The sequence below is a fragment of the Hibiscus syriacus genome, unplaced genomic scaffold (assembly GCF_006381635.1).
Source record: "Hibiscus syriacus cultivar Baekdansim isolate YM2019G1 unplaced genomic scaffold, ASM638163v2 tig00112000_pilon, whole genome shotgun sequence".
NCBI lineage: Eukaryota > Viridiplantae > Streptophyta > Magnoliopsida > Malvales > Malvaceae > Hibiscus > Hibiscus syriacus.
Window position 1 is genome coordinate 1,508,200 of NW_024063235.1, and position 72,089 is coordinate 1,580,288.

The window sequence follows — 72,089 nt, forward strand, 5'->3', positions numbered from 1 at the left end:
GATCTTGATAAATGACATGTGGCTCTCAAACACAAAACTCATGCTTAGAATCAATGCTGAAGCAAAAAATCAGGAACAATGAGGACATCTTTGAAGATTCAACATCAAATGTTGGGGCATTTTTTTAGATTTAACATAAAATGTTAGGGCATTTTTTGAGATTCAACATCGAATATTGGGGCATCTTTGGGAATTCAACATCTTGATGCAAATTATCAGACCTTTTGACACCTCAATCACACTATTGTCTGGCTGCAATCGAGGTTTTTTAAGCAGAGAAGGTATGGGTTAGCCGTGCCTTAGTAGCAAGAAGCCTTTTTTCCGTCAGCATAACTTAAGTCGAGAAAAGCTATCTATCAGCGAAGACTTTTCGAGTTCAGTTTTCATTCAGCTCGAGGGCATATCAACCACATTGTGGAGTCGAGAGATTATTTTCCAATCGAATTTTTAGCAAAGGTCTTTAAATCGAGAAGAATACCAAAGTGGACTACAACGAGAAGCCACATTCTGATTCAAATCATTTCAAGATGGACTCGACTTCGCGACGGAGGAGCCATCCACAATTCAATTCGACATTGAGTTATTCTTCAACTCCACTGAACGAAAATTTGTGTCTTTTTATCTGTCCTATTTTTCGTTCCACCAAAAAAGGACAAAGACGATAGTTGTAGACACCTATTTTCTTAAAAGATAGAACTAGCAAGAGTTTCTCTCCTATGAGGACTCTTCCACCACCATATCTTTTAAAGCAACAAAAACACCAACAAACGTGCAATAACCGAGCAATGAGTCTAGTTGCATTAGGATTCTATTGTTAATAGGATTTTAAAAATAGTTAGTTTTTTTCACTATAAATACATGTAATCCTCCCCATTTGTAACACACGATTTACATACAAAATACAGAGAAAAGCACGGAAAATACAAAGGCAAAGCTATTGTAAACGATTTGAAAAGGAAATAAAATGTAGCATCTTTTTTACTTTTGATTCGGTCTCTTACATTTACGTTTTAATTATTATTATTTTATTTATTTAATTTTATTTATACACACATTTCTCTTGTTACTCATTTTATTTAATTATTTTGTTATTTTTCCTTTCTTTTTTTCATGTAATATTTTTTTACATTTTATGCATTTTCTTTTTACTTTAGTATATATTTTTATTTTTTTAGATTATATATATTATTTTTTTATTATCAGTTTTATTAATTTATATATATATATTTACTATTTTTTATTTTTTATTTATTATATATATATATATATATTATTTTTACTTTTTATTATTATTTTATTAATTTGTTTTATTTATATATTTATATATTTATATATTTTTTCCTTTTTTCTTTATTTTTTTATTTTTATTTTACTTACTATTTTATCTTTACTTTCTTTATCTTATCTTTTATTTAATTTGTTTTTTCTTCATTTTAATTTAATTTATTTATGTATTTCTTATTTTTTTATCTAACATGGTTTTTTGACCGTCTTAAGACCACGCCTTTAAAACTATCTAAGGTAAGTAACTGTGATCGTATTTTTACCATTTAATTTTAAATTACAATTTTCTTAATTTAAGACAACCAGCAAATTAATTGGTACCGAAATTGTGGTTCAAGGGTGCTAATCCTTCCTTGATTGTAACCGACTCCCGAACTCGACACATTTCTGGTAAAAACACAGATCAGGTAAGATGGTGTCCAACCCACCTAAATTCATTTTAAAGTGGTCGGTGGGGACTTCAAACCCCATTATTTCAAATCAAAACTCAATTTGGGGCCCAACTGAAAGACGGTTACGACAATATGATTATAACTGACAGTGATATAAAAGAAATAGAAAAACTAAAGATGAATCTTGTAAAGGAGTTTGAAACCAAGGAGTTAGGGAGTATGAGGTATTTCCTAGGTATGGAAGTTGCAAGGTCCGAAGAAGGGCTGGTCATAAACCTGCGTAAGTATGTTTTGGATCTTCTTGCAGAAACAAGGATGCTTGATTGCAAACCAGTTGAAACTCCAATAGAGCCAGGCTTGAAATTTTACAAGAACCGGACTGGAAATCCAGTAAACAAAGAAACCTACCAAAGGTTAGTTGGGAAGTTGATCTACTTTGCAGTGACCAGGCCTGATATTGCATACTCAATGAGCATTGTCAGCCAACATATGAGTGATCCTCGAGAAGAACATTTGGAAGTTGTTAACAGAATTCTAAGGTTGTCAAAATAATAAAGAAACGACACTGGTTGAGCGATAAATCCTAAAGCATAAGAAAAGTACGGACCATGTTGTCAAAATAATCCTCACACATAACATTCTTTCCACCGCGAGAGAACATCAAACTCAAATACCTATTCTTGGGATACACAATGGTCCCAAATAGCTTCATTTGGCCCTAAAAAACCCAAACAAGTTGCAATTATTATTAGATTCGATTCCATTACATTAAACAACTCAAAGAAGATTTGGGATTGAATTGAATTAAGGTTTTGAAACCTGGGGGAAATCAAGGTAGAGGATAGGGTTTTCTGATCCCAAGTCCTTGAGGTCGCCGATCTTGCCACCAGAGATGGGAGCAAGGAGACCAGGGAAAGAGAAGAGGAAACGGTTTTTCCTTTGAGATTTTCTGAGGATATCTTTTCCGTGGTGCTTGATGACTTGCTTGGATGGGCTGAGGGGAGAAAATGATTTGGGGGCGACCGGTGTCTCGGAGAGTAAGTGGTTCTTCAGAGCTAATTTCTTCAGTCTTTTCCGTTCAGTGGCTTCTGGGGTTTCAGCAACCAGTGGCTTTTTCGAAGAGGAGGAGGCTCTCACCATTTTTATTTTTATTTTCAGATCTGAAAATGTGTGCGATTTCAAGTGGTAATCGCGTGGGAGGCGGGAAAATCCGATTGTTTTTCCTTTTTTCTGTTTTCTTTTTCAGCCTGCTCCTTGCTTCTTTATTTTGCTTTAATTTCTTACATTCCCAGTTTCCCACACTATCCGGATACTCGTACACTGCTTAAAATGACCTTTTTATCCTCTAACTTTGTCTAATTTTTCATTTCGGTTTTTTTTTTCACTTGAACTTTTAACTTTTTATGAATCAATTTTGTATTATTTTTTAAAATCAATTTTAATTTAAAAAAAACAATTTTAAACTATTTTTAAAAAATATAGTTTAAAATTTAATTGTTTTTAGTAAATATATTAGAATAATTGGTCAAATTATTCATCTTTATTCTCTCATATTCTCTGGGTCTAGTCTTCTAGATCAACTAGATTTACCCTATTTCTCTCAGTCTCCCTTTTATCTCCTCTCTAGATTTAGAATTTATCAAAATAATAAATAAAATTTAATTGTCTGATATTAATGTTTAAAAAATAATTTTTGAAAAGATAAAATATTTATTTTAAATATTATATGATAATAATTGAGGATAAAATTATAATTTTACCTCAACAGTGATTTTCTACAACAAAAGTTAGAAATTTGAGCTTTTAAGATTATGTTAAAAATTACCATAATTTTTAATCAATTTTAAGCGTTTGACATTACTTATTGAGTAGGAAATCATTTTTCTATTGCGAGAAGCATTGTCAAACTGAATCTAAGAAATATAATAATGAAGTTATTGGATCAACATCAATTAAATTATTTTTTAAAAAAAATTACTTTTTAATAATGTGATAAAATTAATGAAAAAATTTATTTGAAATTTTAATGTTTTAATATTTTAATATTTATGGATGATCATTCATAAAAATAGTAATTCATCTCATAAGAATAATTATGTTTGAAGTCAGTAAAGATGCCAATTCTAATGATGAAACTGTATTCAACGACACCTAGAGAACCATATCCTCGAATTTCCAGTGTTACTATAGAAACAAAAAAAAAAAATCTAATAATAGTTTGATTTGGATTTTATATATTCTGGGCTTAATACAAAAATAACTGTCAAAATGATTTGAAAAATATTTTGGTATCTAAAGATTTTTTTCGTTAAATATATGTGTCTAAAATTTTCTTTATTACACTTTTAGGTATGTACTGTTAAAAAAACCGTTAAGTGACTTGTGTTGTCTATTTTTTAAAAAAATATTTTTAAGCATCAAAAATTAATTTTAAGTATAGTTTAGGCACTTACTTTTATATTAAGCCTATATTCTTTAACTTGTTTTTATCAATAATATTTTTGTGTTCCGTTAAACAGTGATGAGTTACTTTCTGTTTTGATGGTTAAAATTCCTAATATTTTTTTTATCAATAATAGCCGTAATTCAATGATTAAAAAGTATTCTGAACAAATATTACTTTTATAAGAATGTGCCCATTAAAACTTTATTAGATTATGGGACATAATATTAAAAAAGTTGACAAAAAAATAATAATTGTACGAATGTTAAAATTTATTATCATATAAAATAACTCTTATGAGATCACGACAAGAAAATACACTAAGGCAGGTTTAACATGCATCTATCTAATCACATATCATGTTTGCTTGCATAGTGATGGGAAACTAATTAGGCATGTGAATGACACACCGCAAGCATTTTCCTTCTCTCATCAGACTGAAAGCTCTGTTGATGTCTTCAAATGGAAGATTATGCGTGATGAACTCGTCAACCTGGATTTCCTGTGAGAACAATAATCAAATATTACATAATTAAATTAACATTTAATAGAACCCATCAGGTGACATCAGAGGTAGAGAGGAGTTGTTCTTCTTGAAAGTCCTAAGTTCAAACATTTGCGTCCGTAGAATGTATGTATATTGTCAATAGGTTAAGAAAGTTAGCTTGTTCAATGTTCTACAGGTTCACAACCAGGGAAGTCAAGGTTTATGGTAAAACACCCCGAGACTTGCCTTTTCTTTAGTCCAAATCACGAGTTCCGTTATAAATTTCAATTCATTTTTTGATAAATTCTAAAGCTAATATCAATTCTACTTGGAGGGAGGAGAAGGGGACTCTAGGAGAAACGGACTGCTTCTAGTAGGTCTAGAACCCATAACTCAAGGAAATATGAGAAAATAAAAATAAACAGCATGAACAACCAGACAAATATACTTGCTCAATTTCATTTCAATTAGTCAGTTGATTTGGACTTTAATATAATTGTCTTGATTGTAAAACCTACATCTTATTTATATAGACTTCTTGTAAGCAAAGTAACTAAACTTGCAAGTAAAACTTTATCTACAGCCCTAGATTCAAACTCTAAAAGTAACTAATAACCCTAAGCATACACAATATATCTAATGTTTAATAGGCCTGTAAACGAACCGAACGAACACAAACAAGGGTATGTTCATGTTCGTTCGTTTAACTTTAACCGAACAAATGAACGGACGCCGAACATGAATGGACACGAACATAAATGAACAAAAAATTTCTTGTTCGTGTTTGTTCGTTAAGGAATGTAGCTTGTTCATGTTCGTTCATTTAAATGTAAACGGACACAAATGAACGAACATAAACGAACACAATAAATTAACGTAAATGAACACAAATGAAATAACGTAAACGAACACAATAAATAAAAGTAAACGAACATAAACCACAACAACAAAAATCACATAAAATTCATTAGGATAAGTTGCAACTTCATAGTTAATTTGTTTAATTGTTTTGGGTTTTTTATTTGTATTTTAAAATTAATTGAATTTTAAAGTATTAATGGGTATCAAATTCAAATTTATTGGGCCTTGAATTTTAAATGGGTCTGGAGAGACAGGGCTAAACATAAATGAACAAACATAAACGAATGAAAGTAAACGAACATATTATTGAATATTCACAAACGTAAATGAACGAACGAGCCCTCTGTTCATGTTCGTTCATTTAATTAAACGAACAAAAAATCTTGTTCATGCTCGTTCGTTTAATAAATAAACGAACTTCCCGCCGAACGGTTCACGAACAGTTCGCTGAACGTTTGGTTCATTTACAAGCCTAATGTTTAATAAGTAGATATGAAATAATAAGATATTATACGATATAGCTGTATGATGATTTAGAACCCAAAGGATTACACTGTCCAAAATATCAACTAAAAAAACAACATAATGGTATTTGTAATGACTGAATAAATCTAGAAGCCGTTAAGGAAATTTTACCTGGTTCATGTACATGTCCACTAATGAAGGAAGATCAGATTTAGGTTTCCATCCCCCAAGTAGGGACCCTTTCAATGTTTTTCCAGAAAGAAATGCTGAATAGTGAGATGCTATTTCGGGTTTCACTTTTGGCACACCGAGTGTGACCGTTAAACCCCATCCCTATTGGAATGGAAAACAAAGAACAAGTGAGTTTTCATTTTGATGAACAAAATCTTTTTTTAAAAGAGAGAAGTATTGGCAAATCATAATAAGTTCAGAAATTACTTCGCAGCATGATTGCAGTGCGGTCGTTACCATTCCGGTATTGCCTATGCATTCAAAGGAGTAATCTGTTCCTCCACCAGATATTCGCTTGATAACCTGAAATTTTCGGAAAAACGAGTAGGATATTGAAAAGAAACATACCAACTGATTTTTGTAATCAATTGAATGGATACCTGTTGAATAGGTTCTTCATAGTCGTTTGGATTCAAGAAGTCGGTGACTCCAAAAGCCTTTTCTGCAACCGTAATAGTATATTGTTTTAGAGAATTTACAACAGGTTCAAGAAGCCTGAAAATCAGAGATGCAATATTGATCTTTACCTTTTTCATGCTTTTCAGGATTTATATCAACACCAATTATCTGAGATGCTCCCCTAAGCTTGGCACCTTGAGCAACCTAATCACACAAGCATATTAATAATACCATTACAGCACTGGGCTTTTCCTGAAACACTCAACTTATACTTACAGCGAGGCCTACGGTTCAGAGTCCAAAGATCACCAGAGTTGATCCTTTAGATATATCAGCAACATTCCAAGCTGCACCAAGACCTAAAACCATAGGACTGTCAGGTGTCGTAAACTACGGTTCTGATTCTTGTGAATACATCTGAATGAGACTAACATATAACGCTCGAGAATGTATGAGCTAGCTAAAGTAACTCATAAACTGAATATTTTAGTACTTTCAATCAACCATTAGGTGTTCATAAAGGCTTCACCATACACTCTTACTACTTCATCATCAAAAAGTCGAGATTAAAAGAGTTGAACAGTATGTTCTGCAATACCAGCAGCTACACCACAACTAAGTAGGATATTTTTTCCAGAGGTGTCTGCAGACTGATTTTGACGGCACATCCAGAGTGTACGACCGTATATTCACTGAAACTCGAAACTGCACAGAAATGATAAACAGGTTTCCCTTTAATTGAGAACCGTGTACGTTGATCACTGTGCATCACGCCTCTTCTTTCCAGGCCTAAGACTTGGCACATGTTACTCTTTCCAGATTCACAATGCTTGCAAGCCTTGCATTCTCCTGTGAATACCGTAAGCACATTGTCTCCCTTCACAAATTCGGTCACTCCCTCGCCCACACTCTCAACAATCCTACAAAAAAACAGCAACAATAAACTTCAACCCCCATTTCTCTTTTCAACTGTGTAATGACCATTTATGACAATTAACATAAAACATAAAGAAAAGTAATGCCAAAAACAACAACGATATCAATAATCCGTAGTATATACAAAATCTTAATCGCGGGTTTAACTAGTTCTCTTCAACATTTTCTCGAACAGATAGAGGTTCAAATAACTAAAGGGACTTAAAGAACACTTGAAACCAGAAAGGGTGCTTAACCGACCCTGATGCTTCATGGCCGAATATCCGAGTAAATATAGCCTGCAATCAGGTAGAACTTTTAGTACACAGATTTGATTATATTTGGAGCTCTTAATGGTATACCATTCTCACTCATTGTGCAGGAATCTACTAAATTGGTTAATCAAAAGCACCTGAGATTCCCAAGCAGTGATATCGGTGCGGCAAAGAGAGGTGCAAACAACTTTGACCCTGATTTCATGAGGCTGAGGTGGGCTCACTTCTACTTCCTCCATCACCAGATCTTTTCCAGCTTCCCATGCAACCATTGCTTTCATTAAAGGGAAAAAAATCAATAAAAATGCAAAACGTAAATGCCCACATTGAAGAAATGAAAGATGGGTGTGAAAGAGGTACCTTTGCAGGTGATGTTTTTGGGATGATCAATGGAGGAGGACATTTTCTGCTTGGTTTCAAGTTTTCAACTGTTTGTGTCTTCTTTGGTTTAAACAAGGGAGAAAAGAAAATGAAGAAATTAAAGTAGGTGGTGGAAAAGAGCTGTTAAATTAGACTTGGTTGTTCAATCCCCATTGTTTCTACTGTCTTATGCTTTTGATTTTCTTTTCCTTTTAGCATTATTAACTAAATACAACATTTTTAATAATTAGGGTAAATTACACAGGTGACCACCGAACTATGGTCATAAACCATTGGACCACCAACTTTTGGAAATGATCAAATAGACCACTCAACTATTTAAATAGTTCATTCAAGCCACTGAACGTTAATTTTTAACGGATGTGATGACGTGGCAGTTAATAAAATTGTCAAGATTATATATTTGGTCCTTGATATTCACACATTTTATCAACTAATCAACATTTTAATTCAATTAAATAAATTTAATCCTCCAATCTACCTATTTGTTTCAAAATTGCACAACATTTTATATATTGTGCTCAAGGTTATTACACATACGCGCACACACACACATATATTAATATATTAAATTATTAAAACAAATCTAATAAATAATTTATATTTTACATATATTAAATTATAGTTAATTTAAGACTAAAAATGAAAATAAGTTTAATATTTTTATTTAAATTATTTTTATTTTATTATTTATATTATTTAAATAATTTTAATACAATTTATATATTATTATTTAAAAAATAATTTTAGAAAATAATTAATTAAAAATATTAAACTCATTTTTATTTTTTATGTTTTACATTAACTATAATTTAAATTTATGTAAAATATAATTTATTTATTATATTTGTTTTAATAATTTAATATATATATATGTGTGAAATAACCTTGAACACTATATATAAAATGTTGTACAATTTTGAACCAAATACGTAGTTTGTCTTAGTGGCAAAGGCTTGCTTAGGGATTCTTTAACAAGCTGCTTTGTAAGTTTAGTTTGTTTTCCCTTTCCGTAGAAAAATTATTTAATTAAAATATTAAAATTAATTAAATTCATCTTTCAATTGTATAGTGACACGTGGTACTTTTGGATTGGACGATTAAATTTATTTAATTGAATTAAAATAGTGATTAAATTGATAGAATGTAATATCAAGGATCAAATAAATAATTACGCTAATTTTATTAATTGTCACATCATCATATCCGTTAAAAATTAACAGATAGTGGCTTGAATGAACTATATAAATAGTTCAGTGGTTTGTTTGATCATTTCCAAACATTGGCGGTCAAAATGGTTTACGACTATAGTTTGGTGGTCACCCGTGTAATTTACCCTAATAATTATTTATAAAAATAATATTTTAAAAGTTAAACAATTATCATCACTTAACTATTATTTTTTTACTTTGACTATTAATCTTTTAACTTTATTAATCAAACCACTAAATTATTTAAATGATGTCAATCAAGTCACATACCCTTAACATTTAATAAAAGTATTAATTTTACAGTTAACAAAATTAATATAATTATATATTTAATTCTCAATACTTATACATCATATCAATTTAGTTTTAATTTTAATTTAATTCAATAGATTAACCCTTCAATCAAAAGATGGCACATGTTGTTAGTAACTTAAAAAGTTAATTTATTGATTTAAATTAAAATTAGAACCAAATTAATAGTATATATAAGTATTGAGGACCAAATATATAATTGTAATAATTTTTTTAATTTTACGAGTGGTTTAATAGATATTATTTAAATAGTTAAGTGATCTTATTGTTAAAATTAAAAAAATTGATAGTCAAACTAAAAAAATAGTTAAATGATCATACATATAATTAATCCTTTTTAATATTATTTAAGAAAATAACATTTTCTACCATATGGAATAGAATAATTAGAAAATATGACCAACATATAAATCAAATTACTTCAATAATTAAAGGATGGTTGTTATCTTTAAAACATAGTATAATTTTTGTAATTTACTAAATTAAAAAAATATGATGAGGGCCAAAGCTCAAGTAACGAATTTTAATTAAAAATATTTTTATTCAAATCTTTTACCTTAATGTGATAACTTTAATACAAAATTATATTTTATTAGAATTCAGTGACGAGTTTTAATAAAAATATTTTTTATTATAATTCATCACTTCGACGTGATGAGTTCCATAAACACTGTAAAAAATACTTTATATCGTAAAATAAACTTCTATTTATCCTACTTCACGGGTCTAAAGAAATTTTTTAAATGGGGCCGGCCCACATACAAGCTTAACGAGAATACTTGGTTTATTTTCTTGAGCGAAAAGAAAGGAACAGAACGAGAACCGGTTTTTTTCTTGATTTTAAAAACCAAAACCCGGTTTAAACTTGGCTCCTCGGTACGGCTTTATGCAATTCTTATTTATTTCTTCTTTCACCAAAAGAAACATCACAGTTGGTCTTCTCCTTTAGGCTCTGCTAGGTTTTGTCATCTGAATGCTAAAGCTATGGTAAAACTTCATTTCTTTTATCAACTGTAATACCTTTTCTTTTCTCATTTCAGATCTGAAATATCTCCACCCTTATGATTCTTCAAGCCTTCACTGATTCTTTTTGTTTTTGGGGATTTGCAGGAGGGTAAAAATGTGAATCTGGAGGCAGCTATCGAACAGCTTCTGAATGTTGAAAAGCAGATGAGGTTGGCTGGCGATGTGGCCGCCACCAAGAAAGCGGTCACCGAGATTTTGCAGCTTTGCTTTGAAGCTAAGGATTGGAAATCTCTCAATGAGCAGATCGTTAACTTGTCCAAGAAACGGGGTCAACTTAAGCAGGTAACAAGTGTTTTGATGTTTCCTCTTCACTGGATTCAATTATTGTTTTGACCGCTTCGTGTTTTGGGTATTTAGGTTTAGGGTTAACGTTTCATTGTGGGCTGAATCTAATTCGCTCATTGCAAGTGGACGTGCTTATAGTCTGAGCATTTTTTAGAGATTTATACGTATTTGGTAGTTATAATATTTGGCATTTCGTAGTTAAATTTGGTTTAAGTTCACTCTTGCCCTGTGTTAAAATTTATGATTCTATTCTATTCAGGTTAGTCAGAATTAGAGTTTCTATTTTTGTTGTTGTTTCTTTTGTAGTTTGACCCATCAAATAAAATCTAATCACAGATGAAAGCCTTAACCGAACCAAATTGTTTAGTGAAGTTTTGATCTTATCCTTGTGATTGAGTTCCTTAATTTAGTTTTTTTTAGCACTCCTTTTAGTTATGTAGACTAGTTTTGTCTGAAAGGCATCAGCCATTTGGTTGAGAATGTTTCATATCATTGTTAAAGTTTTTTTACCGATTATCGAAACATTTTGTGGGAGGTTATGATTAATCAAGATTATCACTTAAAATACTGTTTATTTTTCTGCTCTGCAGGCTGTGACTGCGATGGTTCAGCAAGCAATGCAATACATTGATCAGACACCGGATCTTGAAACTCGGATAGAGCTTATCAAGACCCTGAACAGTGTGTCTGCTGGAAAGGTAAGTGTCTGACTCTGACAATGAGCCTTCTTTTTATCTGGTGTTCAACATTTTGTCTAAACAAATATCTTTACTCTGTAGATTTTTGTTGAAATTGAGAGAGCAAGATTGATCAGGAGACTTGCAAAGATTAAAGAGGAACAGGGCCTTATTGCGGAAGCTGCAGATTTAATGCAGGAAGTTGCAGTAAGCTTCCTTTGTAATAAGTTGATACCTTCTTTTCTATTAATCCCCCTTTTCTAATATTTGATTTGTTTGATCTGGAGGTGGAAACATTTGGTGCCATGGCAAAAACTGAGAAAATTGCCTTCATTCTTGAACAAGTATGAGCATCTTATTTCGATCATGACCCTTAATTGTTTTTAATATGAATGTATCTTTTAAATTAAGATTGCAATATTACTTGTCACCCTGTCAATAATTAAACTTTGCAGGTTCGCCTTTGCTTAGATCGTCAGGATTATGTTCGTGCTCAAATTCTGTCGAGGAAGATTAGTCCTAGAGTATTTGATGTTGATTCCTCTAAGGAGAAGAAGAAACCCAAGGAAGGTGACAATGTAGTAGAGGAGCCTCCTGCTGATATACCTTCACTATTGGAGTTGAAGCATATCTACTATGAACTGATGATACAGTATTTGGCTTCTTCTCTCTAGCATCCATATTTTTATTCCCAACTTTTTGTGTGATCTTTTTAATTGTGTTTTGATAATATTGTTTTTCTAGTTGTCTTATTAAATTCCTGATACAATTTCCAAGCAATCTGAATGTGTTTTAGTTGCGTTGGCAATTTGATTATTGTATAAATTGATTGTTAGGGAATTCTCAATTAAGTTGCTTTCATTAATGGAAAAGCCCTCAAGTTAGATTTGCTTAACCTTTTATTTCTTTCAAGGATGGCATCTGCAAAAGCAGGTGGTGCATATTTTCTTTCAGTAGGTTGTTACTTCAGATATATTATATGTTGGAAGGTATGTTCCATATGTTTCAAGGTGATGAGAAAGTTTTTTCCCCTACAGTTTCGTGGCTAGAGATCTAAATCTTTCTGGAAATTTAATTCGGGAGATAAATTAATGCAAGAAAGATTAGAAGCTACAGTTACTTGAAATTTGGAAACAAGATCCTTGAAATTCTCAATTTTTATTGGTTGTGAGAATGAGAATCGTAGTTCCTTGGCTTTTGTAGCTGAACTGACTTACCATTATAGTTAAGCAACTTAGGAAGAAATAGCAACCATCTTTACTTAACGCTAAAGATCCAATGAACTCTAAAGTGATTGGATGTGAAATGAATTTCATGAATTATCTTCTCTGCTGCTACATTGATGGATTAATAAGGTTTCCTTATATCTGTAGGTATTATTTTCATAACAATGACTACCTTGAAATTTGCCGTTGCTATAAGGCAATATATGAGATTCCATCCATCAGGGAGGATCCATCTCAGTGGATACCGGTAGAGCACATCTCAATATGTCTCCTTCCAAGTTCTGTTGAGCTATTCTCATGCATATAGTTTAACTTGCAGGTCTTGAGAAAAATCTGTTGGTACTTAATACTTGCCCCACATGATCCAATGCAGTCAAGCCTTCTTAATGCCACATTGGAGGATAAGAATCTGTCGGAGATTCCAAAATTTAAGTATGTCCTTGATGAATTTAGTACTTGTGGATGTTCTGAGCGCTAGATAGGTTATTTTTAAATGTATTATATCTGATGACCTCTTTTGTTTAATCTTCTGTTATAGGTTGCTGTTGAAACAGTTTATTACAATGGAGGTTATCCAGTGGACGTCCTTCTGGAATTTATATAAAGATGAATTCGAGAGTGAGAAGAACATGTTTGGAGGCTCTTTGGGTGACAAAGCTGCAGAAGATCTGAAAATGAGAATTATTGAACATGTAAATTTGTCACTCGTCATAAATATCTATTCACTGATTAATTTCTTTACCATTTCTCGCTTGAAACCAATTTGATGCTTTTCAGAATATCCTTGTTGTTTCAAAGTACTACTCAAGGATTACATTGAAGAGACTAGCGGAGTTGTTGTGCCTCACTGTCCAGGTTCGCTCCCTTTTTTTTCCTCGAGAAATCTTGTTGGTAGATACCTATGACTTTGTTTGGAAATATAAAAAACAAAAGATAGATCCATATTCCGGAAAGCTATATCCAAGGTAATTAGTGAAGTGATATTTCAAATACAGGAAGCTGAGAAGCATCTTTCGGAAATGGTTGTAGCCAAGGCAATGGTGGCGAAGATCGACCGACCGATGGGAATAGTGTGCTTCCAGGTAGCAAAAGATAGCAATGAAATTCTCAACTCGTGGGCTGTGAACTTGGAGAAACTCCTCGATCTTGTGGAGAAGAGCTGCCACCAAATACACAGAGAAACCATGGTTCACAAAGCTGCGCTGAAAATATGAAAATGAACCGTAGGCGGTTGCCTTTCTGTAACTGAAATTTGGTAAAAGCTGGAAATCTAGATGGTGGTTGCTTTTGTAGCAGTGGGATTATTCATATTATCATGGACAAATTCGCTTCTTTCGTATTGCTTGGTAGTGTATTTCATCACACTTGTAGTGGCAAGTAAAGCAGATGATTTTCATGCGTGGGAGTAACTCAATGCTGCAGTGTGTCAAAAACTTGAAGGGAGACATGGTAATTTTCTGAAGGATAAATATAAAAAAGGGGTAAACTACACAAAATGGTCACTAATGTTTTTAGTAAGTTTTTGTTTATTCTATTAAAGTTTCAAAAGTAACAAATTGGTCACTAACGTGATAGGTTTATAACAAATTAGTCTCTTGTCGTTAATAGTCATTACTGCAGTAATGAATGCTTATGTGGTGCGGTAGTTGACTTGTTTGACATCATTTGATCATGTTCATTGCTCAACTCACCGTTTCTCCTCTCTTTACTCTCTCTTATTTCTCTCTAAAATCACTATATGAATGGTTGTAGTCACTTCTTCCATCTCTAAAGTCTAAACTCGTTGGAGATATGTTTTCCCCCCTCTCGTTGTTGACGTTCAGTAAGGGTGAAACAGTAGCCATGTCAAGTCCCCCAGCTATAGCTTTGGTGGACGAGAGATTAGTCCCCCGGTTATAGCTTTGGAGGATGAGAGATTATTGATCGAAGGAATTGGACTTGCATAATCTGAGCAAGTGAGCAACAACCTTCTCGAATGGATATTGTTTGGAGTTTTCGACTTGATTTGGGCACTTCATTTTGTTTACACTTCTTCCCCTCGAGGACGAAGATTTTGGGTTGACTTTCTAAGCCAAAATGACTCATTTCATTTAGTTGTATGTTGCTCATTGCCATTATCATGTTCAAAGGAATCATTTAGTTTTACGTGTTTATATTTGGCATGTTTCATCCATTGGTGCCGTTTCTTTTTAGCAAATCAATCAATTCATTTAGGCTTTGGAGGAATTGGAGCTACTACCTGCAATTCTTTGGGTTTAACTATGCTTTCAGACTTTCAGTCCCTGCAATATTTGTATATTTGAAATTTTGTCCATTTACTTAAATTTGAGCATATTTGAAGTGCAATGATAACACTTTTAACTATGCTTCTCTTCTCTCCTTAATTAAGTGAAAAACAGAATTTAAATTTGGTTGAGAATGGAGAAATAGAGTTACATGAATGACATTGTAGTCTGGGTTCGAGTTACCTTGAGTATGAACTCCATGCAGTTGGAGGAAACATCAACCATTGCTTCTTTGATTCGTACAATAATAAGTCGAAATCGATGTTGTGGGTCTTTAATTTCTTGGTTTCTTCACCCTTGGTTCGCTCCAGAGAGTCTATTTCCTTTTTTATTCGTTTAAGTAATAATCAGTATTAATGCCAATTTATGAGAACTGTATTACAGTCTCATGTGTCAATTCAAAAGCAAAATGATACCTTATCGAAGTAAGGTTCAATCTTCTCAAAAAGCTGGGTTAAAGAAAGTTCAATCTTCATGTTTTGTAGTTCAGTTACCATTCATTCTAAATCAAGTAAAGAGCCGACGCTGTCATTGTTGCTTCCAGTTTTAGGGAAGCCTTCAAACCTTGCTAGAACCTGCAAATTGCGAACGTTTGGAGGTCGGCCAACGATTCATGTGGCAATAGATTCATCTATATGTGGGACGATAAAACTAGAAACAAGATAAATTAACCTGACTTTTATCTATTAAAGCCAGTGAGTTTGGAGCTTTAAATAAAACCAACACTTTTCGTGGTTCTATTTCGATTGGAAGAAGGGAGAAGCATGGAGTGTGCAACCTTACTCGAACATCAGTAACGTGGAAGGAGAAACATGTCTCCAATGAGTTTAGACTTTAAAGACGGAAGAAGTTAGTGCAACCATTCATACAATGATTTCAGAGAGAGAAGAAAGAGAGGCACGAAAAGAGTAAAGAGGCAAGAGAAAAGGTGATTTTGAGTAATGAACACGGTCAAATGATGTCAAACAAATCAACTAATTCTCCACATCATCATTCTGTTACTGCAATAATGAAAATATTAATGATCAATTTGTTATTTTTAAAATTTTAGTGGGAAACATAAAAAATTACTCGAACATTAGTGATCATTTGTGTAATTTAGCCATCTAAATACAAGGAAGCAACCAATGGGGTACTTAGTTTTTGGTGCCTTCCGAGGTATGAGAGATGGAATTTAATGGCAAAGGACGGCGTGTCCTTTCCCCCCCCCCAAAAAAAAATACATGGTTTTAATTATAAGAAAATGGCATTCAATTAAAAGATATTGAAAGGAATCGATTTTTTTTTATCGAAACTATGGATGCTAACTAAATGCATTAAGCCTCCTTACCAAAACACCGCACTTGACCACCAATCACTTCACAAGTTGTACCTAAATCCCAACCACAAAGCGTTGAAACCAATATATGATACAAAGAAAGGGTAGAATGTTTCCAAAAACACTTTGGGAGACAACTTAATACAAAGTACATGGTTTAGGGGACAACGATACATTTAAATCTATATTTTATAATTTTAAATTACATTTAATTTATCAAATAATATTGTAAATCTTAGTTACACCTGTAAAAAGAATATAAACATAAATTAAAATCAATCTATATACCATTAGAGTCATTTAAATTAAAATTTAATTTTTACCATAATATTATAAATAATTACAATTAAATTTTAGCATACACTAAAAGCTTAACTCAATTTTTTTTAATAAAACTTGAATGACAAAATAGAACTCGTCAATTCGACTAAATCAATTCTTTTTGAACTCACCATACATTACATCTTATTTTAGTAAATATTGATTATTAGGGGACAGCAATAGATTCTTTCGACCAAACCGAATAAATCAAATTTTATATCTCAAAAGCCTGTATGAGAAGAACAATTAATGTTGCAAAATTTAAACAAAATATATAGAACCTTAAATATAATTATGGATTTAAAGAAAAACACACACAGAGCACTGCCAAATCTATTCCCAATACAACAATTGCTAAAGCCATATTGTATGTTGAGACAATACTGAGAATGTACCTGTGTTAGAATGGAATGATTGAGCAATGAGACCCCTTTTCATGGGCACAACCGCTTCTGTAGTTCCTCAACAAGTTCACTTCTGGGAATCACTTCCTCATTCGTGGTTTCGATGTTCTTCAGTTTTAAAATGCCTTCATTCAGCTCTCGCTCCCCCACGATGATCATCCAGGGGATCTTTGAGTCTATTGCATACTCAATGTGCTTCATCACCTTTTTGTGAACCTTGTACTCTGCTTTGATGTCTACGTCCCAAAGCTCGCTCACCAGCTCTGCTGCCACACTGAGTTTATCCCCCAGAACAGCCACCAATACTTGGGTTTCTGTGGCTCGGACTGCCTGCAAGTCCCATCCCCAAAGTACATCACACAAAAAGTAAACGAAAACGTGGAGCAGGGGTAGAAATTAAAGTAGTTATTATAATCAACTATGTTACTTGGGCTCGGAGAAAGTGTCGAATTCAGGTATTAGTCTAACTTAAGCATGCTCCATTTTTTTCCAAGTCTTTCATGTGTGTGGAGGATTGTACCTCAATACTCGTTTTCAAATATGTAATCATACAAGGATGTCAGATGAGTAACACAAACAATATTACTACGAAATATAATCGAGACAACTATTTACTCCATAATCACGGCCAAGAGGAACAAATCCCAGGTAGACAACTATTACAGTGAAATGATATCAAGACAACTATTTACCCATAATCAATATTTACTAAAATAAGATGTAATGTATGACAGTTGTTCTGTTTTGGATACCATTTAACACGGTTACAGCTGAATTACAACTTCAGGTTACCATATTATGAATTTAGAAGGAATTATCATAAATATTCATTTAACAATAAGCAAAATGAAAATGCAAAAAATGCAGACAGTAGGGAAAGACAGCCTTGACATGGACCACTGACAAATTTGTCTATCATATAATAAAGGCCAAGAGGAACACAAATCCGGAGTAGACTGCAAACTAAAAACAATTTTTTAGCACCACTCTCAATCAGCAAGAAGTCAACTTGATTAAGAGTTGTTCAAATGGTTCAGAAAAATGACAACATAACAGGATAGATTCAACGGATATATCGTAAACATGTTAGGAATAAAAATCACCTGGTTCTGTGCTTTCTCTTCCATTATAGTCAATACTCGCTCAATTCCAAGGCTCATGCCAACAGCAGGAACCTGCTTTGTGCCAAAATTTCCAATCAGATTGTCATAACGTCCACCGGCACCAATTGAACCAACCTGAAAAATAGGTCAACCATATCATCAAGGAACTAAATATAACCAACAAAATAAAGAAGAGTATGCCATTGCATCAATGAATGCATGTATCATATTTTCAGGATGAATGGCGAAGCAGAGTGATGATATGATATCATCCCATTGCTTGTCTTTCCATAGCATTTCAATTAGTTACATGCTCAAAAGGTCTAATGATGGAGACATTCTTGCAAGTACTGGAAAAATGTTTACTCCAGAGAAAATCTAGGTAATGGAAGTACTCGGTGACTTCTGTTTCTTTTATTTTTGAGGACCTATTTGTAGGTTTTATTTTCCATGGCCTTAATCCTAAGTTGATGAAGTGAGTGCACACATAAATTATGACAGTATCTATGCGGTTCCGTACCATTGCTGTGGAATAGAAAGTAGAGTCACCATCACCCTAGACTGGGTGTCGAAAATGGATTGATTCACTTATATTTTTCATAGAGAAGGTACACGGTTATATACACAAACAGTAACTTATCTTAGGAAACTCCTATGCTAGGAAAGTAGCCTATTCTAGATAAGAATTAAATCCCTTAAAGTTAGGGATTGTGAGACTATTTACAAGATCCTAGTTAATAACATAATCTTCCTAAATTAGGAATTTATTTGCTGACACTCCCCCTCAAGCTGAATGAATATCTTCCATTTTCAGCTTGCTTGCCAGTTTATGAAAATACTTTCCAGGTAACCCCTTGGCAAGTATATTTGCAATTTGATCTCCAGTAGACACATAAGGCATACAAATTAACCCACTGTCGAGTTTTTCCTTTATGAAATGCCTGTCCACTTCAATGTGCTTCGTCCTATCATGTTGAATTGGGTTATGTGCTATGTTGATGGTTGACTTATTATCACAATATAATTTCATCGAGCCTTCCCACTTGATCTTCAAGTCTTCCAGGATAATTTTCAACCATAATAACTCACAAATCCCAAGTGCCATTTCCCTGAACTTAGCTTCTGCACTTGATCTAGCCACCATGTTCTGTTTTTTGCTTCTCCAAGTCACAAGGTTTCCCCCCAAAAAGGAGCAATACCCTGAGGTTGACCTTCTATCCACTATGAACCCTGCATAGTCAGCATTAGTATAAGCTTCTAGAGTTAAATTTCCCCCCTTTATAAAAAATATTCCTTTTCCTGGTGTGCCCTTTAAGTATTGTAGGATTTGATTAACATCCCTCAAGTGTGAGTCTTTAGGATTGTGCATAAATTGACTCACAACCCCAACTGCATAGGCAATGTCTGGTCTGGTGTGTGACAAATATATGACTTTTCCTACTAGCCTTTGATAGGAGCCTCTGTCAACTGCTATACCTTTTGTTGCATCACCAAGTTTATGGTTAGCTTCTATTGGTGTCTTTGTCGGTTTGCATCCCAATTTGCACGTTTCCTCCAACAAGTCTAGGGTATATTTTTGTTGAGATATGAAGATTCCTTGTTGAGAATGTGCTACTTCAATTCCAAGGAAATATTTTAAATTGCCTAGCTCCTTGACTTTGAACTCCATCACCATATACTTGTTTAAGTCATCCATTCCTTTCAAGTCATCCCCTGTAACTATAATATCTACATAGATTAATAGGATAGTCACTCCCCCAGAATATAAGTGTTTCACAAATAAGGTGTGATCACCTTAACTTTGCTTATAACCCAACTTTAACAACACCTTGGCAAACCTACCAAACTGGGCTCTTGGGGACTGTTTCAGTCCATACAGTGCCTTTTTAACTTGCATACTACTTGCTTATTGCTTGAACTGAAACCTGATGGAACATCCATGTATACTTCCTCTTAAAGGTCTCCATGCAAGAAGGCATTTTTAATATCAAATTGTTGGAGCTTCCACCCTTGATTGGCAACTAAAGACAACAGAATTCTCACAGTGTTCATCTTGGCAACTGGAGCAAACGTCTCATACGTTTGAGAGTACCCCTTGGCCACCAACCTTGTTTTGTACCTTTAGGGAACCATTTAATTTGTACTTCACTGTAAATACCCATTTACATCCCACTGTCTTCTTCCTTTCTGACAATGTTACCAAGTCCCATGTCATGTTCTTCTCAAGAGCTTCCATCTCAACCTGCATTGCATTCTTCCAATTCTCATCTTCTAAAGCCTCGGATACATCTTTAGGAATGGTAATGGTGTTTAGGCTAGCATGGAAAGTCTTGTTGTTATGGGATAAATTCTCGTAAGACATGAACAAGTACCTAGGGTTTTTTGTGCAAGCATTTTTCCTTTTCCTAATTGCAACAAGAAATTTGAAATCCCTCTGATCAATAGGTTCATCAAAATTTTTCAGTAACAATATTTTGATCAAATACAAGTTCAGAATTACCTCATTTTGTATAAGAGAAGAGGATGATTGAACCTGCATTGGTGCCTTTCTCCTCAAGTAGGCCAGTGTAGTATCCTGAGCCCTTTGCTGAGATGTATTAGGAAAAGGTTAAGTAGAATTTTTGGGAATGTTTGTGGGAGTTTTTGTGGGAGTATCTGGCTGGTAAACTGGCGACTGGCTGCTCGGAGTGGCTGGGGTGGCTGAAAAAAGGTCAAGAACTGACTGGATAAGGAATAGATCTTTTTCCTTATCTTCTTTAGAAGAAATCTCCCCAAGAAGATAAGGACAAGTGAAGTAGTTTTCCTGTTCTACAAAGGTAACATCTGTAGAAATGAAATATTTTCTTGTAGGCGGGTAATAGCATTTGTATCCCTTTTGGGTAGAGGAATAGCCCACAAAGACATTTTAGCGCTCTTGCATCAAGTTTTCCCCTGTTTTGAGAGTGTATATGGAAAAAAGCAACACAACCAAATATCTTGGGCTTAAGATTAGTGAAGGCATTGAAGTTTGGAAAGAACTTGAATAGGGTTTGAATGGGACTTTGGAAATCAAGGACTTTTGTAGGTAACCTGTTTATCATATAGGTAGTTGTTAAAACAACTTCTCCCAATAGTGTTTAGGAACGTTTCTTTGGAACAAGAGTGCTCTAGTGACAGTAAGGATACGACCAAATTTCCTCTCAGCTACTCTGTTCTGTTGGGGTGTATTAACACAAGAGGACTCGTGTATAATACCTTTTTCTTGAAAATAAGGGGAGAAAATCTGGTTGAGGTAATCTCTGGCATTATCGAATCGAAATCTTTTTATTTCAGCCCCAAATTGGGTTTTGATCATGGTATAGAAGGTCTTAAAGACAGAGCTTACATCTGATTTTTATTTTAGGAGAAATACCCAAGATACTCTTCTACAATCGTCAATAAAGGATACAAACCAACAAGCCCTGATATATTTAAGATAGTGGATGGCCCCCAAATGTCACTATGGATTAGATTAAAAGGGTTGGGAGTTCTTTTATTGCTTACTGGAAAGGAAGTGCACTTGTGTTTTGCTAGTTCACAGACGTCACAATGAAAATTTTCAACATTTAAATTTTTATACAGAGAAGGAAACATGAGCTTTATTACTTTAAAGGAGGGATGACCAAGGCGAAGATGATGAAACCATATTTGATCTTTATTTATTTGGGATTCTGACATAACAGATAATAGTGAGGAACTCAGGGAACTAACTTGTCCGTCGGGGTCTTCAAGATAAAATAGACCGTTGACTTCTTTAACAAGTCCAATCATCCTCCTCGACTTTAGTTCCTGAAAGATTCATTGGTTGGGATGGAAGAGAACACAACAGTTAGTGTCTTTGGTAATTTTTTGGATCGAAATAAGGTTAGTGAACAATTTAGGAACATGAAGAACGTCTTTTAGGGTGAGGGTTTCACTTATGATAATATCCCCTTGTCCAGCCACCGTTATGGTCTATAACCCCTAAGTCAATTGCCCAAGAGCTTTGGATAGGTATATCCGAGGATTTAGAGTTTTGAGAAGAGGATATACCTGAGAAAACCAGACTACAAGTACCAGTTGGGGAGGGTTTTTCCAGAGATCCTAGTAGGTTCTTAAGTTTTTCAATCTCTTCTCTGTTGAATTCATCAGGCTGTTCTTGAGGATCTTCAGCAAGTTGTTTCGTTGCATATGCACATCCTTGCCCCTTTGATGGTCCTCCTTTCTCTGAGAAATTCCTATTTGTTGTTTATGGCGGGGCTTCTTACAGTAGGTGCACCATAGGGAGTCCTTATTTGTTGATGTTGTCTGCATATTATCTTCATTCATAATATGTTCTAGACCTGATTTCTTCTTGGTTACAGTCCTTGTGACCAGGGCTGAACTCTCCACTTAACCGTTTTCGATCATCACTCCTCTTCTTCCTTCCTCAGCACGTATGATTGCAATTACTTCATTTAGTGAGGGTAGATCCTCCTTTCCAAGAATTTGGACTCTTACTGCATCAAACTCAATATTTAGCCCAACAAGAAAATCAAAGATTCGATCTTTTTCTACAAACCTTTTCAAAATGGCTGCATCTTCGTTGCATTTCATTTGGATACACTGATAGTGATCTATTTCTTGCCACAAGTTATGTAACAAGTTGGAATACTATGTGATCGATCTGTTTCCTTGCTTAGTAGACGATATCTTAGTCTTAATCTCATAGATCTGAGCTGCATCTCAAACCTTTGAGTAGATTTGTTTTACTGCCTCCCATATTTCTTGGGTTGTGTTAAGGATCATGCACGTATCTTTGATTTCTGGAATCATGGAATTCCATAACCAGGACATTACCAGGGAATCTTGTTCATCCCAAGCGTCGAACCTAGGGTCTCCCACTTCAGGTCCAGACCCATGTAGATGGCTTAACTTTCGTCTCCCCTTTAGGAAGGTTTGAACTAGTTGAGACCACTTAAGGTAAAAATTTTCCATTCAACCTATAGGCTGATTGTATGTTCTGCAAATCTCCCGTTGAACTAGAGTAATTTCCTTCATTCATTGTGATTTCTTGAGTAGTTTCAGCACTGCTAGTGTCGACTACTTCAACCATGTCAACACTTCACACTTAAAAAAGGGTTTTAAGACAAGGGGATGCTAGAAAGGAAAAATGGTGACTGAAAAAGAGCTTATATAGGCTCTGATACCATGTCAAAAATGGACTGATTCACTTATATTTTTCATAGAGAAGGTACACGGTTATATACACAAACAATAACTTATCTTAGGAAACTCCTATGCTAGGAAAGTAGCCTATTCTAGGTAAGGATTAAATCCCTTAAAGTTAGGTATTGTAAGACTATTTACAAGATCTTAGTTAATAACATAATCTTCCTTAATTACGAATCTACTTTTTGACACTAGGAAGCAGAGAAGGGGGAAGATCTTATATGTAATTCCAAAGAAAAAAGGATGAACTTCTGGTTAGGAAATCATTCCTTTGACTTTTGACCTTCACTATTGATATCTGAATGTTCACATAAAGGTTCAAACTTGATTATTATGGTTAGATCCACATAAAACTCTTAAACATGTAATTTTTTTCTTTTCTTTTTAAAGTTTAGATGCAGAAGCGTAAAAAATAGATATTAATAGAATTCATAACCCTCAGGCAAAAAAAAATAATTACCTGCACAACTCCTTTGAAAACAGCTTCAAATATGACTCCAGTATAATAATCAAGACCTCTGGCAAGACTCAAATCAAATACCACTTTGTCTATGCACCTTGATTTATCCAAAGCATCAAATAGAAGTGACAAGTCATCTAATGCCTCTTTGGAAGCATTGTGTTTAAGAAGCTCACTACCCTCGGCTCCTCCCATAATCTTTGACAATAATTCCAGAGGAGGTCCTCTTATCTTCACAAAAGTGCCAATTTTATCTGCTGTCTCAACAGATAGCCCCTTTTCTTCCACCTAGCAAGTATTAATTGAATATAATCATTCAAATTGAAACCACTGAAACATGTAAGACAATACTAACTAAAAAATAAAGAGATGCAACACAAATAATTTTTCCACAAAATAAGAAGAATCAAAGGAACAGTTGCATGATATAAGTTCACACGTCATGATAAATAATTGAACAGTGGTATATTTACACTGTTTTTCCAATAGCTTTAGCTACTAGATAGAGGCTTCAGTCCTTACCATTTCCTTTTTAACTTGTTCAAAGGATTGTTTGTCTAACTTGTCAATGCTGGAACAAATAGTTCTAAATTTTGCAGGTGGCACACCACAGATTTCCAGCACTCCATCGAGTAACTTTCGGTGATTCAATTTTATCTGTCAAAATCAAATAGAAACGAAATGAACCAATTTGGAAAGCAAATCAAGCAGTCTTTGGAATAAAAGCAAAAAATATAATGCCAAAAAATGCCTTTGACATCATGACCTTGCACAAACTAGTGGGAATGAATGCTTATGCTACATCAACTGTACAGAAATTGTAAAAATGAAACACCAAATATAGCCAACTTGCTATTATGCTTTTTAGTAGAAAAATCCAAAATGTTAAATTTAGGTATAACAATCCATACAGGTACATCTGCCTAAATAGTTAGTTTAGTCTCAAAATCAATAGACACAAGACACTAATTAACAATTTATCATCAAGAAACTGAACATGCCATGTTGACAGGGAATAGAAAATGACATTTACCTCAAAATCTCCAATGTTTAGTGCATTGAGTACTTCAGACAAAATTCTTACAACCTCGAAGTCTGGTCCCATCTTTTCATATTGACCAGCAATATCAAAATCACATTGATAAAATTCTCGATATCTCCCTTTAGATGGGTTATCCCTCCTCCAAACTTTATCTATGTGGTATCTCTTAAATGAAGTGAGACCATTCATGGCCACGTACCGAGAAAATGGAACTGTTAAGTCATATCGTAAAGAACAAAGCTCTCCACCCTGTAAGCAAATATAACAAAAAGTCGGAGCTAAAACTTAATAAACCATACATTCACTTCTCTTGATAAATAATCCATAATAAACAAATTTCCAGGTTGCTGATCAAAAAGGGGGGAAATCTAAATAAAAGGAAAATGCACAAAAGAAAATACGACTTCATTCTAATGGATCAGTGCTTACTAACCTGGTCTGCAAGATCATAAATCAACTTTGAATCCTCTCCATATTTTCCGGTAAGAGTCTCCTTCAATTCAAAAGCAGGAGTATCTAGGGCAGTGGCACAATGCCTCTCAAAAACCTTTGTTATAATAGAAAATGCTTTCTTTCTTATCGCCATTTGTTCTTTTGCAAAATCCCGAGTACCCTACAATAACCAGAGGAACTTAATCACGCTACTGAAGAATAAGGCATAAGATTATAGCATTATAATGATGTAGACTCTTTTTTTCTCTTTGCTTAATTTTATAATATCAATGAAGATAAACCAACCAAGACGCAACTTCCCTATTTCCTACTTTTAGTTTTTAAACAATATTTTCAACAAATTATGACTGAAGCTAATAGGAAACATTACAAGAGTCATTTTTCCGCCTTTTACCTTAGGGGTCTTGGGGATTCTCCTACTTTCATTGCTCTCCAAAATCTCCTTCACCTTCTTCAACAGACCATCAAAATCTGGACTTTTTGGATCTAAAATGGATAAGAATTCCACGACTATTTTCTCTAAACCGTCCCCCTTACTCATCAACCTATCCTTAATCATCTCCACAATTAAATTTGTTCCCCTCCCCAGCAAAACCTTCTTCTTCTTCTTCCTCTTTTCAGCTTTCACATTCCCTCCGTCAGCCTCTCCTCCTTTTCCACCATTCTTCTCATTCAAAGCCTCATCGCCTTCAAGCACAAAAAACGCAGTAACAGCCTCCCATGCAACAATTTTCCACACAATCCCCAAAACCAAATCCACATCCTTCACCAACTTAACATAATCTTTCTCCAGCTCGGCGTCCACCGCCAATTTGAGTCCATTTCTCAAACTTTCCTCACTTAAACAGTCCTTTTCAAAAATACCCTTTAAACCCTCGATGCTAATTGAACCCAAATTCAATCTCACTCTTTCCAAACTACTCTCCCCTAAATTCCTCAACTCAAAGCACAGATGCAAAACTTTCCCCCCTAACTTCAGGCTCGAATTCGCAACCACCCGAATAACAGAATGCAAACTCTTAACCGCTTCCCTCACATTTCCATAAACAACAAGTATCTTAGAAAATGAATCAGTGTTAACTTTATCATCACCTTTATTAGAACTAATTGCCAATTTGGAACCGTTAAGTAAGACTTTGATGTCGCTAGAAACTCCGATGTCGTCTTTGGCGACAGATCCATCGCCGGGATCGGTCAAGTCGAAAGCTGATAAGTTAGCCCTTGCGGCCTCACAGGAGAGGGCGGCAACTGCCACGGCGACGGTGGATAGAGCTGAGGAGCATTGGTCTATGAGCTTGCATGATTCGAAAAACGATGACATAGCGGATCCGCCTCGGTGTCCGCCCACGACAGTCGGATTTTTGAGAAAGCGAAATGTTAAATAACGGCGGATATGGATGTTGTGATGCCTGCAAAATAGCTGTTGGCGTTTTATTTATCTCTAGGGTTCTAGCCTTTGCTGGGTTTTTTCTTCTTTATTTGTAGAAATACGAATATGCATTTATTAAAGTTTTAAACTTAATACTAAATTTTTGTCTGACAGGAAAAAAATCATGTTAAATAATATATTTGTATTTTTTAAAAATAAATATTTATAAAATTAAATTAATATTATATGTAAATTAAATATACATGAGATGTTTTGAGGTGGTGCGTTTTTATTATGGAATTTGCTTATAACGAATCATATAGATATTATCTAAGCTAATAATGTCTAATGAAAAGCATGCAATTCCACGATAGGAAAGGAAGTACCTTTAGAAGAATTTTTCTTTTTCTTTGGAGTGACGAGGTCTCTATAAATTTGTTGTTGTAATCTAATTCGACTTGCGTTTGTATAGTGTCGTGACAGTCTTTCAGTTGGACTCGGAATTAAGCTTCGACTTGGATTAAATGAATTGGAGTCGCCACCGACCATTTTAAAATGAATTTAGGTGGGTCGGACACTATCTTACATTATTCGCGTTTTACTAGAAACGTGTCGGGCTCGAGAGTCGGTTACGTTCAAGGAAGGATTATCACCCTTGAACCGCCCTTTCAGTACCAATTAATTCGTCGGTTGTCTTTAATTGTAAAATTTGAAAACTTAAATTAAAATTTAAAAACCCAGTTCGAATTACTTACATTTGATCAATTGAACTTTGTCTAAAAAAAGAGTAAAAAAAATGTTAGACACAAAAAAATAAATAAATAAATATGAAAAGGAATAAAAATGAAAAATAATAAAATAATAATTCAAAGGAAAAATAAAAATAAGGAAAAATAAAAAAAAATAATAAATAAAATGCTAAATAGTAAATCAAAGAAAAAAAAAGAATAAAGAATAAAAAAGTCAAAAAAGAATGAATTGAAATTGAAGAGAAAACAAAATGAGGAAAACAAAAACAAAAGATAAAAAGAATAATCCAAAAGAAAGATAAATAAAAATAATTAAATAAAAAATAGAAAAAAATAATATAATAATAATAAAATATGCGTAAGTGACGAAATTAGAAAAAAAATAAAAATGGAAGGTTGACTTGAAAGAGAAAAAAAATGATTTCGGGGCCAAATAAATATATGAAAAATACAAGGGACCAAATGCATAATTTCCCCCTTTAAATTGTGAAAACATGCGGATCCTCCAGCGGGGTCGGGTTGAAGCGTGGATCTGAACCGAGTCCGTGGGCTACCTATATAAACAAAAAATTTGGCTTAAGTCTCTCATTTCCTCACATTTACCCCCTCTCTAAGGAAGAGAGAACAACTCTCTCTCTGCCTTCTCTCTAGACCGACGAAAACCCGGCCACCACCCGGTGACCACTCAGCCGCACCACCGCCGCTCCGACCGCCAACGATGGTGGCCGGAAAAATAAAATCTTCACCGAATACTCCTCTCCACACCCCGATTACAAATCCCAAGCCCAATCACCCTAAAACGCACTGAATCGGCGTAGATCTAAGCCGAAAGGCTTTACCTTTCCGTCGTCCCTTCGCCGTTTCACGGTGACTGTTGGTTCGGTTTCTCCTTTGCCCTTGTGCTTTTTGTCTCTGTTGTTTGTATACTTGTTTTTTGGTGTTGTAAGAACCTCTTGTGGTTCGACATTCTGTTTATGGTTGATGATTTTGTTGGTTTTCTTGTGTTTTGGGTTTGATGATGTGCTTGGCTCTTTTGTGTGGATTGTGGTTTTGATCTATGTTGGTCGATGCTGATTTTCTGTGTACCATTTATGGATCTTGATGTTCTTGTGGGTTTCCTATGTGGTTGTGTTCTATGATGTATTTATATAGCCCCGATGGGGAATATTTCCCATGATATGGAGGTGGTTCCTGTATGTTTCGGGCCTAATGTTATTTGTGGTTGGTCAGTCATTCCGGGATAGGTTAGTCCGAGGATCTTCGACCGACCATTTCGCCCCTTAACTGTTGGTTTCTCCTATGTGCGGCGCCTGTGACAAACGTTGGAAACCCTAATCTTTAAATATTAGTTACGAGCTTGGTCAGACCCATTTTGGACTATCTGGACCTTATTTTGGACCCTGGACAGAAAAACAAAAAGAAAATAAATAAATAAGACATAATAATAAATAAATAATAATAATATATTATATACAAAAATATTTTCGAAAAATTATATAATATATATTTTTAAAAAATATTTAAAAAACTATATATTATATATTTAAAAAAATGTTTTTTAAATTATATATTATATAGTTTTCAAAAATGTTTTTAAACTATATATTATATGTTTTCAAAAAAAATGTTTTAAAATTATATATTATATATATATATATATTTAAAATGTTTTCAAAAACCATATATTATATATGTTTCAAAAAGCTTTCCAAACATTATATAATATATATATTTCCAAAAATCATTTTCAAAACTATATATATATTATATGTATTTCAAAAACATTTGTAAATTATATAATATATATCAGACGAAAATGGGTGTCTACAGCTGCCCCTCTTTGTCCTTTTTCGTGGAACGAAAAATATGACAAAGATAAAAAGATAAATTTTCGTTCGGTGGAGTTGAAAATTGATTTCAATCAAGAATAACTCCCTGTCGAATTGAGTTGCGGACAACTCCTCTGTCGCGAAGTCGAGTCTATCTTAAAATGGAATTGAAGTCGTAGTTCGGAACTTGAATCGGAATGTGGCTTCTCGTTGCTCTTCGGTCTTCTTCTTAAAAATTCGACTGGAAAGTAATTCTTTGATTCCACCCTATGGTTGATAGGCCCTCGAGCTGAATAAAATCGAACTCAAAAGTCTTCGTTGACAGATAGCTTTTCTCGACTTAAGTTATGCTGCCAGAAAACAATTTTTTGTCACTAAGGCACAGCTAACCCAAGTTTTCTTCTCGACTTGAAAACCTCGACTGCAACCAGACTGTAGTATGATAGATGTGTCATCGAGCTGAATGGAATCGAACTCGACAATTTTGTTGACAGATAGCCCTTCTTGCCTTGAGCTATGCTGTAAATGATACACCTTTGAGCTGAGTGTAATCGAACTCGAAGGTATTTGGTTGGCAGATAGCCCTTCTCGACTTAATCTATGTTATAAATGATGTGCCTTGGAGCTGAGCGTAGTTGAACTCGAAGGTCTTTGGTTGTCAGATAACCCTTATAGCCTTGAGTTATGCTGCAAATGATATGCCTTGAAGCTGAGCGTAGTTGAACTCGAAGGTCTTTTGATAGTAGATAGCCCTTCTAGCCTTGAGATATGCTGCAAATGATGTGCCTTGGAGCTGAGCGTAGTCGAACTCGAAGGTCTTTGGTTGGCAGATAACCCTTCTAGCCTTGAGTTATGCTGCAAATGATATGCCTTGGAGCTGAACGTAATCAAACTCGAAGGTCTTTTGGTGGCAGATAGCCTTTCTAGCCTTGAGCTATGCTACAAATAATGTTCCTTGGAGCTGAGCGTAGTTGAACTTGAAGGTCTTATGGTGGCAGATAACCCTTCTAGCCTTGAGCTATGTTGCAAATGGTGTGCCTTGGAGCTGAGCGTAGTCGAACTCAAAGGTCTTTGGTTGGCAGATAACCCTTCTAGCCTTGAGTTATGCTGTAAATGATGTGTCTTGGAGCTGAGCGTAGTCGAACTCGAAGGTCTTTGGTTGGCATATAGCCCTTCTCGAATTAAGCTATATTGCAAATAATGTGCCTTTGAGCTGAGCGTAGTCGAATTCAAAGGTCTTTTGCTGGCAGATAACCCTTCTAGCCTTGAGTTATGCTGCAAATGATGTGCCTTGGAGCTGAGCATAGTCGAACTCGAAGGTCTTTGGTTGGCAGATAGCCCTTTTCGACTTAAGCTATGCTACAAATGATGTGCCTTTGAGCTGAGCGTAGTCGAACTCAAAGGTCTTTTGTTGGCAGATAACCCTTCTTGCCTTGAGCTATGATGCAAATGATGTGCCTTTGAGCTGGGCGTAGTTGAACTCAAAGGTCTTTTGTTGGTAGATAACCATTCTAGCCTTGACTTATGCTGCAAATGATGTACCTTGGAGCTGAGCGTTGTAACACCCCCAACCCGTATCCGACCCAGATACGAGTCCGAAGTGTCACATTGACTTTTCAAACCTTGACTCTTAAGAAAAATCCCGGGAAATTTAAAACTTTATTTAAAACAAAATTCAGACTTTATCAGAGTGCTCGAACTTAATGACTTATTACATGCCAACACTTTATACATAACCAAATACATACTTTGTCAAATATTTCTGATCTGATCTTTTGGTAAGGAAAACTGACCTGTCTTGCTCCGCATCACTCTTTACTCTTCTCGAAACCTACGTGTGAAACAATCACACGCTAAGTCGAAGACTTAGTGAGGCATAACAACTTATAATGCACTTTAAAACATATATCGATACATGCATGTTCTGTTCTATCATGTTATAGCAATTCCATGCATTTTTCATATCGTATAAAATCATATCATATTAATTGCAGTAAATACATACATACACATAATTCATCATTAACAGTTTATCATATAATCACATACTTTTTCAATCAAACACTATACACACACAACATCATATCATTTCTATAGCATTTATTATACCACTAACTTATATTTGTTCATATCTCTGGATTAGCCCATGTACGTATGTGAGAACTATCGATATGTGAGTCTATAGAGGTTGTGCACTAATGTTGTCACCACAGCTCGTATAATTGCACCGAAGTGCCGCGTAGAATTGCACCGTAGTGCCATATAATAATGTCCATAAGGACCACATAGAATTCCTTAAGAATCATATACATATGCTAGGGATCAAGTATGTGTCTTTCAAGACTTCACACATGTTCCACAGAATATATATATATCCCGAAGGACCGCGTAGAATTGCACCGTAGTGCCATATAATGATGTCCATAAGGACCACATAGAATTCCTTAAGAATCATATACATATGCTAGGGATCATATATGTGTCTCACCAGACTTCACACATGTTCCAAAGAATATATATATATCCCGAAGGACCGCGTAGACCCTCGACTCTTGGCATGCCAACTATACCCCTAGCTCTCATAACACATAACATGGGCGTTATCATTTATTTCATTTCAGATATTCACATAAACTTGTAATTCACTTTCACATATCACGTATCACGTAGCTTCTTTTCATATTATCACATAGTCACGTAGTTCACTTACACGTAGATCATTTCCATATAATTCACATGTCACATATGTCATGTTTTCATATAATTTCTATCATTTCTCACTCAATCACCTTTATTCATGTAAACATACTTATCATATCTTGTTCACATAAGATCATATACTTCATATAATATATCGAAACACCTAGAACACTTTCACGTAGCTTATAGTCATAGGTCTTATCTCATAACATATACTTGTTTTCACATATATATTTCATATCATTTCTTATACCATCACATAATTCATTTAACATACATAACATATTAGGTAACATTATAATAGAAATACCTATAAGTCATATCACTTAGAGCACACATATATACTTATAGTCACATTGCTTATATCTTAATCTTATGTTTTCTCTTAGACATATATATATTCACATGTTCAGGTAATCCACCATTTCATCACATAATTATGTATTCATATAACTCATTTCATTTCATGTCTATCTATATATATATATATCCTCAAGATTTATCTTAATATAAATCATATAGCACTCTTATAATTCATATTCATATTCATATTCATCTAGGGCAGACTTATAAACATATCTCACTTCTATTATTTCTTTATATATATATATAATCTAATTTGTTTACTTAATTCAATTTCATATAACTCTTATAATCTTCTCATATAGCTTCATAAATTTCTATCATACAACCCCTGTGTTATAGTTTTATTTAAACATATGAATCTTTCCCATCTAGCTTATCTTATATGTTCATCTTATCATTTATGTTCAAATCTCCTAGTTAGTGTACTATTCTCACTTCATCCTATAGATCAATATTATCCAGCTTATTTCACTTATCATATAATAATAATTCTATTTTACTATGATCACATAGTTTATATCTCATATAATTCATAACCTTTCTTATGTAATCACTTATACTTTCTCACCTAACACATAAAAGAACAGATCAATCCATATAATCAAGCATACATACATGCATATTCAATTCATGCCTTTAATCATGCATTCATGTGTAACACTTCAGGAAATAGACTCATCGCAAGTCTTATTCCCATCGCACATCATATATTATTAAATATGCACTCACCTGGGCCTCGTTGTTTGAATCAATCCTAATCCTTAGTTTGTTCCGGAACAAGCTTTCATTCTATATCTACATAATAATACATTAATACTTATCAGTATACTGATTGATATATTCGAAACTATCACTCCTTAGTCTCAAAGAAAAGCCAATTTCATCTTTTAATGAAGGTATGCATCGATGCACTACACCATGCATCGATGCATAAATCCTATTCGATGTTTGTATTTAATGGGGATGCATCGATGCACTCCTTATGCATCGATGCATAAATCCTATTCGATGTTTTCTATTTAAATTCATGCATCGATGCACCTTAAACAAATTTCGGGTATTTATCATCGATGCATCGGTGCACAATGAATGTGCATCGATGCACATTGCCCAGAACTGACATTTTAGCACGTAAATCATCAACTCTTCCCTTAATTCTTCTATTCTAAGCCCCTATTTTGACATTAAACTCAATTACCATTACTTGAACCAACTTATATCCATGTAAATCATCTTTAACCTCAAAATCCTATCTTCTTTATGAGATTCAAGAATCATACCAAATTTTCTATATGTTCTAAATCCAATTCTATCACTCCAAATCTCTTAATTTAACCATTGACAAGTCAAATTTAACTTCCAATTTAAGAAATGAACTCTACTTCAAGATTTCACTTTTCTACTTCCTTTCTTTAATTCTTCATCTACTCCTCATCTTATAGTTTTAAGATAATCTAAGCTTTCCTTAAGCTTAGTTATTATCTAAGGATCAATAAGAAACCTTAAATTCATCAAGAATTTGATCCACAAGAAAACTCACCTTTAGCTTGGCTCTCCCACGTATGAAGAAGAAGAAAGGAGAAGAGAACTCTGGATGTTTCTCATTTACCACGTTTATATTACCTTAAAAAAATTTATAAAAATCTTTCTGGTCAAATGACCATAATACCCTTAATTTCCTTTAATAATTACCAAATAACCTTCAATATATATTCAAATAATCATTGAATTCTTTCATTCTTCTACTTTAGTCACCAAATTCTGAAACTTTACAATTTGGTCACTAACCCGGTATTGCAGATGTTACAAATCTCCCCTCCTTTTAAGAAAATTCGTCCTCGAATTTTCACTGCACATCTTAATAAGAACATATCTTCTAATGTTCTTATGTTGCTTCCCTGACTTATTCTTTCTTGTCATCATCAGAAACTTACTTTTCAATCCTTTAGTTTTCCCGACTATCTTTTTCGTTTATACATTCATCCTCTGTTGCTTATCATATCAACAATAACCAGTAATACCAATCCATTGTTGTCTTTTCTCTCATTCGATTATGCATCTTTCCTTTGACCTTTCTAAAATTCAATATAATGTCACTCATCATGTTGACAGTAACATCCATCTCTATATCATAAATCCATCTATTTCTTCATAACTTCCTAATTACCTTATAACCATACCAGACTTGTATTTCGTCATCATTTGACCAAAACACAACTTTAAATCTTCTTCAATGTGATTAAACATATACTTTAAGGAGTCAAACAATATTTTCACATCACCTTGCACACTTGTCTTATTTCTATATCAAAATTGTCCTCTGTACTTCCATATTTATCGTATCTGATCCTTTAAATCAATCCCTTTCATTTCTTTATTCCTTATTCCTTATACATAAATCATATATTTCCTTTCATGTTCACATACTCTTGTCTTATTACTTATACTCATCTTTATGTACCAATCTTTATTGCATCCTCATTACTCTAATAACCCATTTCTTATACATAACTTCATTCTTTATCATTCTTATACTTGTATTTTTCTTCCTGAAGGTTCCATGCAAATACTTATCTCAGTTTCTACATCATAGCTATATGCTCAGAATATACAACCATATTCAAATTCGCATCATAATCAATTAACTCAACTTATCTTTTCCTTCAATCTTATAACTCTATCACTTTTACTCTGACAGCTAGTCAATAATATATGTTCAATCTAGGGTACAATCCCTAATCAACCAAACACATACATCCTTTCAAATCGAAATTATCTTAAAATTCGCTTACTCAACTTATCAATTTCACCTCTATTCTCATACATCCTGAAATTTCTTTTGCTCAAACTCAACATTCTGACTTCCTGTGTCTTATAATCTGATCATCGATATACACATTCTCAAACTCTTCTTATCAATCCTCAGCTTTACTTAAATATACAAATTCTTACTTCCTTTTCCTTTACTATACCACATTACTATGATCCAAATATGCAACTGTATCCAGATCCATTGCAGATCTGGTTATCATATCCTGACAATATCTTATAAACTTATAATTCCAGTACATTTTTATCACATACTCTAGTTAGCCAATGCTAACTCTTTCCATCTTAACTGCAAACCCTTATCATAAATATACTCTTGTTTATGCGTAATATTATCACTTCGTTTCAAACTCATAAGCTCTGACTTATACATCTTATACGCTTGTCACTGATGCACTTATCCTTGAGTTCTTCTATACGTACTCATCACGTCATTAGATCTTTTTAACATTCTTATGGTGACACCTGTTCACCATATTCTATCTTATCCACATAATAGCAAAACTACTCTATATCGTTTTTTCCCGATTCCAAACGATGAAAACTTTCTATCATTATTCAGATATGATTTCAGCTTTCTGAAATCAACTTTTGATCTTACTAGGCATTTCCTGAGGTGTCCGCTCTTCATCCTGCCTGGCCAGGGCAGGTGAATAGCTATCACAATCAGGAATATCACCTTTCACTTACTTCGAAATTATCACGATCGGATTTCTACTGTATTAAACTATTCTTATTCTATTAGCAAGACAACATATTCCTTACACCATCAGATCAGAAATTTTTCAATCTATGTTGGCATGTACACCTTTTATGACATTTTGGACTTCGGTTTATGCCGAGAATCGGCTAAACCATAGCTCTGATACCATTAAATGTAACACCCCAACCCGTATCCGACCCAGATACGAGTCCGAAGTGTCACATTGACTTTTCAAACCTTGACTCTTAAGAAAATCCCGGGAAATTTAAAACTTTATTTAAAACAAAATACAGACTTTATCAGAGTGCTCGAACTTAATGACTTATTACATGCCAACACTTTATACATAACCAAATACATACTTTGTCAAATATTTCTGATCTGATCTTTTGGTAAGGAAAACTGACCTGTCTTGCTCCGCATCACTCTTTACTCTTCTCGAAACCTACGTGTGAAACAATCACACGCTAAGTCGAAGACTTAGTGAGGCATAACAACTTATAATGCACTTTAAAACATATCGATACATGCATGTTCTGTTCTATCATGTCATAGCAATTCCATGCATTTTTCATATCGTATAAAATCATATCAGATTAATTGCAGTAAATACATACATACACATAATTCATCATTAACAGTTTATCATATAATCACATACTTTTTCAATCAAACACTATACACACACAACATCATATCATTTCTATAGCATTTATCATACCACTAACTTATATTTGTTCATATCTCTGGATTAGCCCATGTACGTATGTGAGAACTATCGATATGTGAGTCTATAGAGGTTGTGCACTAATGCTGTCACCACAGCTCGTATAATTGCACCGAAGTGCCGCGTAGAATTGCACCGTAGTGCCATATAATAATGTCCATAAGGACCGCATAGAATTCCTTAAGAATCATATACATATGCTAGGGATCAAGTATGTGTCTTTCAAGACTTCACACATGTTCCACAGAATATATATATATATCCCGAAGGACCGCGTAGAATTGCACCGTAGTGCCATATAATGATGTCCATAAGGACCACATAGAATTCCTTAAGAATCATATACATATGCTAGGGATCATATATGTGTCTCACCAGACTTCACACATGTTCCAAAGAATATATATATATCCCGAAGGACCGCGTAGACCCTCGACTCTTGGCATGCCAACTATACCCCTAGCTCTCATGACACATAACATGGGCGTTATCATTTATTTCATTTCAGATATTCACATAAACTTGTAATTCACTTTCACATATCACGTATCACGTAGCTTCTTTTCATATTATCACATAGTCACGTAGTTCACTTACACGTAAATCATTTCCATATAATTCACATGTCACATATGTCATGTTTTCATATAATTTCTATCATTTCTCACCCAATCACCTTTATTCATGTAAACATACTTATCATATCTTGTTCACATAAGATCATATACTTCATATAATATATCGAAACACCTAGAACACTTTCACGTAGCTTATAGTCATAGGTCTTATCTCATAACATATACTTGTTTTCACATATATTTTCATATCATTTCTTATACCATCACATAATTCATTTAACATACATAACATATTATGTAACATTATAATAGAAATACCTATAAGTCATATCACTTAGAGCACACATATATACTTATAGTCACATTGCTTATATCTTAATCTTATGCTTTCTCTTAGACAAATATATATTCACATGTTCAGGTAATCCACCATTTCATCACATAATTATGTATTCATATAACTCATTTCATTTCATGTCTATCTATATATATATATCCTCAAGATTTATCTTAATAAATCATATAGCACTCTTATAATTCATATTCATCTAGGGCAGACTTATAAACATATCTCACTTCTATTATTTCTTTATATATATATATATATAATCTAATTTGTTTACTTAATTCAATTTCATATAACTCTTATAATCTTCTCATATAGCTTCATAAATTTCTATCATACAACCCCTGTGTTATAGTTTTATTTAAACATATGAATCTTTCCCATCTAGCTTATCTTATATGTTCATCTTATCATTTATGTTCAAATCTCCTAGTTAGTGTACTATTCTCACTTCATCCTATAGATCAATATTATCCAGCTTATTTCACTTATCATATAATAATAATTCTATTTTACTATGATCACATAGTTTATATCTCATATAATTCATAACCTTTCTTATGTAATCACTTATACTTTCTCACCTAACACATAAAAGAACAGATCAATCCATAATCAAGCATACATACATGCATATTCAATTCATGCCTTTAATCATGCATTCATGTGTAACACTTCAGGAAATAGACTCATCGCAAGTCTTATTCCCATCGCACATCATATATTATTAAATATGCACTCACCTGGGCCTCGTTGTTTGAATCAATCCTAATCCTTAGTTTGTTCCGGAACAAGCTTTCATTCTATATCTACATAATAATACATTAATACTTATCAGTATACTGATTGATATATTCGAAACTATCACTCCTTAGTCTCAAAGAAAAGCCAATTTCATCTTTTAATGAAGGTATGCATCGATGCACTACACCATGCATCGATGCATAAATCCTATTCGATGTTTGTATTTAATGGGGATGCATCGATGCACTCCTTATGCATCGATGCATAAATCCTATTCGATGTTTTCTATTTAAATTCATGCATCGATGCACTGCATGTGCATCGATGCAGCTTAAACAAATTTCGGGTATTTATCATCGATGCATCGGTGCACAATGAATGTGCATCGATGCACATTGCCCAGAACTGACATTTTAGCACGTAAATCATCAACTCTTCCCTTAATTCTTCTATTCTAAGCCCCTATTTTGACATTAAACTCAATTACCATTACTTGAACCAACTTATATCCATGTAAATCATCTTTAACCTCAAAATCCTATCTTCTTTATGAGATTCAAGAATCATACCAAATTTTCTATATGTTCTAAATCCAATTCTATCACTCCAAATCTCTTAATTTAACCATTGACAAGTCAAATTTAACTTCCAATTTAAGAAATGAACTCTACTTCAAGATTTCACTTTCTACTTCCTTTCTTTAATTCTTCATCTACTCCTCATCTTATAGTTTTAAGATAATCTAAGCTTTCCTTAAGCTTAGTTATTATCTAAGGATCAATAAGAAACCTTAAATTCATCAAGAATTTGATCCACAAGAAAACTCACCTTTAGCTTGGCTCTCCCACGTATGAAGAAGAAGAAAGGAGAAGAGAACTCTGGATGTTTCTCATTTACCACGTTTATATTACCTTAAAAAAATTTATAAAAATCTTTCTGGTCAAATGACCATAATACCCTTAATTTCCTTTAATAATTACCAAATAACCTTCAATATATTCAAATAATCATTGAATTCTTTCATTCTTCTACTTTAGTCACCAAATTCTGAAACTTTACAATTTGGTCACTAACCCGGTATTGCAGATGTTACAAATCTCCCCTCCTTTTAAGAAAATTCGTCCTCGAATTTTCACTGCACATCTTAATAAGAACATATCTTCTAATGTTCTTATGTTGCTTCCCTGACTTATTCTTTCTTGTCATCATCAAAACTTACTTTTCAATCCTTTAGTTTTCCCGACTATCTTTTTCGTTTATACATTCATCCTCTGTTGCTTATCATATCAACAATAACCAGTAATACCAATCCATTGTTGTCTTTTCTCTCATTCGATTATGCATCTTTCCTTTGACCTTTCTAAAATTCAATATAATGTCACTCATCATGTTGACAGTAACATCCATCTCTATATCATAAATCCATCTATTTCTTCATAACTTCCTAATTACCTTATAACCATACCAGACTTGTATTTCGTCATCATTTGACCAAAACACAACTTTAAATCTTCTTCAATGTGATTAAACATATACTTTAAGGAGTCAAACAATATTTTCACATCACCTTGCACACTTGTCTTATTTCTATATCAAAATTGTCCTCTGTACTTCCATATTTATCGTATCTGATCCTTTAAATCAATCCCTTTCATTTCTTTATTCCTTATTCCTTATACATAAATCATATATTTCCTTTCATGTTCACATACTCTTGTCTTATTACTTATACTCATCTTTATGTACCAATCTTTATTGCATCCTCATTACTCTAATAACCCATTTCTTATACATAACTTCATTCTTTATCATTCTTATACTTGTATTTTTCTTCCTGAAGGTTCCATGCAAATACTTATCTCAGTTTCTACATCATAGCTATATGCTCAGAATATACAACCATATTCAAATTCGCATCATAATCAATTAACTCAACTTTATCTTTTCCTTCAATCTTATAACTCTATCACTTTTACTCTGACAGCTAGTCAATAATATATGTTCAATCTAGGGTACAATCCCTAATCAACCAAACACATACATCCTTTCAAATCGAAATTATCTTAAAATTCGCTTACTCAACTTATCAATTTCACCTCTATTCTCATACATCCTGAAATTTCTTTTGCTCAAACTCAACATTCTGACTTCCTGTGTCTTATAATCTGATCATCGATATACACATTCTCAAACTCTTCTTATCAATCCTCAGCTTTACTTAAATATACAAATTCTTACTTCCTTTTCCTTTACTATACCACATTACTATGATCCAAATATGCAACTGTATCCAGATCCATTGCAGATCTGGTTATCATATCCTGACAATATCTTATAAACTTATAATTCCAGTACATTTTTATCACATACTCTAGTTAGCCAATGCTAACTCTTTCCATCTTAACTGCAAACCCTTATCATAAATATACTCTTGTTTATGCGTAATATTATCACTTCGTTTCAAACTCATAAGCTCTGACTTATACATCTTATACGCTTGTCACTGATGCACTTATCCTTGAGTTCTTCTATACGTACTCATCACGTCATTAGATCTTTTTAACATTCTTATGGTGACACCTGTTCACCATATTCTATCTTATCCACATAATAGCAAAACTACTCTATATCGTTTTTTCCCGATTCCAAACGATGAAAACTTTCTATCATTATTCAGATATGATTTCAGCTTTCTGAAATCAACTTTTGATCTTACTAGGCATTTCCTGAGGTGTCCGCTCTTCATCCTGCCTGGCCAGGGCAGGTGAATAGCTATCACAATCAGGAATATCACCTTTCACTTACTTCGAAATTATCACGATCGGATTTCTACTGTATTAAACTATTCTTATTCTATTAGCAAGACAACATATTCCTTACACCATCAGATCAGAAATTTTTCAATCTATGTTGGCATGTACACCTTTTATGACATTTTGGACTTCGGTTTATGCCGAGAATCGGCTAAACCATAGCTCTGATACCATTAAATGTAACACCCCAACCCGTATCCGACCCAGATACGAGTCCGAAGTGTCACATTGACTTTTCAAACCTTGACTCTTAAGAAAAATCCCGGGAAATTTAAAACTTTATTTAAAACAAAATACAGACTTTATCAGAGTGCTCGAACTTAATGACTTATTACATGCCAACACTTTATACATAACCAAATACATACTTTGTCAAATATTTCTGATCTGATCTTTTGGTAAGGAAAACTGACCTGTCTTGCTCCGCATCACTCTTTACTCTTCTCGAAACCTACGTGTGAAACAATCACACGCTAAGTCGAAGACTTAGTGAGGCATAACAACTTATAATGCACTTTAAAACATATATCGATACATGCATGTTCTGTTCTATCATGTCATAGCAATTCCATGCATTTTTCATATCGTATAAAATCATATCAGATTAATTGCAGTAAATACATACATACACATAATTCATCATTAACAGTTTATCATATAATCACATACTTTTTCAATCAAACACTATACACACACAACATCATATCATTTCTATAGCATTTATCATACCACTAACTTATATTTGTTCATATCTCTGGATTAGCCCATGTACGTATGTGAGAACTATCGATATGTGAGTCTATAGAGGTTGTGCACTAATGCTGTCACCACAGCTCGTATAATTGCACCGAAGTGCCGCGTAGAATTGCACCGTAGTGCCATATAATAATGTCCATAAGGACCGCATAGAATTCCTTAAGAATCATATACATATGCTAGGGATCAAGTATGTGTCTTTCAAGACTTCACACATGTTCCACAGAATATATATATATCCCGAAGGACCGCGTAGAATTGCACCGTAGTGCCATATAATGATGTCCATAAGGACCACATAGAATTCCTTAAGAATCATATACATATGCTAGGGATCATATATGTCTCACCAGACTTCACACATGTTCCAAAGAATATATATATCCCGAAGGACCGCGTAGACCCTCGACTCTTGGCATGCCAACTATACCCCTAGCTCTCATGACACATAACATGGGCGTTATCATTTATTTCATTTCAGATATTCACATAAACTTGTAATTCACTTTCACATATCACGTATCACGTAGCTTCTTTTCATATTATCACATAGTCACGTAGTTCACTTACACGTAAATCATTTCCATATAATTCACATGTCACATATGTCATGTTTTCATATAATTTCTATCATTTCTCACCCAATCACCTTTATTCATGTAAACATACTTATCATATCTTGTTCACATAAGATCATATACTTCATATAATATATCGAAACACCTAGAACACTTTCACGTAGCTTATAGTCATAGGTCTTATCTCATAACATATACTTGTTTTCACATATATATTTCATATCATTTCTTATACCATCACATAATTCATTTAACATACATAACATATTATGTAACATTATAATAGAAATACCTATAAGTCATATCACTTAGAGCACACATATATACTTATAGTCACATTGCTTATATCTTAATCTTATGCTTTCTCTTAGACAAATATATATTCACATGTTCAGGTAATCCACCATTTCATCACATAATTATGTATTCATATAACTCATTTCATTTCATGTCTATCTATATATATATATATCCTCAAGATTTATCTTAATATAAATCATATAGCACTCTTATAATTCATATTCATCTAGGGCAGACTTATAAACATATCTCACTTCTATTATTTCTTTATATATATATATATATAATCTAATTTGTTTACTTAATTCAATTTCATATAACTCTTATAATCTTCTCATATAGCTTCATAAATTTCTATCATACAACCCCTGTGTTATAGTTTTATTTAAACATATGAATCTTTCCCATCTAGCTTATCTTATATGTTCATCTTATCATTTATGTTCAAATCTCCTAGTTAGTGTACTATTCTCACTTCATCCTATAGATCAATATTATCCAGCTTATTTCACTTATCATATAATAATAATTCTATTTTACTATGATCACATAGTTTATATCTCATATAATTCATAACCTTTCTTATGTAATCACTTATACTTTCTCACCTAACACATAAAAGAACAGATCAATCCATATAATCAAGCATACATACATGCATATTCAATTCATTCCTTTAATCATGCATTCATGTGTAACACTTCAGGAAATAGACTCATCGCAAGTCTTATTCCCATCGCACATCATATATTATTAAATATGCACTCACCTGGGCCTCGTTGTTTGAATCAATCCTAATCCTTAGTTTGTTCCGGAACAAGCTTTCATTCTATATCTACATAATAATACATTAATACTTATCAGTATACTGATTGATATATTCGAAACTATCACTCCTTAGTCTCAAAGAAAAGCCAATTTCATCTTTTAATGAAGGTATGCATCGATGCACTACACCATGCATCGATGCATAAATCCTATTCGATGTTTGTATTTAATAGGGATGCATCGATGCACTCCTTATGCATCGATGCATAAATCCTATTCGATGTTTTCTATTTAAATTCATGCATCGATGCACTGCATGTGCATCGATGCACCTTAAACAAATTTCGGGTATTTATCATCGATGCATCGGTACACAATGAATGTGCATCGATGCACATTGCCCAGAACTGACATTTTAGCACGTAAATCATCAACTCTTCCCTTAATTCTTCTATTCTAAGCCCCTATTTTGACATTAAACTCAATTACCATTACTTGAACCAACTTATATCCATGTAAATCATCTTTAACCTCAAAATCCTATCTTCTTTATGAGATTCAAGAATCATACCAAATTTTCTATATGTTCTAAATCCAATTCTATCACTCCAAATCTCTTAATTTAACCATTGACAAGTCAAATTTAACTTCCAATTTAAGAAATGAACTCTACTTCAAGATTTCACTTTTCTACTTCCTTTCTTTAATTCTTCATCTACTCCTCATCTTATAGTTTTAAGATAATCTAAGCTTTCCTTAAGCTTAGTTATTATCTAAGGATCAATAAGCAACCTTAAATTCATCAAGAATTTGATCCACAAGAAAACTCACCTTTAGCTTGGCTCTCCCACGTATGAAGAAGAAGAAAGGAGAAGAGAACTCTGGATGTTTCTCATTTCCCACGTTTATATTACCTTAAAAAAATTTATAAAAATCTTTCTGGTCAAATGACCATAATACCCTTAATTTCCTTTAATAATTACCAAATAACCTTCAATATATATTCAAATAATCATTGAATTCTTTCATTCTTATACTTTAGTCACCAAATTCTGAAACTTTACAATTTGGTCACTAACCCGGTATTGCGGATGTTACAAGCGTAGTCGAACTCGAAGGTCTTTGGTTGGCAGATAGCCCTTCTCGACTTAAGTTATGCTTCAAATGATGTGCCTTTGAGTTGAGTGTAGTCGAACTCAAAGGTCTTTTGTTGGCAGATAACCCTTCTTTCCTTGAGTTATATTGCAAATGATGTGCCTTGGAGCTGAGCGTAGTCGAACTCGAAGGTCTTTTGACAAGTCAAACTTGTTGAGGTGTAGCTCCTCGCTGTTGAGTTAAGCAACCAACACCGATTTTTGAAAGTGCTTTTTGTCGAAAATGAAATTTTTCTTAAAAGGTGAGATTTTGAAAACCACATCAATTTTTAATTTATCTCTTTCAATTAATTTTTAATTTAAAAACAAATGCGATTTAAAAAAACTCTCGTTTCGAAAAATTTGGGATTCCTTAAAAATAAAAACGTATGGTTTGAGGAGTCACCACCAATCTTTGATTAGGGTGTGATTGGGCACCCAAAAATGTTTGTCATTTTAAGTAAAAAATAATTTTAATTAAAACAACAAATTGAGGTATGCGTGACCAAAAATGAGTTCGGGAGTCGATTACGTGTGGGGAAAGATTAGCACTCCCACAACGCCCTAAATCAGTACCTAATCGTTTATTGAATGTCTTTACGATGAAATTTACAAATCCGAGTTTAATTTGATTTATGATCCCTTAAAACAACAAAATGTGAATTTTATAACATTCAACAATACCAAAATAAATTAAATTAAAATTACCAAGCCATTAGAAAGATAAAGAATATTCGATTATTTAAAAATATCGAGACATGATCGTAGGTGAGTTCAAACGACCTTTTCTCAACAAATTTAAATAGTTGAACATTTCTTTTTCTTTCATTCCTCAAATTTTAAAGTGATGAATCAAAATTTTAGGTGTCACTGATGGGATACACTTTTAATTTAAAATCATCTAAAACAACTTTCTAATGAGTTAAGAAGAGTCATTTAAACAATATTAAATTAAAAGGGTATTACCCTTAATTCAATTATGTGATAGGGGTTAAGTTATGCACATGAGGGTAACATACAAATTATGCAAAAAGAATAAATGTATCTTCCCCCTATTCATTCAGAGAGTATAGGACTCGAATAATCTTCAAAAAACGGGTCCGCTCCCTCTTCCTTCAGAGAGTATAGGACTTGAACAATCTTCAACAAACGGGTCCACTCCCTATTCGTTCAGGGACTATAGAACTCGAACAATCTTCATAAAAATGGGTCAACTCCCTATTCATTTAGGGAGTATAGAACTCAAACAATCTTCAGCAAAATAGGTCCACCCCCTATTCGTTCAGGGAGTATAAAACTCGAACAATCTTCATAAAAACGGGTCTGCTCCCTATTCCTTTAGGGAGTATAGAACTCAAACAATCTTCAACTAACGGGTCTGCTCCCTATTCGTTCAGGGAGTATAGAACTCAAACAATCTTCAACTAACGTGTCCGCTCCCTATTCCTTCAGAGAGTATAGGACTCGATCTTCATAAAATGAATATGTTTCACAACTATTCCGTGAAGGCTTATAGATGATTTGCTTCACTACTCTTCCGTGAAGGCTTAAGATTGAATTGCTTCACTGCTATTTCATGAAGGCTTAAAATTGACTTGTTTCGAAGGTCAAACCTAAAAATCAAACATTACTAATCATTAATATATGTTTGAAAAATATTATACTCAAAAATTTAGAATTTGAGAAAATTTCTGAAAATCCATCTCCATCGTGAAAACTTGTCTGGAAGCCATTGGATATATGAATCTACTTTGGCTCAATTATCGTCTAAACATCATTTTTTCAAGATTTCAAAACTAGTTATCCTCATCTTGATGTTTCCATATCTTCAATCTTCAACTATCCATGGGAGACCTGTAGATATTTAAATCATCATGCAATTATGAATGCCATGATCCTATTCATGTCTAAAATGTATGCATTTATGCAATTTAATGCATTTTCTTCTTCGAAGGAACACCATCTTCTTTTGATCTCAATGGAACTCGGTTTCGTCTTGGGCACAGAACATTTGACCAGTTTACCCAGTTAACAATCTCAATATCACATCTTTTGGTTTAACATGACCTTGACTTCTTTCTTTCCTGAAACCAATCAGTACCCATAACCAACTTCTTGATTAAAGATAGTCTCTTTGGGTAATCTTTTAATGGCTGAGATTTTGTATGAATTCCAAGGCTTTAATTTCTTGTAACCAAATAAACTTACATCTTTAAACCATTGTCAGCTTCATAATACCTGCATTTTCTAAAACCTTTTGCAAAATAATACAAAATGATCTCATGTACTTCCAGTTAAGCTATATGTTTTGACTTTTCAAAATAAGATACTTGCAAAAGGGAAATTAACAAGAAAATAATCTCTTTATTTATAAAAATGCAGAGAATTTTTAGGTAACTACATGGCAAATTTTTAACTATAAAAAGTAAAAGAACAAAAGAATAGGCGTCTTCAAATATCAATAATGCAAATGCTTTTAAACTGGCACACAGTTAGAATGAATCGGGTGTAGCTTCTGTCAAAAGGACCTCCAACATTGTAATGATGCTTAAGAATGTGAAGCTACTTCTAAACTCCCAAATCTCCCATTATTGGATGCCCTAAACCAGTATTGAATCTCATGTGCATTCAATTTCTCTTCTGGTTGTTTTCATCGAGACTCCTTAATCTTTAGTCTCAACCCTGATCACTATCTACCATTGTTACTACCCACATCAGGAGCTCTTTCCACTTCCAAAATCAATTCAGAACCTCTACTATTCACGAATTCTGAATTTAATACTCAAGCCACCCTTTGCGGGTTTTCAACTTGAGATCTCTTTTGGTTTCAAGACGCCATTTTCGGATTTTCATCTTGAACCCCTTTTATTTTTTATTTCTTTTCTCTTCATTTTACTCTTTCTTCTTTTTTCCTTTTCATTTTTCATTTTTTCTTTTTCTTTTTCTTTTTCATTTTTCTCATTTTTTTCATTTTATTTTTTTCTCTTTAAGTAAAATATCTCTTAACTGCGTCGGAATTCACTGGATAGGGTAATTCCAATTCGTCCATTTCAGTTAAGAATAGAGCTCCCCCAGAAAAGGCTTTCTTGACAGCATAAGGTCCTTCCCAGTTGGGCATCCACTTTCCTAGGAAATCTTTCTGAATAGGCAAAACCCTTCTGAACACCAAATCTCCCTCATGAAATTCTCGAAGGCGAACTTTCTTACCATGTGCTCGTATCATACACTTCTGGTACATTTGACCATAACAAATAGCTTTCAATCTCTTTTCTTCAATCAGATTCAATTGATCATATCTATCTTGTACCCATTATGCCTCATTTAGCTTCACCTCTGACAAAATCCGAAGTGAGGGAATTTCCACCTCAATAGGCAGAACGACTTCCATCCCATATACTAGAGAAAACAGAGTTGCCCCAGTCGACATCCGTACTGAAGTTCGATAAGCAAAAAGAGCAAATGGTAACTTTTCATGACAATCTTTATAAGTCTCGAACATATTCTCTATGAGCCTTTTGATGTTCTTATTAGCCGCCTCAACTGCCTCATTCATCTTTGGGTGATAAGTGGTGGAATTATGATGCTTTATTTTGAACTGCTTACAAACCGAGTCCATCATCTTATTGTTTAAATTCAATGCATTGTCGAAGATAATCCTTTCTGGTAAACTATATCTACAAATGATCTCATTTTTAAGAATTTACATATTGTCGATTAGGTAACATTTGCATAGGAAGCTGCTTCTACCCACTTGGTGAAGTAATCTATGGCTACCAGAATAAAACGATGACCATTTAAAGCTTTGGGCGAAATTTGTCCAATAACATCCATGCCCCACATTGAGAATGGCCACATTTCTATCATTACATGCAACGGATGAGGAGGAGTATGTATCTTATCTCCATAAATATGACATTTGTGACATTTTCGGGCATAATTGATACAGTCAGTTTCCATAGTTGACCAATAATACCCAAATCTCATAATCTGTATAGCCATTACATTTCCATTAGCATGAGTACCACATATTCCTTCATGAACTTCTTCAATAATTATTTTGGCTTCTTTCGTGTCCACACACCTTAACAAGACATGATCTAGGTTTTTCTTGTACAGAGTCTCACCATCAAGCACATACCCTGATGCCATTCTTCTAATGGTTCTCTTATCATTCTCAGTCGCCTGTTCTGGATAACTCTGATATCTTATATATTGCAAGATATCATAATACCATGGGTTTCCATCTTCTTCTTCAATATTGAAACAATGGACTGGATACTCATAAACCTTCATTTCAATGAGCGTCATATTTGAATGCTCGTTCATCTTGAATGCTGCTGCTAGTGTGGCTAAGGCATCTTCCATTTGATTATTTTCTCTGGGGAGGTAATTGAAAGTTACTTCTTCAAATTCTTCAACAAGTTTTATAACCAACTTACGGAATTCTACAAGCTTGAGATCTTTTATCTCCCATTCTCCTCTAAGTTGGTAGATTACCAAAGTTGAATCCCCATACACCTTGAGCATTTTTACTTTGCATTCAACAATAGCTCTTAGACCCAGAACACAAGCTTCATACTCAACCATATTGTTCGTAAAATCAAAATTAAGCCGACTATTAAAAGGATAATGCTCTCCCTCTGGTGAGACCAAAAATGCCCCAATTCCGTGTCCCATGGCATTTGAGGCACTATCGAAGTTCAACTTCCAATATTTACTAGTGGATGCAACTGCTTCTTCCGCTGAAATAGCCATTAAATCATCATCTGGGAAATCAAAGCTCAACGTCTCATATTCTTCCGAAGCCCTGCTTGCAATGAATTCCCTTATATCACTTCCTTTAACTACCGTCTGGTTTACATACTGGATGTCAAATTCGGAAAATAGGATCTGTCAACGAGCTAATATTCCAGATAATGTAGTCACACCCATTAGATACTTCAAGGGATCAAGATTGGATATAAGCCGAGTAGTATAATACAACATATATTGCCTAAGCCTTTGGGTAGCCCATACTAAAGCGCAATAGAACTTTTCAATTGGTGAGTACCTAGTCTCACATTCAGTGAACTTCTTACTGAGATAATAGATAACCCTCTCTTTCTTCTCAGTTTGGTCATGTTACCCCAGCACAAACCCCATTAAATTTTCATAAACTGATAAATAAAGGATTAAGGGTTTGCCTGAGATGGGTGGCGCTAAGATTGGAGTACTCGACATATATCTCTTCACTGCTTCAAAAGCTTTTTGACAATCTTCACTCCATTCCCCTGAGTTATTCTTGCAAAGAATGAAAAATATGGGATCACATTTTTCAGTCAACTGTGAAATAAACGAGCTATATAATTCAATCTCCCAAAAAATCCTCTGACCTCTTTATGTGTTTTTGGGGGTGGCAAATCCTGAATGGATTTTTCTTTATCTGGATCTATTTCAATCCCCTTTCAGCTTACTACGAATCCTAAAAGCTTCCCAGATGTTACCCCAAAAGTACATTTATTTGGGTTGAGTTTTAGCTGGCATCTTCTTAGTCTTTTAAAGAGCTTTCTTAAATTCACAATGTGTTCTTCCTCTGTCTTGGCTTTGACAATCATAGCATCGACATAAACTTCTATTTCTTTATGCATCATGTCATGAAATAACGTCACCATGACCCCTTTGATATGTTGCCCCTGCATTTTTCAACCCAAACGACATTACTTTATAACAAAATGTTCTCCACATGGTAACAAACATCGTTTTTCCATATCTTCAGGGTTCTAATTTGATTGTAGCCAGAGAAACCATCCATAAATGAGAACAAAGAATTTACAGCCGTATTATCCACTAAAGTGTCTATATGTGGCAAAGGAAAATTATCCTTTGGATTAGCTCTGTTGAGATCTCTATAGTCGACACACATTTAAAATTTCCCATCCTTCTTCGGTACTGGGACGATATTCGCCACCCACTCAGGATATTTAGCCACTTTAAGAAATCCGTCATCAAAATGTTTCTTCACTTCCTCTTTAATCTTGAGCAGCATCTTAGTTCTCATTATTCTCAATTTTTTGTTGTACTGGCTTACATTCAGGCTTTATCGACAATTTGTGAACAACCAATTATGTATCTAAACCCAGCATATCTTCGTATGACCAAGCAAACACATCATTGTATTCTAGAAGTAATTCTATCAAGTCTTGTCTTCCTCCAATAAACAGAGTGGTACCAATCTTTACTTCTCTCTTATCCTCATCCGTCCCCAAATTCAAAATCTCAGTACTCTCTTAATGAGGCAGAATATGCTTATATTCATTTTCCACCATTTTCAGTAATTTAGAAGGTAGTTCACATCCCTCATCATCATCACAATCTTTGATTTGCCCTTGATATATAGGCTTCTCGAAATCAAACTCTGGGTCAGACTCATTAACATTCATATTATTGATATCTGAGTTCCTGAAAGAAAAAACGAAAGAGAATATATATACATATATACATATACATATGAGAGGATCTTTTCCCATATAAATAAATAGAAAGAAATAATACATATATATATACAGCAAAGAATGAAAAATGCATGGGAGAATGCTTGCCATTTTAAACTAACAGAATACATCTTTTATTGATAGTAAGTAAAAAAAACAACTTAACCCTTTACATAAAACAACTATTGCCCAGGGTATGAACAATAGGGGAAAGTTCTAGTGTATTACTTTGCAAAAGACTTGTAAACTACAGGCAGTTCTTCTGCGGTCTAATTGTTCAACACGAAGCCCGACGATGCAGGGTAAATGCCTGTAGCTCTCATTTATTCAAACTCATCATCTGTTATGACATTAATGCCTAGATCTCCCAAGGCATTCTCAACCATCACTTCATTATCCCTCAAATTCCCTTGAAATATGCCCTCCTGATATGAAAGTGTTGCTCAATGGCAGAAAGGTCATGGGTTCCCAACTAAGGTCTTCACCAGCCAATCTGACCTTTCTCATTTCTTGACCCTTTTTAATGACCCTCAGCTTTTCTCTCAGAGTTGGTTGATACCCCAAACTAAACCGATCTTTTTTTGTAACAGAGCAGATTAGATTCACCGGTCCTTGCAACTGACTTCCTATCATTTTCCCAACTTTTGCTCCTCTTCCAATGGTCAATTTGAGTCCCATTTTGGTACAGTTTGATAACCTAGGCTTTGGTATCTTCTTGCCTTCTGCCACAAACATAGCAATGACAAACTCTAATGATCTGAAAGAACATTAGACAGCTTGTTCATCCACTTCAATGTACAGAGTAGTAGTAGAAACAGAAGCAATGATGTCCTCTTCAGCATGAATTTATAGCAACCTTCTTTCAATTACAAATTTTAGTCTCTGGTGCAATGTTGATGGAACTGCACCGGCCTGATGAATCCAAGGCATTCTTAACAAGCAATTGTACGTAGGCATAATGTCCATCATGAGAAATTCCACTTCATAAGTTGTTGGACCAATAGTTAGTGGAACATCAATATTTCCTAACACTTCTCTTTTAGTCCCATCGAAAGCTCGAACCACACTTTGACAACTTCTCATAAGTGTACTATATAATGACAGCTTCTTCAGAGTCACCAAGGGCATCACATTCAAGGTCGAACCATTATCAACCAATACTCGGGACAACACATGCCCTTTGCACTTAACTGTGATGTGCAAAGCCTTCTGACTACCAATCATCCCAGAAGGGATCTCATCCTCAGAAAAATATAGAAAATTATCATCTTGTATGTTGGAAACTAACCGGTCCAACTTTTCAATGGGCAAGTCCTTCGGAACAAAAGTCTACTTCAAAACTTTTAACAGAGCATTTCTATAGGCCTCTAAACTTAAAAGTAATGATAAAACAGAAATACGGTCAGTCAGCTTGAGTAACTGTTCAACAACACTATACTCACTGTGCTTCAAAAACTTCAAAAATTCCACTGCTTCACTCTCGGTTACAGGTTCATTGATAACATGCTCATCTTCTTTTATCTGTACATCAACCTTTTCCCCTTATCAATAGCAACCTTCTTCTCAGACTCTTTAGGTGGATTAAGAGAATAACACCTACCACTTCTAGTAAAGTGTCCCATCTCATCTACTTCCTCATTCTCTTGTTTTATATCTCTCATCTGGCAATCATATCTCCAAGACACTTGTTTATTATCCTGATATGGGAATGAAGATGGAGGTGTAATAACCACTTTCAGAGCTACCTTTTTACCCACTCGATTTTTGGGAGTAATGATTAGGGGACAACTAGCATTGTATACCCCTTTAGACGATCCTTCCGAAGGGAAAACTTCCGCTTCATCTTCTTCAACAATCTCTTTAAAGAACTCAATTTCTTTATTGTCCATCATGTATTGTACCAAAGATAGGAAGTCATGACATTGTTGAATATTGTGTCCTTCACTGTTATGATATTGGCATACCTCTTCATTATTCAACTATTCACTTGTCAAATTGGGCTTCAACAATCCTACATTGACAATTTCGCACCACACCCAATACATGGGTGATATCACCTCACTAACCTTCCTTATAATTCTTCTTCCTTTCTCTTCAGTAACTGCGTTAACCCCTGCCCTTGCATGGCTTGGCAATTGATTCTGAGCTATATTTGGTTGTTCACTGTCACCAAAGTTGATGAAATTCCTTGTTCTCAAAGCTTGGACAACCTTTTTAAATGCAGTACAATTCTCAATAGAATGCCCAGGATTACCCGTATGGTACTCGCATTGAACACTAGCATTATACCATTTGGGAAAAGGATGTTGCATTGGTGTCACATGATACAGTGAAACTACATGTCGGTCATTTAATATCTTAAATAATTCCTTATACATCATCAGGATAGGTCGAATTGAGGCCTCTCTCTCATTTGGTCCCTTGCCCCCTGTCCATTATCATTTTGTGTTGATGACCATGTTCCTTGAGGTCGAGACACAGTGATGTTATTAGAATCATATTGCTTTACGTTGCTGACTTCATTTTCCTTTTTCCTCATTGGTGGCCTCTTGTTGGACTCTCATCCCTTGAGCTTTCCGCTTTTAATTGCCATTTCAATCATTTCTCCCACCGTAATTATATCAGCAAAACTTCGGTAAGGATTACCAATAAGGTGCGAGAAAAAATGAGCCATTAAGGTATTAACAAAAAGTATATTTGTTTTCTCCTCTTCTAATTGCGGATGGACTTGCACCACTACATCCCTCCATCTTTGAGCGTATTGTCTAAAATTCTCATTAGACTTATTTTCCATGCCGTGCAAAACCATTCTGTTAGGCCTAACATCTTTCACATGTTTATACTGGTTGAGAAATGATTTTTCCAGGTCTTTGCATAACCTAATGTTAGCTCTGCTTAGTTGATTGTACCATCGTAGCGCTGAACCCGTTAAGCTTTCTTGGAAACAGTAGATCAACAATTGATCATCCCCTATGTAACCAGTCATTTTTCTACAGAACATTGTAATATGAGCGGAGGGACATCTGGTACCGTCGAATTTCTCAAAGTTAGGAGTCTTGAACTTTGGCGGTAGGACCAAATCAGGAACTAAACTTAACTCTTTAGCGTCAAGTCCATACATGCTAGTATCTTCTTTCATAGCTCGAACTTCGCTTGCTAACTGTTTATATTGTTCTTCCAATTGCTTATTTTGGTCTTTTTTGTTTTCTTCATCAAGGTTCGGAACCTGGTGATATTGATGTTCTTCAGGCTGTGAACTAGATCTAGGATATAAGTTCACAGAAGCACCGATCGGATTAATGTGTACTTTCCCAGTATGAACATGTGTCTCTTGGATGTTCTAAGATTGTACTGGGGTAAACCCTGAATGATAAAGTAGTTCTTCGGTTATATCTCCTATCACAAGGCTTTTCTCATGTTCTGGATTTCTTCCTTCCAACAGACTTGCAAACTTGGCAAACATCTCCTTTTGGGCATTCATCATATCTTCTTGCATTTTCTTTATATTTTCTTGCAACTCCAACTGAGTTTTCTCAAGTTGAGCAATTTTATCATCCATGACCCTCTTCTTGGTTTTGTAAGGATGTTTGGAAGTTCCCAGTATTCTGTAGTGTACCCTTTATTGTTAATTTCAATGTTTTGAAGATGAATGCAAACTATGTGAGAATAAAGTACTGGACAAATAATCGTAAAAGTGCAAATAAAATGCAGAACACAAAATATAAATGTATGCAGAAAGGCATTGATTCATAAGTCGTGATCAGTCTTAGAACAACTTTCATTTAGGACAAAAGCACTGTCATTACAAGAAAAATCCATTACAGAAAAGGCCTAGCTCTAGTGCTTAGCTCCATTATCTCATTGACTAGCCAATTCACTATTTATCCCAAATCTGATGTTAGACTTGTATAGCTCTAGATGACTCTCGCTTGAATGTTCATCTCTCCCAGCTGTCTTGCAACACCGCTCAATTGATTCATGGTTTCAAGGATTATACTATTCAAATTCGTTTTCCAGTCTTCAAAACGATCACTCGAGTTCTGCCACTACTGCCGGATATTCTGGACATTGCGCTCAAGACCATTGATCTATATTTGACAGCTTCATAAGGTATTCTCTAAATCATTAACTTTTCTTCGCAAAACGGCGTTCTCTTTGAGGCTAACCCTTAGATCTGTCGGCCAGCGCTGACTATTCTCTGTGAACAAGGAATTTTTGAGCTGCAGAATGTAGGAACTATACTCTTCATTTTTTGCCTGAGCCTGAGCTAAGTTTTCTTCATGCCTTGCTTCCATCTCTTGCATATACTGATTGAATGCCTCCATTCGCTTGTTCTTTGTTACACATCTTTGCATCCAAAGGAACAATTCATCCTATTTGCCTTGGAGTGCACGATCTCTATGTTGTCTTTCTAATTTCAATGCTTCACTAACTCGCCTCTTTTCAGCTTCAAGATCGCCTATTCTTTGTCCTCTAATCTCAAGTTCACGTTGCATGTTATTCACTTTCATTCTGAACACTTGAAATATATTACTTTTCTCAATTTCTAATTGTTCTATTCTACGTTTTCCCTCCTCGATCTCGCTTAATTTACTTTGATTTTCAACTTTGAGCTCCTCAATATTAGCTTGCAACCCTTGTATTTCAAAAGTGAGCTCCTCTTCTTGTTTATTTCTCAATGCATGCCTCTGTCTCAATTCTTTAGCTTCTCTTCTTTCATTACTCAGTGCACTAGCCCATGTCTTTTTCTCTTTTTCTCTTTCTCGAGTTCTTGTTCTTTTTTCTTCTTCTCTGCCTCTAGTTCTCTAACTCAACGTTCTCTTTCAGCTCTGACATCCTTAAATCGACGATCCTTTTCAGCTTTGAGCTCTAACTTCCACTGTTCTGAAGTTTTTCCTAATCCAGCAATTTCCAGGCCTGATTCATTTTCCGGTAATCTTTCTGCAAGTCAGCGAAATTGGCCTCAACATCCTACTTTCTCTTCCGTATGAGCTCGAATTGTTTCTTATAGAACCCACTATCGAGGTCTAACATGAAATTCTCCTACTTAAGAGCTTCACACTCTGCCTCCTTTATGGCAATTTCGGCTTCGTGTTCACTCTTCAGTATTTTTAACTCAGACGACACGTATCTGAACTGCGCTTCTACAGGAATAACTTGAACATGATTCGCTAAGGGAATAACATCATTCTTCCTTACAGCTCTCCATGCCATATAATTTTGGTGTTAACATGACCTCAGCTACTACTAAATCGGGTTCGAAAGGTTATCTTCCATACATATGACATTAAACGAGCAATTTTCTTATAGTGATCTACGTGGTATACAAATTCAGATTTACTGAAAAGTTAACCAGGGGACGCGCCACACTATATCATGGTCTTGTAAATTCCTGAAAAGTGAAACCCAGTCTTTCATTATGAGATGATCAGGCCATTCTTTGGTGAGGAAAGCTTTTAAGGGTGAATAAGCAGTTGAGAACCGACGACTGTATTCTCGATCAATCTTCCAGAAGTGGCTACGTATCCATACAGTAAGCAACTGGACACACCCAGTGAAGTGACTATTCTATGCTCTTTTGCAAGTATTAAGCGACCTGAATGTCTCTGCCAAGACTACATGAACATGATTCACTTTCCTTTCCAGACGCTCGAACAAATCAACTATAACAGATTCTACATGACAAAGAAATTTCGGGAAAATCACTAAGCCGTAAATTCCTAAAGCGAACATTTACATGCTCTTTTTAATATCACTATGTTTGACAATAATCTCTTTAAGGCATGGCCAAGGGAAAATATCAGACTCCCATTTCTTTTGGATGTGGTTTGCTACCCATTTCTCCCCCATTCCGGTAATCTTTGCGAGCTTGTTTTTGAGGGGTTGCACTCTTGTCACCTTTGAGTAGATCTTATCCAAATATAACGTTTCGAAATGGAACAGGGAAGTGTACTCTTCCAACGTGGGAGTCATGTCCTCTTTGTTGAAAGTGAAACAACTATACGTTGGATTTCAAAACTGGATCAGAGCTTTGATCAAGGGTTCATTCACCTTCACATACAACAAAAGGGCTATGTCACCATACTTCTTCCAGAAAGCATACCTCGTATTCGATTTCCAACTCTCCCAAATTTCACGTAACTCCTGCAAATCATTTTGCTTCAGAGTGACTGGAGCGACCTTTGGTAGTACTGATATATAGTCTTCATTCAAACTATCACCCTTCTTTCTCTGAGTTTCTTCGGACCATGACCTCACTTCTGAATTCTTCATTTCCTTGTTATGAAACTCTTGTCCATTTTATGACCGCCTTCTACTTTAATGACCACTCCGTGAACCAATGCCTTTCCTTATGAATAATCATGCAATGCAGCAATAATAAATAAAAACACAGAAACGAAAACAACAACAAAAAAAATGTTTTAGTACATACAATGAATAATCAAATAGAATAAAAAAATATACCCTAAACCTTACCCACATACTTTGTTATTCACACAAAATCCTAACTAAATGATATCTAATTCGCATGCTTGTTCGAGAAATAAACCTAACCGTATACTTTTCTAGTTCTCATACTTCTTGTAAAAATAAATAGATAAAATCGAGGTAAATGTTAGAATGAGTTTCCCCTTTGGGACTTCTGAAGAAACACAGATAGAGATTTGGTATAAAATGGGCAGAGTTTTGGGATCACTAACAGGGTCCTTGAATTATCCTTTACTGGTGCCCCCTTGGTCTTGCCAGACCCTTGATCATCACCCATTACAGGCTTGAAATGAATCGAGTTCAATTCGAGAGGATGCATTTCCCAATGCCATGCAAGGAAACACAATGTTTCACTCGTAAACATGAGGTATATGTACCCCAAAGGTTACTTGCTAAAGCCCATGTGGAGAAAAATACTTTTTCTCACGTAAGCGTAGCATTCACCTCTACCTAGCGAGACAGAGCCAGTTACAAGGCTCTAAGTTTCAAATGGTTAAAACAATAATGGGGAAACTCATAATCCTTTGCCTTGATTAAAAGAAATACAGACTAAGTAAAGGTCAAAAAGCTGAAACATGTAAATCACACATCAGTACAACTATTTATTAGTTAATAAAATGCAAACAAAAAATTTAAAACAAATGAGGGATCAAAAACCAAATTAAAACGAACTTATAATTTTCATTTGCAAAGACAAAAATTAATCAACTATCGGTCTGACTCTCTAAAAAAAATCCCCAGTGGAGTCGTCAAACTGTCGAAAACGAATTTTTCCTTAAAAGGTGAGATTTTGAAAACCACATCAACTTTTAATTTATCTATTTCAATTGATTTTTAATTTAAAAACAAATATGATTTAAAAAAACTATCGTTTCGAAAAATTTGGGATTCGTTAAAAATAAAAACGTATGGTTCGAGGAGTCGCCACCAATCTTTGATTAGGGTGTGATTAGACACCCAAAAACATTTTGTCATTTTAAGTAAAAATTAATTTTAATTAAAACAACAAATTGAGGTATGCGTTGCCAAAAATGAGTTCGGGAGTCGGTTACGTGAGGGGAAGGATTAGCACCCCAACGATGCTCTAAATCGGTACGTAATCGATTAATGAATGTCTTTGCGATTAAATTTACAAATCCAAGTTTAATTTGATTTATGATCCCTTAAAACAACAAAAATGTGAATTTTATAACATTCAACAACACCAAAATAAATTAAATTAAAATTACCAAGCCATTAGAAAGATAAAGAATATTCGATTATTTAAAAATATCGAGACCATATCATAGGTGAGTTCTAACGACCTTTTCTCAACAAATTTAAATAGCCGAACATTTCTTTTTCTTTCATTCCTCAAATTTTAAAGTGATGAATCAAAATTTTAGGTGTCACTGATGGGATACACTTTTAATTTAAAATCGTCTAAAATAACTTTCTAGTGAGCTAAAAGAGCCATTTAAACAATTTTAAATTAAAAGGCTATTACCCTTAATTAAATTATGTGATAAGGGTTAAGTTATACACATGAGGGTAACATACAAATTATGCAAAAAGAATGTCATTCAAAAATTAATTAAACACATATTTTGATTTAAGATATCATACAATGTGACATACAAAAAAAATTATACACATATGTTTCTAAATTTAAAAAAAATTATAAACCATGCATACTAACTTATAATGTACAAATGTGACTCAAATATAAAAAATAAAAATATGACATGCTAAACTATAAATTTTAATATATATATATATATATATATGTACATATTTAAAAAATGACTAAATTAAAATGTACATAAAATTAGACATACAAATTAAAACTTAAAACAAAGACTTAAATAAAAACAAACATAAATAACAAGGGATCTACACGTAAATAACCCAATAAGATTACAACTATAATTAAAAATGAGAAAATAGCTAAATTAGGATGAACACAAAAGATTAAATTCGAAAACAATACTGAAAATGACTAGGGTGCTAAAACGCTAAACCTATAAGGACCAAAGACCAAATCTTACCCTAAAGCCTCGGTGGCTAAAAGTTAATTAACCCAAACTATTACAGTGACTAAATCCTAATTTAACCAAAAACTTTAATATATAACCTAATTAAAAAACCTAAACTAATTTACTAAACCTAAACACCCACTCAGCCGCTCAAGCCTCATCTTCTCCACTTCCTCGCCTTCTCTCTCGGCACTACATTCTCCTTTGAACACCATCGTAGCCGTTCGACCACCATATTTTGGTGGCCACCTCACAGCCCGTTACCACACTCTATCTCTCCTACTATTTACTCCTCACGCTCACATGACTGAAAGCTACGGTCAACCACCATATTTTAGTGGCTACTCCACACTCCAGTTTCTACCAACAATGACCCAAGGGGCCAAACGAAACCTAAATAGACTTAAACCACTCAAAACAACTCTCCTAAGCTCTTATCTTCTTGATCGAACAACCCCAAACTAGACCCCAATCAAACCTAAATAAATCACTTGGTCGATTTCTCCGAGAACGCCCACTAACGAGGTAATCCGAAACCTTCTCCTTCCTCTAATTTATTTTCTAGTTTGTTATTTAATTTCACTACTTATTTGGTTTAATTATACTAACCTCAACCCTTCTACTCTAGCAATTGAACCCCAGATGTCTAAGAGGGAGCCACCAAGACTATACTGCCGTTCACAATTAAGGTGAGTTACTAATTCATCTCTCTCTTTTATTTTATGCTTCGAAAGAAAGATTTCAAAACCCGTACATGAATGAACATTTCAAAGGTAAAAAGGAAATAAATTATGATAATAAAATAAAGAAAAACCTGTTTATGGACTGCTAGTGTTGCTTTCGAAACTCACTGCTTGTGCTAGTATTCCTGTCGAAATTCACTACTTGTGTTTAGAATACAGGGAAGGAATGTTGTTTACACCCTTTTTAATTCTTGTTCCCTTGTGTTAAAAAAACAAAATCAAAGGAAAAAAATCTACAGTTCTTCTCGTAATCCCCCTTGAATTGTTGGTCCCTCCCCCCGTTTTGTGTGTGTGTGTTTTTGATATATCCCCTCATCAAAAACTGCCTCACGTTCCTCGTATGATTTTTTTGCTGATAAGGAGTGGTTGTTTCATTTTTCCTTTCCTTGTTGGATATCCCTATGTCCCTGGAGTCTGTTTTTTCCTCCTTATTTGTTACAGGTATCTCCAAACGGTTGCACAGTTATGGGACTCGGCTGGCATCTGCTGGATGGAAAGAAACTGCTGAAGATCTTTGTGTTGTCTCCACTCTTGAGCCTGTACTTGCTGGGGTAGTTGTGTCTTGGGCTCCTACCAAATGGGTTTGCTCTGATTCAGGCCCCTGTTTGGGTCATATGTGTAATCTTTGGCCTGTAAAATTTGAATGATATCACTACCATTTTATTTTTGCTTACATAAATATGTAATATTTATAGCACATATATATATATATCCCCATGCACTTTATATGTATTACACACACTCATGCAAATATATATATATATATATGTTATACCATAAAAATACATATGGATACGCATATATAATCATATATGATAAGTAATATTAAACACACATAATTAATAATAATATAGCATGAACCAAATAAAACTCGAATGAAAGCCTAGACAAAATGAGCGTCTACACTTTTGAATCGAGTATCTTCCATTATGGAGTCAAAACTTAACTCTTAAAGCTGTAAAACATTATGTATGTGAAAAAAATAAATAAATGTGATGCCTTTAAGTATGTCTAAGATGTATGCAATATGAATTAGTTTTGAACGGGGCCTCGTGCTTTGTCTGCCGATCTGATCCTTGGAATCGATTATGCCTCATTTTCTTCTCGGGTTGCAGCCTTTCACATTTGAGACTGTCCTATTTGAAAATGTTTTTTCCTTTCTCTTATTTAGGAGGGAAAAAAGGATATGAAAATAGAAGAATTCTGTAAAACATTGCCTCTTAGTTCATGCTCACAATCAAATCGAATCAAATCATACACATGAGTTCAAAGAATATCAAAGGAATCAATAGCTCTTTTAACGCTTTTAGAGTTATAGCTCTTTGACAAGTATTCTAATGGACGAGTTGGCTTTAGTTTGACCTAAGGTTTCAGCCATAAAAATGTCATTTTTCCGGTTACTGCAACATGTTTTTTCTTTGGCTTGGCATTTTAATTGGATGCGGACAAAATACCGCAACTAGAATATCAATTACTGGACCTTCTATTTCAATTCTCTGAAATCTTACATTTGTTCAAGTTTTGTAAGCTCCTTTAACAAAGGTAGTGTAGAAATATCGATCTAAAAATGAAATTCTTGAGTGCTCGTATGAATTTGACTATAATAGGTGTTCCTTAACTCCCTTAGTCCATTTTTACCGAAACTCCTTATTTAAATTTGCCATTGTCTGGCTAGCTGAATCATAAAGTTGGGGCGTTTAACCAATTTTTCTAGAGGGACAACTTAATATCATTGTATAGATAATATAATCACCTTATCAGGCTAGCTTAATATTATCTATAAAGCCGGGGCGTTTAACCAATTGCTCTATAGGGATAACTCAAACTTTATTGTATATTATAATTCCCTTTATCAAGTTAGCTGAATCTTATCCATAAAGCCGGGGGGTTTAACCAATTGCTCTAGAGGGACAGTTCAAGCTTTATTGTATACATAATAATATAATCTGGGTATACGGATCCGATTTCTTAAGTTTGTCAAGAAGAACCTGTTATAGTCTAGGTGTTGTTAAAATTCAAGAAATCTCATCTTTAGAGTTCAATTTCAAAGCAACAAGTCTGAATTAGATTCACATACTCGACTATTCCATCTGTCAAGATCATTATCATTATCAAACGTCTTAAACAAAAAGTATAGTAATGTCATATGCAAAAGATGCCCCATGTTTTCCGCACCTATGCACATATAAATACCAAGCCTTATTAAGGGAGAAGGCTATATTGGTTATTTGCAAGAGAATGGTACGATGTTTGAGCGTATCTTCTGGGTAAGGTCAAAGTCCTTTGTTTATTGGCTTTTAATCGTGTTACTTTGTCAAAGATCTGTAACTCTGAATCATTTACAAAGTTTTAATTCACTTGATATTCAAAGAATTTCAAGTTGTAAATTTGATTTAATGCTCAGCGTATATTCATTGAAATATCCTCATAAAAAGAAATATGTCAAAGTTCAAAAGCATGTTTCAAAAAGAAATATAGAAAGTTCAAAAAAACAAGTCCAAACAGGATGTTGCTAAATAGAATAAGGCCTCATCAGGATGCCCCACTTGCCATGACTCTTTCTGCTTTGGAAGTGTCATTGCTTTCATCATAAAATTCTAGCTCTTTTATGTCCATCATTACCTGGATCAAGGCTCTAAATTCGGCACATTCTTGTATATCATGTCCATCTTCATTGTGATAACAACAATGACTGCCCCCTTTGGAATCTAAAGTGCTAGGATGTGGTACAAGAAACCCCGCGTTTAGCATTTGCCTCCATACCCAAGCAAGATGTGACGTCACTTTGGAAACATTGGTTTTGGCCTTTTGACCCTTTTCCTCAGTGACTGCACTTTCCTCATTCTCTGGATGATTAGGCAGAGGGTTATATACAATTTAGGGTGATTCTATATTATTGAAATGAATCCAACTCCTGTTACGCATTCTTTGGATAATCCTCTTAAAGGCGAGGTAATTTTCAATAGCGTGCCCCGGAACACTGCCATGATATTCACAGTGCGTATTTTTATCATACCACATGGGGTATGGGGGCTTTAGAGGTGTCTCTAGATAGAGTGACACCACATGTGTGTCAAACAATTATTGGTAGAGCTTCTTGTATGTCATGGGAATGGGATTGAAATGCTCATTTTCTCTCACTGGTTCTCTCGAATCTTGTCTAGAAGATGATACATTTGTAATTGGTTTTGATTTGTTGATGATTTCTCCTTCTTTATTCTTCAGGGGAGGCTTTCCACTCGACCTACCTCCTGGTTTAATGGTCGTTTTGACTTCTTCCCCAAATATCGGAATGCGGTAGCCATCCAAATTATTTGAAGTCCTGGTAATATTCTGGGTGAGACAGCTACTTGCAGGGTAGGTGACATAGTTACCCCTCTCAATGAACCTACCCTAGGTGCACTTGTCTAACGTAGGGTGGCTAACTTGGCAACAATCTGATCGACCAAGGACTCTTGGGCTTTTGTGATTGTGTCTAGGGCACTCTAGCTATTTTGATTTATCTTTTCTTCTAGATCATTCTGTAACCTTAGCATGTTCTCTTTAAGTTGAGCAATTCTGGCTTCTATTTCCTTTCGGTTTGAATGGGGATGACACGTGTTTGAAGCTTGTGGAGGTAAATCTGGTGTTTGTTCCTTTTGATGAGACATTCTTCCGTTAGTTAATGCGAATGTAAAGGAATGAAAATAACAAAATGCAAAATATGTCTAAATGCATGATGCATGAAATGCTCGAGGCATTGATCCAAAAATGTGTCTGTTATTATAAATTATCCTTATTGGGGACAAAAGTGTTACATCTTAAGAGACAAAAAAACATTTTAAAGGTATATACCACTGAACATCTTCGGACTAGTTGATTCAACTTTCGCCTTTTTTCTGTCACCGATTGAATACCTTGTCGAACCATTCCTGCTTCGGACTAGTTTATCTTCTTGTTTCTTGAATTCGTCAACAATGGTCTCCAACTTAGCTAGGATTTAACCATCTTGTTCTTGTTGTCTTTGAAGGGATTCTCCAAGTCAGTAACCTTTTTTTTGTCTGCCTCTGTAAATTTTTTCCAACTCAAAAAGTTGACTTTTGGTGTGCTCGGCGTAAATCCTGGACCCTTCTGAACCGGACTTTTGTGTTTTACACCTCTAGTATTATAACCCTTTTGTCTATTAATGCAAATGATTTACGTTTAACAAACACATTTTTGGTGGATCAACACCTCTTTTGATTGATGCAAATGCTAGAAAAAGACAAACACTAAAGCAAAAAGTTAGTAAAAATAATAAAAGAAATATAAATGATGAAATAAAGGAAGAAAAGTAGAAAGACAAGCAAACAACATGGTTAGGGTAAAAAAATCCTAGGTTTTGAAATGGGGCTTTAGGGTAGGCTCTAATTCTCTATAGTCTCCCGGTTTATGTTCTAAAAAGAGGTACCCGAGTTCTCCTTGTTGCTGCCCCCTTGGGCTTGCCAGACCCTTAGTCATAAGCACATTACAAGCTTGTGTGGACTAAGTTAAACTCGAGAGGAAACATTCCCTTATTTTTGTGCAGTGAATAAATTCACATGAAGACATAAGGTATATGAATCCCGAAGGCTACTTGCTAGGCCTGTGCGGAGAATAAATTCTCACGAAGGCATCGTTTTCACCCCTACTTAAACAGGGTTTGGAACTCGGGTATAGAGCCTTAGGTGGAAAAAACTTTAAAGGCTGAAACCATTGAAAAAAACAGTCAGTACAACTATTTATTTGAAAACAAGAAAATAATCAGAAGTAAGTAATAAGGATCAAACAGTTACCTTAAAATTTAAACTTACCCTTATCGTTAAAAAGATAACTGGAAATTACCTTAGCCTGACTCACTTACCTGTCCCCAGTGCAGTCGCCAAGCTGTTGCAGTCGTCTTTCGGTTGGGCCCGGAATTGGGTTTCAACTTGGATTAAACGAATTAGAGTCGCCACTGACCATTTTAAAATGAATTTAGGTGGGTCAGACACCATCTCACCTGATCTGTGTTTTACCAGAAACGTGTCGGGCTCGGGAGTCGGTTTCGGTCAAGGAAGGATTAGCACCCTTGAACCGCCCTTTCGGTACAAATTAATTCGTTGGTTGTCTTTAATTGCAAAAATTGAAAACTTAAATTAAAATTTAAAAACCCGGTTCAAATTGTTTACCTTTGATCGATTGAGCTTTGTCTAAAAAAGGGTCAAAAAAATGTTAGACACAAATAAATAAATAAATATTAAGTAAAAAAACATGAAAATGAATAAAAATGAAAAATAATAAAATAATAATTCAAAGGGAAAATAAAAATAAAAATAAGGAAAAATAATAAATAAAATGCTAAATAATAAATCAAAGAAAAAAATAAGGAATAAAGAATAAAAAAGTCAAAAAAGAATGAATTGAAATTGAAGAGAAAAAATGAGGAAAACAAAAATAAAAGATAAAAAGAATAATCCAAAAGAATGATAAATAAAAATAAATAAATAAAAATAGAAAAAAACAATAATATAATAACAATAAAATATGCGTAAGTGACGAAATTATAAGAAAACAAAAATGGAAGGTCGACTTGAAAGAGAAAAAAATGATTTCGGGGCCAAATAAATATATTAAAAATACAAGGGACCAAATGCATAATTTCCCCTTTAAATTGTGAAAACACGCGGATCCTCCAGTTGGGTCGGGTTGAAGTGCGAGTCTGAACTGGGTTCATGGGCCACCTATATAAGCAAAAAATTTGGCTTAATTCTCTCATTTCCTCACATTTACCCCCTCTCTCTACGGAAGAGAGAACAACTCTCTCTGCCTTCTCTCTAGACCGACGAAAACTCGACCACTGCCCGGTGACCACTCAGCCGCACCTCCGATTCTCCTGCCGCCGGCAATGGTGGCCGGAAAAATGAAATCCTCACCTAATACTCCTCTCCACACCCCGATTACAAATCCCAGGCCCAATCACCCTAAAACGCACTAAATCAGCGTAGATATAAGCCGAAAGGACCTTTCTGTCGTCCCTTCGCCGTTTCACGGTGACTGTTGGTTCGGTTTCTCCTTTGCCCTTATGCTTTTTGTCTCTGCTATTTGTATGACTTGTTTTTTGGTGTTGTAAGAACCTCCTATGGTTCGACGTTCTGTTTATGGTTGATGATTTTGTGGCCTTTCTTGTGTTTTGGGTTTGATGATGTGCTTGGCTCTTTTGTGTGGATTGTGGTTTTGATATGTGTTGGTCGATGTTTATTTTCTGTGTACCATTAATGGATCTTGCTGTTCTCGTGGGTTCCCCATGTGGTTGTGTTCTGTGATGTATTTATACAGCCCCGATGGGGATCGTTTCTGATGATATAGGGGTGGTTCCTGTATGTTTCGGGCCTAACGTTGTTCGTGGTTGGTCGGTCATCCCAGGAAGGGTCAGTCCCAGGATCTTCGGTCGGCTATTTCGCCCTTTAACTGTTGGTTTCTCCCTTGTGCGACGCCTATGACAAACTTTGAAAACCATAATCTTTGGATATTGGTTATGGGCTGGGTCATGCCCACTTTGGACTATCTGGACCTTTTTTTGGACCTTGGACAAAAAACAAAATGGAAATAAATAAATAAGAAATAATAATAAATAATAATAATATATTATATACAAAAATATTTTCAAAAAATTATATAATATATCTTTTAAAAAAATATTTTAAAAAAACTATATATTATATATTTTAAAAAATCTTTTTTAAATTATATATTATATAGTTTTCAAAAATGTTTTTAAACTATATTTTATATGTTTTCAAAAAAAATGTTTTTTTAAAATTATATATTATATAAATTTCAAAAATGTTTTAAAATTATATTATATATATATATATATATTTAAAATATTTTCAAAAACCATATATTATATATGTTTCAAAAATCTTTCCAAACATTATATAATATATATATTTCCAAAAATCATTTTCAAAACTATATATATATTATATGTATTTCAAAAACATTTGTAAATTATATAATATATATCAGGCGAAAATGGGTGTCTACATATAGTTACGTGTCGTATCGCAGAGTATTACATGTTTAGGATATGGTGGATCAATTCGGTAAATGGGATTGGATTGACATTGGTTGAATATGTTATTATTGTATGTGTATAGTGGTCAGGGATAGATTGTGGGAGGAATATCGAGCGAATGTAATTTGTCTAGTTGAAAATTTCAAACTATCACTATATTTTAGATGTTTTCTGTTGATAATCTTTTTCGCTTCTAGAATTTTACAAGGTTCGATTTTCTCTTAAATTTAAAATATTTGATCTCTTAATATCAAAATAATGCCTATGTCCCTGTCAGCTGTATTGCCCCCTACAGATGATGTGGGTGAAGTAAATTGTCGATAAGATGATTGGGTGTTAAGGATGCCATGTGTTACTAGTCTCGCCCGACATTATGAGGCTTTTTCTATAGAACTATCGTAGGCTTGGAAACTGGGGTTCAGTTTCTCGTGCGTTTCAACATGTGGTTTTTCTAATTGAAAGGAAACTATATTAGAGTCATGTTCATGCAATACGCTATGGGCTGGGCATGCGAAACTGTTTTGCCCTCATATTTGCAATCAGATTGAAAGGCCTGGTTGTGGGGATTGAGAAATATATTTGGTGGTTCATTGGTTACTATGAATAGGAGACATCATTCGTCTTGGACTCTGCTTGGTGGTCTGTCTCACGAGGCATGAGCTCTTGCTTCCCTTGGTTGCCAGGAATTTTAATGAAATTTTATGGACCTTTGAGAGGTGGGGCGACAAACTTCAGAGTGATATCCAGATGGCCCTCTTATTATTGGCACAATATTTGGGGGACACTGCTCTCCCAGCACTAATTGACGATGGCTCTACAAACTGATTGTTCACCACTTGCATTGTTGCTATCTTGTTTAGATCCCGAAAGTGCATAACATTTAGTCCTTTTACCTATGCCCCACGGAAAGTTGAAAATACTGGATTATATAGTAAAAAACATCCTATTATGATTCAGGGATGAAACCAGGATCAAATATCAAAAGGAACAAAGTAATTTCAAAATAATAACTTATTATATATATAGTCTAAAAATTTGGAAGATAAAAGTCTAATTTTACTTAAATTTATACTGATAAGGACTTAAAATGCTATTAAACCAAATTTTTAGGAGCGGCAAGAGACACTCTCACTCCCTATGTAGCTCTGTCTTGATTATGAATAAATATGTATGAAATCAGTGAATAAGAATGTTAAAATAATATGAATTTGCTTAGTTCCCACCTTGTCTTATAACAATGGATTTTCCCTCGGATTTGGTTTTGAAACGATTTTCCGTTAAAATTTTTGACAAGAAATTTAGATTAACTTTACATTGTCCCCAAAGACTTGCCAAAATACTTTGGTGTTGCCCTCCTAATCTTTAGGTCTTTGTCCTAACTGATCTGGATTGACTCATGTTGCACACATAGTTTTGGTAAGTCTATCAGCGTGGTTTTTTTTGCATATACAAAAACTCAAATTCGAGATATGCTTAAACGATATCAAGTTACTTATCACTTGAATCAACCTCGTTGGTTTACTATCATATATATTTAATTAAATTAAATATTACAATTTGACTTATTTCAAATCATAACCTCTACATGCCCACTAAACTGTCATCACTATACTTTGGTACTCTGCTCTCACTCCCTGAAACCTAAAACCTGTGAACGAAAACACATTTTCGAACGCAGAGCTTAAAAATATAAAAAACTTGGTAATCTTAACACTCCAAAGGATTAAAAATACACTACCTTAGTTTTAGAAACCTGAAATGAAGCCCTTTGCTTAGCCAAACTCATTTCCTTGGTGATTTTGGTGAAAACTCTCGCTTTTCTCTTTAACTATAAAAACTCAAGGCTTGATTCATCAAAATGACGTTGCTGGAGGAATTACGAACGAAAATGAAACATGAAAAAGGCTTAAACTCTTACCGTTAGCTTGGCCTTTTGAAGAGGAAGAAGAAGGAAAATGAGAGAATAAGAATGAGAAGAAAATGAAATAATATAAAGGCTGATCTTTTGAAAATGGGGAAATCACACTTTTGGTCTTTGCTCATTTTTGTACTAAACAAAAATCCCCTTTTTATGGCTAATTGGGCTCCAATTGACCTAATTAAGCTCGAATCGGCCTAATGAATTAAAATATAAATATTACGGGGTCTACTTACCTATTAGGTAAACTCGAAATTACTAACCTAAACTCTAGGGTGTTACAAAGACATCATCGAGGTAACATATAAGACAACTAAATGTCAAATCAAACGTATATTGAACGAATACCTTAACAATGATGTAAGCACAAACAAGATCGAAGGTCTTACTAGGCTCGTATTCCACAAAGCTTGGATAGACTGCCTATAAGTAAGTCGGGTTCACACAAATCAATTTCTTGGTCCCCTCTTCTTGAAGGTTGGTTAAAATTGAATGTAAATGGAGCCATGAAATTAAACGGGAGTGGTGGCGGGGTCAGAGGTATCATTAGAGATTATCTCGGTTGAAAAGTTTTCTCGTTCTCCTCCCCTTTAGGTGCAGGATCCTCGGCTTTAGCCGAATTACTTGCTATAAATCACACATTGAATCTGTTTTTCTCCTCTAAGTGGTATGGCAAATGTAAGTTGGTGTTGGAGAGTGAGTGCTCAAAGTGCTCAAAAGTATTAGATTGAATTCAAGATCCAAAAATCTCCTCCGAAGTTTTCAGGTTTAACTCAAAGAATATCCTTAGACGGGCAGAAATATTATTACTCTCATACCCAGGGTTTACAACATTGAAGCTGATACCCTTGCCAAAAGTGCTATATCTTAGGCTATATATTGTTTAGTTTTGTTCTTTTTCCTTCTCTGGTTTGTCGATCGAACAGGCTTAAGGCATGATTTCTTTCATTCCCTTTCATGTTGTCTGATTAGCTGGGCTTGATAAGGAATTATTGTTGTTGTTTCTTTTATGTGTTTGCATGCTGAAGGGAAACCTGTTTATAATTGATATTGTTAGAAGGGGCTAATAGCAGAAGGTGGATTGGCCTTGGTTTGATCCAAAGATGGTGGTGATCCCCGCAGAGACGTTTCTGTATGAAGTCGGTTGCTTTCTTGGTGTAGATATAAAGGGTCTTGTAGTGGATAATGGAATTGGGGGCTCTATATTGTTTTCCTTCCTATTTCCTTTGCTCTCTCGGTGCAAAGGATACTATCCTTATTGCTATCGTGTTTCAATCGGGATTTGGAACTTGTATTTCCTTGGTAGTTCTGGAAACATTTGTGTACGGACTTTTGGATGATGCTCTTTGTTTTTAACATAAACGGTAATTTCATTACTAAAAAAGGCCACCAATCTATACAATATCAACAATACATGCAGGGATGTCCAAACCAAAAGAAAGGGAAGAGGATGACAATGCAACAGAGTTGGCAAGAGCGTGAGCGGCCACATTAGCTTTACGACAAACAAACTGGACCGTAATGTTGTGATTGTAGTCTAGTAACTATCGTGCCCCCTGAAGATGGAATCGCATCACCGATTGGTCTGTCTGGGTATTTTTTAACTGGGTAACCAGGTTACGAGCGTCAGTCTCTACCATCATTATCGGGAGCATAAAGTCGGATGCCGTGGAGAATCTCTAGAGATTTACCCAAGCTGGATGCCGGGTATCGGTCAAGGGAACCCACACACAGCAAGTACCCTTCCTGCAGAATCTCGAAGGATAACACCAATGGCTGAGGGGAAGTGGGATGAGCGACAGGAGCCATCAATGTTTATCTTAAAAGTACCAGGCGGTGGCTTTCTCCATCGTTGCGGACGTATTAAAGAGTCTTGTACGATAGTGGAAGAAACCATGGCAGTCATGTAAGCCACTTGAATACCGTGGCCAGTAGCAATAATTTGCCATCCCAGGGTGAGCTGCCCCTCATAAAAAAACAAGTTTCGACGATGTCAGACCTTCCACGGTAACACCATCAACTCAATGAAACGAGGGACAGACATTTGGGACATTTGATACTCCAGGTAAGCACCAAATGACGCAAAAGCAGTGGGGTTAACTAGCAAAAAGAATTCAACAGCGGAATAAAATAGGGTGAAAAAGTCCATAGTCTTGAAAGGCATGGGATACCATCTCGCTGGTATGTCCACACAAGCAACACATGCCATTAGATTCACCAAACTGAGAGATACAACAACCCACCGGTAAAGAATCATGCGTTGCACGCCAACCGAACATATGAACCTGCGGTGAAGTTGGCAGTCGTGACTAGTATAACCACAAAGGTGATGCATGAATCTCCTTAGTGTGTCGACGCATTAGCCATTTGTACCCCGAGCGCACCGAGTAGGATCCAAATGAGTGAACGGTCCAAATGATAGCATCATGAGAAGAAGGTGATATGGGGCAGTCAAGGAGAGTTTGAGCATCTGTGGGGGTAAACACTTGTTCCACCAAAGGTCGGTTCCAAAAGGTGGAATTTGGAACCATAAATTCACCACAAAGAACTGGATGGGACAAACCGTCAATATAGGAGGTAGATAGTGAAACCGGTTGTAGACCACCCCACTGCTCTCGGTGCATGGGAACCGTACTATTCATACC

At 34.6% G+C, this 72,089-nt stretch overlaps 4 protein-coding genes across 5 annotated transcripts; 1 reads left to right on the top strand and 3 right to left on the bottom strand.

The window, feature by feature from the left end:
* Positions 1 to 2,235: 2,235 nt before the first annotated feature.
* On the bottom strand, positions 2,236 to 2,863 carry LOC120174122 (DNA-binding protein RHL1-like). Its single transcript, XM_039181085.1, has 2 exons — positions 2,496 to 2,863; positions 2,236 to 2,394 (listed from the first exon to the last, which is right to left on the bottom strand). Exons 1-2 carry the CDS (start codon positions 2,814 to 2,816, stop codon positions 2,260 to 2,262), a joined length of 456 nt encoding a protein of 151 aa, XP_039037016.1. The 5' UTR covers positions 2,817 to 2,863; the 3' UTR covers positions 2,236 to 2,259.
* Positions 2,864 to 4,496: 1,633 nt separating this feature from the next.
* On the bottom strand, positions 4,497 to 8,242 carry LOC120174082 (alcohol dehydrogenase-like 6). The gene is given in 11 exon segments (XM_039181055.1): positions 4,497 to 4,621; positions 6,104 to 6,265; positions 6,371 to 6,466; positions 6,544 to 6,605; positions 6,691 to 6,766; positions 6,839 to 6,921; positions 7,161 to 7,187; positions 7,190 to 7,482; positions 7,739 to 7,776; positions 7,890 to 8,026; positions 8,113 to 8,242. Coding segments are annotated over 11 exon segments (1,134 nt in total). The 5' UTR covers positions 8,156 to 8,242; the 3' UTR covers positions 4,497 to 4,504.
* A 2,309-nt stretch (positions 8,243 to 10,551) lies between these two features.
* LOC120174090 (26S proteasome non-ATPase regulatory subunit 12 homolog A) lies at positions 10,552 to 14,266 on the top strand. 2 transcript variants are annotated; one of them, XM_039181064.1, is made up of 11 exons: positions 10,552 to 10,643; positions 10,767 to 10,964; positions 11,558 to 11,665; positions 11,747 to 11,851; positions 11,932 to 11,988; positions 12,100 to 12,296; positions 13,018 to 13,117; positions 13,190 to 13,302; positions 13,409 to 13,562; positions 13,648 to 13,725; positions 13,866 to 14,266. In XM_039181064.1, the coding sequence occupies exons 1-11, from the start codon at positions 10,641 to 10,643 to the stop codon at positions 14,082 to 14,084; spliced, it is 1,332 nt and encodes a 443-aa protein (XP_039036995.1). In that variant the 5' UTR covers positions 10,552 to 10,640; the 3' UTR covers positions 14,085 to 14,266. The 2 variants fall into 2 exon arrangements, with proteins under 2 accessions (XP_039036995.1, XP_039036994.1); XM_039181063.1 differs by having other exon boundaries at positions 10,598 to 10,649.
* Positions 14,267 to 17,136: 2,870 nt separating this feature from the next.
* Positions 17,137 to 26,876, bottom strand: LOC120174141 (histidine--tRNA ligase, cytoplasmic-like). The gene is made up of 7 exons (XM_039181103.1): positions 25,859 to 26,876; positions 25,445 to 25,624; positions 25,003 to 25,260; positions 24,492 to 24,626; positions 23,970 to 24,257; positions 18,302 to 18,436; positions 17,137 to 17,528 (listed from the first exon to the last, which is right to left on the bottom strand). Exons 1-7 carry the CDS (start codon positions 26,783 to 26,785, stop codon positions 17,229 to 17,231), a joined length of 2,223 nt encoding a protein of 740 aa, XP_039037034.1. The 5' UTR covers positions 26,786 to 26,876; the 3' UTR covers positions 17,137 to 17,228.
* Positions 26,877 to 72,089: the final 45,213 nt, after the last annotated feature.

Excerpts from the sequence above, each read along its gene's own strand:
- LOC120174122 (XM_039181085.1), bottom strand. The coding sequence starts at position 2,816 with ATGGTGAGAGCCTCCTCCTCTTCGAAAAAGCCACTGGTTGCTGAAACC. Across the intron at positions 2,395-2,495 it reads TCTACCTTGATTTCCCCCAG|GGCCAAATGAAGCTATTTGG; the intron begins GTTTCAAAACCT and ends TGGGTTTTTTAG.
- LOC120174090 (XM_039181063.1), top strand. Across the intron at positions 11,852-11,931 it reads ATTTAATGCAGGAAGTTGCA|GTGGAAACATTTGGTGCCAT; the intron begins GTAAGCTTCCTT and ends TTTGATCTGGAG. Across the intron at positions 13,118-13,189 it reads ATCCATCTCAGTGGATACCG|GTCTTGAGAAAAATCTGTTG; the intron begins GTAGAGCACATC and ends TTTAACTTGCAG.
- LOC120174141 (XM_039181103.1), bottom strand. The coding sequence starts at position 26,785 with ATGTCATCGTTTTTCGAATCATGCAAGCTCATAGACCAATGCTCCTCA. Across the intron at positions 25,625-25,858 it reads GAATCCCCAAGACCCCTAAG|GGTACTCGGGATTTTGCAAA; the intron begins GTAAAAGGCGGA and ends TGGTTATTGTAG. Across the intron at positions 18,437-23,969 it reads TTTTCAAAGGAGTTGTGCAG|GTTGGTTCAATTGGTGCCGG; the intron begins GTAATTATTTTT and ends CCTATTTTTCAG.